Raw genomic sequence first — 72,089 nt, forward strand, 5'->3', positions numbered from 1 at the left:
TATATTTCGTTGCATAGAATTAAAATATATATAATAAATAAATAAATACGAACATTAAATATAAATAAAAAATATCTGTACAAAAATGTATGTAGATAATAAACATGTTGTAGAAACAAATAAATCCTTTTGATCTCAGCTCTGAGCACAAACTGAAGAACCCTGAAGAAATGGGACTCACCGGAATGTGAAAAACATGGAACATTATGAATCATAATCCACATTTTTCTTTGCACCTTTTTTTTTGCTATAATGAAGAACTCAGCACAATGACAAAAGCATGTTGAATGAAGGTTGCATGTAGACCTTGAGCAGCCCTCATCCTTTATACATGACTTCGCCTACAAAGGCATCTCGCCTAAAACATTGACTTTGCTTAATTGTTCTTAGTACAGGAGAATCTGCAGCGTTTTATATTGTCTGTTTGTGTAGGCTATTAGCAATCTCACGGTTATATCCGCCTTTTCTTTGCCCACGCTCTGTCATCTTTTTGGATCTGTTTAATATAATCATGAACCCACTAAATGACATCTATAATGGGTACAGTCACGTATGTGTTGCACATGGGCCCCTGGTTCCTAAGGGGGCCCACACCACTTACCCTGCACCTATTTCTTCTATACAGTACTTAGGAACCCAGAGTTGGCAGCAAAATCACAGGGAAAGTGGCGCGCCGCCCATTTTTTTCTGACACTCTGCACATGCGCTGTAGACAAATCACCGGGAAAATGGGCACCGTGCCATTTCACCCCAGAGACCTGCGCATGTGCAGTAGACTCTGGCACAGCGCCAGAGACTACTAGTGTTCAGAGAATGTAGGAGCGCTGCTGGCTAGCAGTGAGAGGAGTGGACCCAGACCCGGACGGAAACTGCACATGGGTCCCATCCTCTCTTGATACGTCCCTGCTAATACTGTCATATTACGCAATGGGGGGAATTCAAATGTTTGAAAAGTCAGTTGGTTGTCTGTTTTCTCCTATTAGATAGGAAAAACAGACACACAACTGACTTTTCAAACTTTTCAAACAACAACTATCCGCCAATGAATGATGTCATACCACCACTGCTACTGTATGAGTAGAAGCCCCCATACATCTGCAACAGATTGTCACAATTTCCTGATCCCCCAACACCTGGTTGGGAAATCGGGAATATTCATCAGGTTTAAAGATCTCTATTCCCGGATCCTAATGTGCCACTGAACATTACCACCATGATGTCTGGCTGTGTACATAATAATAAAAGTTTAATCTTTCCCCGGCACACATCTATCGGGTGCAAGGAAATATTAGTAACTTTAGTGGTCGTGAACAGGGCTGTTGAAATTATTCCCAGGCACAGGAAATAAAATGGATTTGGCCTAATTGTGGACTTTAAAAAAAACAACGTTTATTAAATACTGTTATTGTTTTTGCACTGCGACCTGCAGTGGGGGAAGCCATGTGCCTCTCAGCCAGGGTCAGATCCGGGGGGGGGGGGGGGTCGCGATCAGTGTGATCACTCGCTCCCCCTTCCAGCCGGAGGAGTTTGCTGCACTGCTTGGACCTACTGCAGCCCAGCACACAGCAACTGCGGCTTTCGGCTGACATGTAAGGGGAGGGGCGCGGGGAAGCACAGACACAGGTCTCCACTGGGCCCCTCCAAGAAGCTCGGGAGCGAGTAATTAGTACCCCCCCCCCCTCTAGGCACTGCTGGTCGTGAAATGCATTTGCCCAACAGTTACAAATGCACTTCCCAGCCATAGCAAGGAATTAAAGTCCGCCTTAGAGCAGCTACAACACAGCAGAATAGTGTGAAGTAGACATCTAAGGTAACTGATACCAAATAATGGTACCTAGTGGCTGTATAAGCTTAATTCCCACCATGGCTCTGTGTGGAGTTTGTATATTCTCCCCGTGCTTGCGTGGGTTTCCTCCGGGTACTCTGATTTCCTCCCACAATCCAAAAATATACTGGTAGGTCAATTGGATCCCAAAAAGATTTATGCTAGCATGAATGTGTGTGTACATGTGGTAGGGAATATAGTTTGTAAAGCTCCACTGGGGCAGGGACTGATGTGAATGGCCAAATATTCTCTGTAAAGCGCTGCGGAATATGTGTGCGCTATATAAATAACTGATAATAATAATAATAATAATAATGCTACATAAGATACTGGTTGGAGTGAGAGAGTGCAGGAGTTTATGGGGTTAATACTGTAGTTAGTATTCTGGTTTTGGCTAAGCAGAATAGACACACAAGAGGGGGGTTTCGACGGGTTCTCTAAGGGGCTGTCCTTAGAGATTTCTTCCTTTTTTTGGAACAGCCCCCATCCAGCCTTTCCTATGTTGTTACATGTTGTGGTGTCTTTGTTTCATTTGCGTGCAATAACTTTTGGTTTTCAGGTAATGCGCAGCTTAGCAGGATAGCATTGCTACTCAGTGACCTATAAAGTGCAAGTGGCAGTTGTGGGGCATCTCTCTTAGGATGGTCTCTTCTCTAGTGGGTGATCTGGGTTTCTTCATACTGGTTGGGCCTAGTAGTAATAGGCCAATAAAAGGGGCTCTAACAAGCTCAGTTTGCGCCTGGGGCATGCATTTCTTGATATCATCTTGGCTTGATCTGAGGGGCAATGGTTTTTCTTGGCCATCCATTCACTTTATAATCAAAACAAGAAAAGCTGCGACCTATTTAATCTTCGTTCCCGGTGTCCGAGTCTTTATTTTATTTAAACTAAGCTTATTGGTTAGTTCATATGTATCATTCTCAAATATTAGGCAACTTAAAAGGCCAGACATAAAATGGAATTATTCAATGTGCCCTTAGTCAGCAGTCTAGTCATTTGTTGAGTAGTCAAATGTTGGTTGCATGCAATAAGCAGACCCATGGAAAAGCAAACATGTTAACTTCACTGGGTATACAAAATTTCTTCATCATTAAAAAATCCTTCCGCCCACCTTGCCCGTCCACAGCAACTAAGCTGCGCTGCCTCATTAAGGACACTTGTGATGCTGGCTTCTCTCAGACTGCCCCGCCTCCTCCTGCCCACAAGTCGATCATCACCTTTAGACACAGCACAGGGACAGTTCTTTACCCAGCAATAAGCCTCAGCTGTCAGTCACCAGGAGCTGGGGCGGCTCCAGGTGCAGTACAGGAACTCACTCTGCCAGGGATCATGGAGAAAGCCCTCCAGCCAGCATAGGAGGAAATCCTAGTAAGTGCATCTCAATCTCTCCCTTTACACTAGTACCAGCTCCCTCTCTGACAGGTGACACCACCTCTGCAGCTCCGCTTTCCTCATAAATCACCTAGAGTGTCCCCTTAACAGTCCGTGGGTGACACGTATTATGTGTATAACTGGCACGATTACTGTGGGCCTTATGTATAAGGGGCACTACTATGGACATAACGTGCAAGGGGAACTATTACTGTGGGCATTATGTTTAAAATTGGCACGACTACTATGAGCATTATGTATAAGGGGCACTACTATGGACATTATATGTAAGGGGCACTATTACTGTGGGCACTGTGGACATTATGTTTAAGACAGTACTACTGTGGGCATTGTATACAAGGGGCACTATTACTGTGGGTATTATGTATAAGTGACACTACTACTGTGGGCATTATATATAAGGGGCACTAGTGTGGACACTATGTGTAAGGGCCGCTACTACTGTGGGTGTTATGTGCATAAGCAGCACTACTGTGGGCACTGTGGACATTATGTGTCAGGGGCACTACTACTGTGAAAATTATGTATAAGAGGCACTACTACTGTGAGCAATATGAGAAAGAGGCACTACTAATGTGGGCATTGTGCATAAGTGGCACTACTACTGTGGTCATTATGTCTAAGGGGCACTACTGTGGACATTATGTATAAGGGGCACTACTACTGTGGGCATTATGTATAAGGGGCACTACTGTGGACATTATGTATAAGGGGCACTACTGCTGTGGGCATTATGTATAAGGGGCACTACTGTGGACATTATGTATAAGGGGCACTACTACTGTGGGCATTATGTATAAGGGGCACTACTGTGGACATTATGTATAAGGGGCACTACTACTGTGGGCATTATGTATAAGGGGCACTACTGTGGCCATTATATGTTAGAGGCACTACTACAGTGGGCATTGTGTATTGGGGGCACTACTATGTAGAGTAATATGTATCAGAGACACTATGTGCAGTGTAATGTGAATAAGATTGTGCTATTGTGTGGCGTCATTTGAATTGGGGGTACTATTGTGTAGCCATGTCCATTCTGTGTTAGACCACACCCCTTTATTGCAACGTGCGCCTTTGGGATGCACTCTTCCTTTTTATAAGTTAGAGGAGGGAGGGCACAAATTTATAATTTTTATAGGGGTGCGCCAACACCCTAGCACTGCCTTTTTCAGGCTTGGCCTAATTTGTGAGTTCAGACAAGGAGTTGCCGTGGAAGTGGAGCATGGAAGTTTTGGCAGAAATCTAGGCGGTCTGATGTAGGACTTCTTCATACAGGACAGGGAAAGGAAGAGGTTGAAGCAGGTCTGTGATAACTGTAGTGCTGGAAGAGGGAGCAGTACCAGCTGTGTTGTGGAGTAATAACAGCTATTCAGGCTTAGGCTCTGGGATACAGAGCAGGGCCAGCTGTACATGATTACCAGATGCGGAGCAGTACCGGCTACTTAAACTTTGGTGCTGGGATGCGGAGCAGAGCCAGCTATGCAGGATTGCCAGGATGCAGAGCAGTACAACAGGAAGTGCCTCTGAAGGAACCTTATACCCCTGGGTCTCAGGCGATTGGCTGTGCACCGCTGATTCTGCTTCCTGCTAGGTTCTATTGGTGCTCCAGCAAGTCATGTGATTAGTGATGAGCGGGTTCGGTTCCTCAGAATCCGAACCCGCCCGAACTTCACCTTTTTTTTACACAGGTCCGAGCGACTCGGATCCTCCCGCCTTGCTCGGTTAACCCGAGCGCGCTCGAACGTCATCATCCCGCTGTCGGATTCTCGCGAGACTCGGATTCTATATAAGGAGCCGCGCGTCGCCGCCATTTTTCACACGTGCATTGAGATTGATAGGGAGAGGACGTGGCTGGCGTCCTCTCCGTTGTATTAGAAAAAAAAAAAAACTGAGTGACTTAGATTTAATTGTGGGGAGGATTGGGGACGGGGAGCAGCTGTTAGGGAGTACAGTGCAGGGTTTTGAGTTTAATCCGTTGTTTCTCTGCCTGAAAAAAAACGCTCCACCATATCTGTGCTCACTCAGTGTGCTGCACTGCTGCATGATATATCTGTGCTGAGTGCACTGCTCACACTGCCTAATTGTGGAGACTTTGCTGACAGTGACCACCAGTCCAGTATACGTTTGTCTGCCCGAAAAACACTGTGGTGTTTTTTTTTTCTTTCTTCATGCTAGTTTGTTTAGCAGTCTGCTGACAGTGTCCACCAGGTCCGTTATACAGTATATTATATATATAATTAAGCACTAAGCAGCAGTACGGTAGGCCACGGCTGTACCTACCTCTGTGTCGTCAGTGCACTCGTCGTCCATAAGTATAAGTAATACTATACTACCCATCAATCTACATTGTATACCTGTGGTGTTTTTTTTTTCTTTCTTCATAGTCATACTAGTTTGTTTAGCAGTCTGCTGACAGTGTCCACCAGGTCCGTTATACAGTATATCATATATATAAGCACTAAGCAGCAGTACGGTAGGCCACGGATGTACCTACCTCTGTGTCGTCACTCGTCGTCCATAAGTATAAGTAATACTATACTATCCATCCATCTACATTGTATACCTGTGGTGTTTTTTTTTTCTTTCTTCATACTAGTTTAGCAGTCTGCTGACACTGTCCACCAGGTCCGTTATACAGTATATCATATATATAAGCACTAAGCAGCAGTACGGTAGGCCACGGCTGTACCTACCTCTGTGTCGTCACTCGTCGTCCATAAGTATAAGTAATACTATACTATCCATCCATCTACATTGTATACCTGTGGTGTTTTTTTTTTCTTTCTTCATACTAGTTTGTTTGGCAGTCTGCTGACAGTGTCCACCAGTTCCGTTATACAGTATAATATCATATATATAAGCACTAAGCAGCAGTACGGTAGGCCACGGCTGTACCTACCTCTGTGTCGTCACTCGTCGTCCATAAGTATAAGTAATACTATACTATCCATCCATCTACATTGTATACCTGTGGTGTTTTTTTTTCTTTCTTCATACTAGTTTGTTTAGCAGTCTGCTGACAGTGTCCACCAGGTCCGTTATACAGTATATCATATATATATGCACTAAGCAGCAGTACGGTAGGCCACGGCTGTACCTACCTCTGTGTCATCAGTGCACTCGTCGTCCATAAGTATAAGTAATACTATACTATCCATCCATCTACATTGTATACCTGTGGTGTTTTTTTTTTCTTTCTTCATACTAGTTTGTTTAGCAGTCTGCTGACAGTGTCCACCAGGTCCGTTATACAGTATATCATATATATAAGCACTAAGCGGCAGTACGGTAGGCCACGGCTGTACCTACCTCTGTGTCGTCACTCGTCGTCCATAAGTATAAGTAATACTATACTATCCATCCATCTACATTGTATACCTGTGGTGGCTTTTAGTTGTGCGCAAAATATGGAGAACAAAAATGTGGAGGTTAAAAAAATAGGGAAAGATCAAGATCCACTTCCACCTCGTGCTGAAGCTGCTGCCACTAGTCATGGCCGAGATGATGAAATGCCATCAACGTCGTCTGCCAAGGCCGATGCCCAATGTCATAGTACAGAGCATGTAAAATCCAAAACACAAAAGATCAGTAAAAAAATGACCCAAAAATCAAAATTAAAAGCGTCTGTGGAGAAGCGTAAACTTGCCAATATGCCATTTACGACACGGAGTGGCAAGGAACGGCTGAGGCCCTGGCCTATGTTCATGGCTAGTGGTTCAGCTTCACATGAGGATGGAAGCACTCATCCTCTCGCTAGAAAAAAGAAAAGACTTGCGGCAAAAGCACAGCAAAGAACTGTGCGTTCTTCGAAATCACAAATCCCAAAGGAGAGTCCAATTGTGTCGGTTGCGATGCCTGACCTTCCCAACACTGGACGGGAAGAGCTTGAGCCTTCCACCATTTGCACGCCCCTTGCAAGTGTTGAAAGGAGCACCCGCAGTCCAGTTCCTGATAGTGAAATTGAAGATGTCAGTGTTGAAGTACACCAGGATGAGGATATGGGTGTTGCTTGGGCTGGGGAGGAAATTGACAAGGAGGATTCTGATGGTGAGGTGGTTTGTTTAAGTCAGGCACCCGGGGAGACACCTGTTGTCTGTGGGAGGAATATGGCCATTGACATGCCTGGTGAAAATACCAAAAAAATCAGCTCTTCAGTGTGGAAGTATTTCAACAGAAATGCGGACAACAGGTGTCAAGCCGTGTGTTGCCTTTGTCAAGCTGTAATAAGTAGGGGTAAGGACGTTAACCACCTCGGAACATCCTCCCTTATACGTCACCTGCAGCGCATTCATAATAAGTCAGTGACAAGTTCAAAAACTTTGGGCGACAGCGGAAGCAGTCCACTGACCAGTAAATCCCTTCCTCTTGTAATCAAGCTCGCGCAAACCACACCACCAACTCCCTTAGTGTCAATTTCCTCCTTACCCAGGAAAGCCAATAGTCCTGCAGGCCATGTCACTGGCAAGTCTGACGAGTCCTCTCCTGCCTGGGATTCCTCCGATGCATCCTTGAGTGTAATGCCTACTGCTGCTGGCGCTGCTGTTGTTGCTGCTGGGAGTCGATCGTCATCCCAGAGGGGAAGTCGGAAGACCACTTGTACTACTTCCATTAAGCAATTGACTGTCCAACAGTCCTTTGCGAGGAAGATGAAATATCACAGCAGTCATCCTGCTGCAAAGCGGATAACTGAGGCCTTGACAACTATGTTGGTGTTAGACGTGCGTCCGGTATCCGCCGTTAGTTCACAGGGAACTAGACAATTTATTGAGGCAGTGTGCCCCCGTTACCAAATACCATCTAGGTTCCACTTCTCTAGGCAGGCGATACCGAGAATGTACACGGACGTCAGAAAAAGACTCACCAGTGTCCTAAAAAATGCAGTTGTACCCAATGTCCACTTAACCACGGACATGTGGACAAGTGGAGCAGGGCAGACTCAGGACTACATGACTGTGACAGCCCACTGGGTAGATGTATTGCCTCCCGCTGCAAGAACAGCAGCGGCGGCACCAGTAGCAGGATCTCGCAAACGCCAACTCGTTCCTAGGCAGGCTACGCTTTGTATCACCGCTTTCCAGAATACGCACACAGCTGAAAACCTCTTACGGCAACTGAGGAAGATCATCGCAGAATGGCTTACCCCAATTGGACTCTCCTGGGGATTTGTGACATCGGACAACGCCAGCAATATTGTGCATGCATTACATCTGGGCAAATTCCAGCACGTCCCATGTTTTGCACATACCTTGAATTTGGTGGTGCAGAATTATTTAAAAAACGACAGGGGCGTGCAAGAGATGCTGTCGGTGGCCAGAAGAATTGCAGGCACCGCATACAGAAGACTGGAGCACCACCAAAAAAACCTGAACCTGCCCTGCCATCATCTGAAGCAAGAGGTGGTAACGAGGTGGAATTCAACCCTCTATATGCTTCAGAGGATGGAGGAGCAGCAAAAGGCCATTCAAGCCTATACATCTGGCCACGATATAGGCAAAGGAGGTGGAATGCACCTGTCTCAAGCGCAGTGGAGAATGATTTCAACGTTGTGCAAGGTTCTGCTGCCCTTTGAACTTGCCACACGTGAAGTCAGTTCAGACACTGCCAGCCTGAGTCAGGTCATTCCCCTCATCAGGCTTTTGCAGAAGAAGCTGGAGGCATTGAAGGAGGAGCTAAAACAGAGCGATTCCGCTAGGCATGTGGGACTTGCGGATGGAGCCCTTCATTCGCTTAACCAGGATTCACGTGTGGTCAATCTGTTGAAATCAGAGCACTACATTTTGGCCACCGTGCTCGATCCTAGATTTAAAACCTACGTTGGATCTCTCTTTCCGGCAGACACAAGTCTGCAGGGGTTCAAAGAACTGCTGGTGAGAAAATTGTCAAGTCAAGAGGAACGCGACCTGTCAACATCTCCTCCTTCACATTCTCCCGCAACTGGGGGTGCGAGGAAAAGGCTACGAATTCCGAGCCCACCCGCTGGCGGTGATGCAGGGCAGTCTGGAGCGACTGCTGATGCTGACATCTGGTCCGGACTGAAGAACCTGCCAACGATTACTGACATGTCGTCTACTGTCACTGCATATGATTCTCTCACCATTGAAAGAATGGTGGAGGATTATATGAGTGACCGCATCCAAGTAGGCACGTCAGACAGTCCGTACGTATACTGGCAGGGAAAAGTGGCAATTTGGAGGCCCTTGCACAAACTGGCTTTATTCTACCTAAGTTGCCCTCCCTCCAGTGTGTACTCCGAAAGAGTGTTTAGTGCCGCCGCTCACCTTGTCAGCAATCGGCGTACGAGGTTACTTCCAGAAAATGTGGAGAAGATGATGTTCATTAAAATGAATTATAATCAATTACTCCATGGAGACATTCACCAGCAGCAATTGCCTCCAGAAAGTACACAGAGACCTGAGATGGTGGATTCCAGTGGGGACGAATTAATAATCTGTGAGGAGGGGGATGTACACAGTGAAAGGGGTGATGAATCGGACGATGATGATGAGGTGGACATCTTGCCTCTGTAGAGCCAGTTTGTGCAAGGAGAGATTGATTGCTTCTTTTTTGGTGGGGGACCAAACCAACCAGTCATTTCAGTCACAGTCGTGTGGCAGACCCTGTCGCTGAAATGATGGGTTGGTTAAAGTGTGCATGTCCTGTTTATACAACATAAGGGTGGGTGGGAGGGCCCAAGGACAATTCCATCTTGCACCTCTTTTTTCTTTCATTTTTCTTGGCGTCATGTGCTGTTTGGGGAGTATTTTTTAGAAGGGCCATCCTGCCTGACACTGCAGTGCCGCTCCTAGATGGGCCAGGTGTTTGTGTCGGCCACTTGGGTCGCTTATCTTACTCACACAGCTACCTCATTGTGCCTCTTTTTTTTCTTCTTTGCGTCATGTGCTGTTTGGGGAGTAGTTTTTGGAAGGGCCATCCTGCCTGACACTGCAGTGCCACTCCTAGATGGGCCAGGTGTTTGTGTCGGCCACTTGGGTCGCTTATCTTACTCACACAGCTACCTCATTGCGCCTCTTTTTTTTCTTCTTTGCGTCATGTGCTGTTTGGGGAGTAGTTTTTGGAAGGGCCATCCTGCCTGACACTGCAGTGCCACTCCTAGATGGGCCAGGTGTTTGTGTCGGCCACTTGGGTTCGCTTATCTTACTCACACAGCTACCTCATTGCGCCTCTTTTTTTTCTTCTTTGCGTCATGTGCTGTTTGGGGAGTAGTTTTTGGAAGGGCCATCCTGCCTGACACTGCAGTGCCACTCCTAGATGGGCCAGGTGTTTGTGTCGGCCACTTGGGTCGCTTATCTTACTCACACAGCTACCTCATTGCGCCTCTTTTTTTTCTTCTTTGCGTCATGTGCTGTTTGGGGAGTATTTTTTGGAAGGGCCATCCTGCCTGACACTGCAGTGCCACTCCTAGATGGGCCAGGTGTTTGTGTCGGCCACTAGGGTCGCTTAGCTTACTCACACAGCTACCTCATTGCGCCTCTTTTTTTCTTTGCGTCATGTGCTGTTTGGGGAGTATTTTTTGGAAGGGCCATCCTGCCTGACACTGCAGTGCCACTCCTAGATGGGCCAGGTGTTTGTGTCGGCAACTTGTGTCGCTTAGCTTAGCCATCCAGCGACCTCGGTGCAAATTTTAGGACTAAAAATAATATTGTGAGGTGTTCAGAATAGACTGAAAATGAGTGGAAATTATGGTTATTGAGGTTAATAATACTATGGGATCAAAATGACCCCCAAATTCTATGATTTAAGCTGTTTTTTAGGGTTTTTTGTAAAAAACACCCGAATCCAAAACACACCCGAATCCGACAAAAAAAATTCGGTGAGGTTTTGCCAAAACGCGTTCGAACCCAAAACACGGCCACGGAACCGAACCCAAAACAAAAACACAAAACCCGAAAAATTTCAGGTGCACATCCCTACATGTGATAGGTACTATCAACGCGGCCACAACAGAGGGGAGAGATGGACAGAGACTGGCAGCCACCAGAATGGGAATGCTGACGCGCCGGGATGGAGCAGGAGAGGCGAGAGAGCGCCTAGCAGGGCAGCGCTGTGTGCACTCTCTTTGTGACAGCCTCTGCCTAATGGGAGGGGGTAGGGGGTTGGTGTTAGGGGGGAATTAGTTCCACCTCCTCTCCAGGACCACTTTAAACCCTGAAACTGTATATTTATTTGCATTTTGGGGTTTTGAGTTAACAGCTAAAATATTTATTTTGCAACAATTGCGCTCTGTTGACACAATGTTGTTTTGTAATTTCACAATATCACATTACCACACTCACCAGCTTCAGATGTATTTACTATAAACAGAGTAGTTATATGAAGCAGCATTATACTGTATGCAAGTCCTGCAATCCCGGCAATGACTGTTTTATATGAGAAGCCAGCACCCCAGACGTACATTCCCTTGGAAGATGATATGATCGCCATCATTAGGGGCACAGCCATTTCCATGACTAGTCTGACAAGCTTTGCCTGTTCCTTAACAAGCAACAAAAATTCCATTTTAGCGTTTTCGCTGCTTACTCAGCATCTAGTATTTCAGGTATTTATTGAACAAAAGCACAGTAACAAAAACATGCAATTTCCTGGCATTCTCACAGCCCTGCTTGTCAGTCATCTTTTAATTCTGCTTGGAAAAAAAAGACAAAGAAGAAATGGAATGTCTCATTGAACAGATGTCTAGGATTTCAAAAGGACTTATATATGCTGAAAATGTTACCGGCCACTCACCGCTGACATATAAACACCTAGAGGTCTATTTATCACCATCTGCATCTCGGATGACAGGTGATAAACTAGACCAAACTCGCACTGCGATAATTGAGTACATTGCATGGATGTATCAAGTATTGCATGCAGGGACAGAGTTTGCGGCAAGCTCTGTCCCTGCGATGCCTCTCCGCAGCATCATCAGGGTATTTTTCATAAAAAATACCCAGATGTCCTGCCGCGCATGCGCCGCCAGCCGTCACTACAGCCGCTGCCGGGTTCCCCCCGGTCGCGACTAACCCTGTGCCGGATAAAGCACCCCCCCCCCCCACACACACACACTCCCCGGTGTCTGCTGCTCCAGGAAGCTGCTGGCCGTTGGGTCCTTCTTCTGCGCTCTGACCCGCAGTGCTGTTAAGTGAGCTGCCGTTTTGCAGCATCACTTTACTGCACCAGGGTGACAGCGTAGCACATGGAGGACCCGGCAGCTGGCAGCCCGCACAGGAGCACCGATCACCGGCTCCCAGACTGGTGAGTATGTTTTTCTTTTTTTTCTTTTTACATGTGACATAGCTGATCACACTGCCAGGTCCCTGCACAGTTTTATCTGCCAGGGGGCAGAGAAAGCTGGGCAAATGGGTGTACATCGCAGTGCTGCCCTGTGTATTCGCCAGCCTGAGTTGGCGAAATTATCACAGGGCACACTGCAGTGTTTTGTTTTTTAAATTTCTTTAGGAAATTCGTCCACATCGCATTTCCCATTATAAAAATGGGAAATGCGATGTGGGTTACAAAAAAAAATGACAATTAAATGGGTTGGAGAAGTTTTTCATGAAAACTGCTCCAAATGACCTTTAATACATTTGAGTGATACTAAAATAATGTGAAAAAGGTGTGAAAACCCTAACCCTTTTCACATTATTTTAGTAAAAATAATGTTAATAAATAGGCCCCTTAAGGCAGGCATGTCCAAACTGCAGCCCTCCAGCTGTTGAGAAACTACACATCCCAGCATGCCCTGACACAGCTTTAGCATTCTCTGACAGCAAAACTGTGTCAAGGCATGCTGGGATATGTAGTGTCACAACAGCTGGAGGGCCGCAGTTTGGACATGCCTGCCTTAAGGTGAGAGGTATCATACCTTAACATCTCCACTTTATCTCTCTCCAAGGCTTGATACATGTCACACCTTGATCAAGGAAAATCTCTTTATAAAAAAAGAGCAGCTAATTCTCCTGTCTTCGCAGCCGTGCGATCGGGTCGGAACTGCGCATGTGCTGCGGCCGCATTGCGCAGGCACGCCATTGCCTGGCGATGGCCGTCGCCAGGCAGCGACGCTGCTAATGAAGAAAGCGGTCGCAGTGGCGACCGCAAGAAAATTTACAGGAGGAAGGCGGAACCAGGCGTCAACTCACCGTTTTCTGGGCGTGTAGATCCAAACGCAGGCGTGTCCAGGCGTTTGGAGGGCGGGTGTCTGACGTCAATTCCGTTACCTGCAACGCTGGATTGATCGCACAGGGTAAGCAACTCTCACCCTGGTCTTCTTCTACACAAAACTTTTTTGGCATAGCGGGGCTGCACAAGCGATCGCAGCCTTGCTATGCAAAAATACACTCTCCCAAAGGTGGCGTCTAGTTGATCGCATGGGCTGCAAAAAGTGTCAGCGTGTGATCAACTCGCAATGAGGGCCAATATGCAAATGTCGCAGCCATCTGGATTTGTATTAGATTTGCAATTCCCAGTGGCTGCGTACAAAGATGCAGCAACAATCATAGATCAGTCCATTGTCAAACACACCCCAAAAACTGTCACGACAAGCCTGCATTTTTTCCGCTATATAAATCCACTCTGCGACTGGCATCACGTGCGCATTGCTTGGCCTGTAGGAAGTAAGACACCAGAGACATTAAAGCTGCGCGCTGAATCACAGCTCAGCCTCAAACACGCGCCCAAAACGACACACCTGCATTTTTGCCACCACTCCCACTTGCCTCGCCCAATTGGTCACTGTAAGGTTCAGAGCTATTAGGACGGAGGGTGTTATTCAGAGTGGTTAGCAAACCAAAAAAGTTAGCAACTGGGCAAAACCATGGGGGTCATTCCGAGTTGTTCGCTCGCAAGCGGATTTTAGCAGATTTGCTCACGCTAAGCCGCCGCCTACTGGGAGTGAATCTTAGCATCTTAAAATTGCGAACGATGTATTCGCAATATTGCGATTACACACCTCGTAGCAGTTTCTGAGTAGCTTCAGACTTACTCGGCATCTGCGATCAGTTCAGTGCTTGTCGTTCCTGGTTTGACGTCACAAACACACCCAGCGTTCGCCCAGACACTCCTCCGTTTCTCCGGCCACTCCTGCGTTTTTTCCGGAAACGGTAGCGTTTTTTCCCACACGCCCATAAAACGACCTGTTTCCGCCCAGTAACACCCATTTCCTGTCAATCACATTACGATCGCCAGAACGATGAAAAAGCCGTGAGTAAAATTCCTAACTGCATAGCAAATTTACTTGGCGCAGTCGCAGTGCGAACATTGCGCATGCGCATTAAGCGGAAAATCGCTGCGATGCGAAGATTTTTACCGAGCGAACAACTCGGAATGACCCCCCATGTTGCATTGCAGGTGGAGCAGATGTAACATGTGCAAAATTAGAATTGGGTGGGGTGTGTTCAAGCTGAAATCTAAATTGCAATGTCAAAAATAAAGCAGGCAGTATTTACCATGCACAGAAACAATATAACCCACCCAAATCGAAATCTATCTGCACATGTTACATAAGGATATAGTTATGTGACCGACAGTCAAGAGACCACCGGTCACAATACCTATCCCGACATCCCACTGGCTCTCAATCCATACAGTCGGCATGACGACTAACAGGGACTATTCCCACCCATAGGGTGGGAATAGAACCTGTGCTCGCCACCGAGCCCGCAAGGGGCTTCGTTGTACTCATTCCCCCCACCCCCACATTCTTCATCTGGGACCCGGCCGCAGGATGTTGATTGCCGGGATCGCGGCCACCGGTAATCCATACCCAACCCGTTACATCTGCCCCACCTGCAATGCAACATGGTTTTGCCCAGTTGCTAACTATTTTGGTTTGCTAACCACTCTGAATAACCCCCAGAATCTCAATATTTAGGTAGTTAGAAATGGAATTATGTTTTTTTTTTTTAAATGGAGTTATGAATCTGCGAGCCCATTTATCTACAAATTGATTAATTTCTATGTTTCAGGACTTTGTCAGTTAACAGAGACAGCAGATGCAGGGAAGCTTTTGCTATCACAAAAGGTATCATTAGCATGTCACTGTCTGTACTTCAAAGGTAGTGGAAGTCAAGGGACCGGGCCAGTTACCTGACAGGACAGTCTGTTGTCTGTGTTGACATCTCAAGGGAAGCACCCCATCAGATCACATGTGCATTTAGGGTTGAGCCAAACCGCAGCTTAGACACAGGGCACATGAAAGCCTTCTTAGATTTCATGTGGTAAAATTTATATTTCCATACTCCCTAAATGTATAAGTTTCCCCACAGAGAGACCTAGTATATGCGGAGGTGGACTGCGTTTTTCATATCTCTGAGAAGCATCATTTCCAAGATAGAAAACCTCTCCACTAACCCATGTCACAAACACATGATATTTATATTCATATCGTTGCTAAAATATAGAGAAGAGCGGCGGGCACTTTTCGTGTTTTGGTTTTGGCTCTGGTTCCATGCTCGTGTTTTGGATCTGGATTGGTTTTGCCAAAACCACCCTTTCGTGTTTTGGTTTTGGATCTGGATGATTTTTGAAAAAACATAAAACAGCTAAAATCACAGAATTTGGGGGTAATTTTGATCCTATGGTATTATTAACCTCGATAACATTAATTTCCACTCATTTCCAGTCTATTCTGAACACCTCACAATATTGTTTTTAGGCCAAAAGGTTGCACCGAGGTGGCTGTATGACTAAGCTAAGCGACACAAGTGTGCGGCACAAACACCTGGCCCGTCTAGGAGTGGCACTGCAGTTGCAGACAGGATTGCACTTAAAAAAACTAGGCCCCAAACAGCACCTCATGCAAAGAAGTAAAAGAGGTGCAATGAGTTAGCTGTATGACTAAGCTAAGCGACACAAGTGTGCGGCACAAACACCTGGCCCATCTAGGAGTGGCACTGCAGTGGCAGACAGGATGGCAGATTTAAAAAAGTAGGCCCCAAACAGCACATCATGCAAAGAAGTAAAAGAGGTGCAATGAGGTAGCTGTATGACTAAGCTAAGCAACACAAGTGTGTAGCAAAAACACCTGGCCCATCTAGGAGTGGCACTGCAGTTGCAGACAGGATGGCTCTTAAAAAAACTAGGCCACAAACAGCACATCATGTAAAGAAGAAAAAGACGTGCAATGAGGCAGCTGTATGAGTAAGCTAAGCGACACAATTGTGCGACACAAACAACATGGGACGTGCTGGAATTTTCCCAAATGTAATGCACGCACAATATTGGTGTCGTTGTTCGATATCACAAATCCCCAGGAGAGTCTAAGTGGGGTAAGCCATTCTGCGATGATGTCCCTCAGTTTCCGTAAGAAGTTGTCAGTGGTGTGCCTCTTACGGAAAGCGGTGATACATAGCGTATCCTGCCTAGGAACGAGTTGGAATTTGCGAGATGCTGCTACTGGTGCCGCTGCTGTTGTTGCTGCGGGAGGCCATACATCTACCCAGTGGGCTATCACAGTCATATAGTCCTTAGTCTGCTCTGTTCCACTTGTCCACATGTCTGTGGTTAAGTGAACAGTGGGTACAACTGCATTTTTTTAGACATTTCTGTACATTCTCGGTATCGCCTGCCTTGTGAAGTGGAACTTAGATGAGATTTGGTACCGGGGGGACAATTCTTTAAGTCCCACTAAACTAATGGCGGATACCGGATGCAAGTCTAACATCAACATAGCTGTCAAGGCCTCAGTTATCCGCTTTGCTACAGGATGACTGCTGTCATATTTCATCTTCCTCACAAAGGACTGTTGAACAGTCAATTGCTTACTTGAAGTAGTACAAGTGGTCTTCCGACTTCCCCTCTGGGATGACAATCGACTCCCAGCAGCAACAACAGCAGCGGCAGCAACAACAGCAGTAGGCGTACCACTCAAGGATCCTCCGGAGGAATCCCGGTTAGGAGAGGGCTCCTCAGTCTTGCCAGTGACATGGCCAGCAGGACTACTGACGTTCCTTCCTGACTGAGGTTCATGAAGTTGACGTTGAGGGAGTTGGTGGTGTGGCTTGCAGGATCTTAGAAGAGGAAAAAGGGATTTAGGTGTCAGTGGACTGCTTATGCTCTTACCCAAAGTTTCACAACTTGACACTGACTTTTGATGAATGCGCAGCAGGTGACGTATAAAGGAGGATGTTTCTAGGTGGTTAACGTCCTTACCCCTACTTATTACAGATTGACAAAGGCAACACACGGCTTGATACCTGTTGTCCGGATTTGTGGAGAAATAATTCCACACTGAAGAGGTGGCTTTTTTGGTATTTTGCCCAGGCATCACAATGGGCTTATTCATCCCACGGACAACAGGTGTCTTCCCCGATGCCTGATTTAAACAAACCACATCACCATCAGAATCCTCATCGTCAACTTCCTCCTCAGCGCCAGCAACACCCATATCCTCATCCTGGTGTACTTCAACAGTGACATCTTCAATTTGAATATCAGAAACTGGACTATGGGTGCTACTTCCAGTACTTGCAGAGGACGTGCAAATGGTAGAAGGAGCCACCTCTTCTCGTCCAGTGTTGGGAAGGTCAGGCATCACAACCGCCGACACACTTGGACTCTCCTTGGGGATCTGTGATACCATCTTAGAATGCACAGTTCTTTACTGTGCTTTTGCCAGCTTAACTCTTATCATTTTTCTAGCGGGAGGATGAGGGCTTCCATCGTCATGTGAAACTGAACCACTAGTCATGAACATAGGCCAGGGCCTTAGCTGTTCCTTGCCACTCCATGTCCTAAATGGCATATTGGCAAGTTTACGTTTCTCCTCAGACCATTTAAATTTATTTTTTTGAGTCTTTTACTGAACTTTGGCTTTTTGGATTTTACATGCCCTCTGCTATCACATTGGGCATCGGCTTCGACAGACTATGTTGATGGCATTTCATCATCTATGTCATGACTAGTGGCAGCAGCTTCAGCACTAGGAGGAAGTGGCACTTCATCCTTCACTATTTTATCCTCCAAATTTTTGTTCTCCATTATTTTTCTGGAGTTATATAACAATATGCAGTACAGGAGAGCGTACCTCTACACCACACAGGGCAAACCCTGTGAAAATTATTTGGATTAAATATTAATAACCCCTTTATTTGGAGTAAATAATATACAGCACAGGACAGCACCACTGAACTTATATGGCAGCACCACTGGACTGGACTAGTACGGCAGTATCACTGGAATTATACGGCAGTACCACTGAAATTATACGGCAGTACCACTGGACTTGTTTGGCAGTACCACTGAACTGGATTTATACGGCAGTATAACTAGATTTATATGCCAGTACCACTGGAATTATACGGCAGTATCACTGGAATTATACAGCAGTGTCAATGGAACTGTAAGGCAGTACTACTGGATTTATATGACAGTACCACTGGACTGGATTTATACGGCAGGATTATACGCCAGTACCACTTGAATTATACGGCAGTACCACTGGATTTATACGGGAGTACCACTGGACTGGATTTACATGGCAGTATCACTGGATGTATATGCCAGTACCACTGGATTTATACGGCAGTATCACTGGAATTATACGGCAGTATCTCTGGAATTATACGGCAGTACCACTGAAGTTATACGGCAGTACCACTGGACAGGATTTATACGGCAGGATCACTAGACTTATACGCCAGTACCACTTGAAATATACGGCAGCATCACTGGAATTATACGGCAGTACCACTGGATGTATACAGCAGTACCACTGGACTGGATTTATACGGCAATATCACTGGATTTTTACGCCAGTACCACTGGAATTATACGGCATTATCACTGGAATTATACGGCAGCATCACTAGAATTATACGTCAGTACCACTGGATTTATACGGCAGTACCACTGGACTGGATTTATACGGCAGTATCACTGGATTTATACGACAATGCCACTGGAATTATACGTCAGTATCACTGGAGTTATACGCCAGTACCACTGGAATTATACGGAATATCACTGGAATTATATGGCAGTATCACTGGAATTATATGGCAGTACACTGGATTTATACGGCAGTACCACTGGACTGGATTTATACAGCAGTATCACTGGATTTATAAGCCAGTACCACTGGAATTATACGGCAGTATCTCAGGAATTATACGGCAGTACCACTGGACTGGATTTATACAGCAGTATCACTGGAGTTATATGCCAGTACCACTGGAATTATACAGCAGTGTCACTGGAATTATACGCCAGTATCACTGCAATTATATTGCAGTATCACTGGAATTATACGGAAGTACCACTGGATTTATACGGCAGTACCACTGGACTGGATTTATATGGCAGTATCACTGGACTTATACGCCAGTACCACTGGAATTATACGGCAGTATCATTGGAATTATACGGCAGTATCACTGGAAGTATACGGCAGTATCACTGGATTTATACGGCAGTACCTCTGGACATATATGGCAGTATCACTGGAATTATATGGCAATACATTGGGACATATACGGCAGTTTTACTGGAATTATATGGCAGTACCACTGGACTTATACAGCAGTATCACTGGATTTATACGGCAGTACCGCTGAACATATACGGCAGTATCACTGGACATATACGGAAGTATCACTGGACATATACGGAAGTATCACTGGACATATACGGCAGTATCACTGGACATATACAGCAGCACAGGGACACCACCACTGGACTGATGCAGGATAACACAGCACCACTGCAGTGGACTGGACTTACAGTATACAGCAGCACTGGACATATGGCAGCAGAGGACACCACCACTGTGACTGGTCACTGGACTGACTGATGCACAGGACACTACCACTGGTCTGATGCAGGACAACACAGCAACATTGTAAGGGCCTTACACAGCAGCACTGGACATATGGCAGCAGAGGACACCACCACTGTGACTGGTCACTGGACTGACTGATGCAGCATAAGACACTACACTGGACTGAGCAGCACAAGACAGCACTATAATCTCCACCCCACTTTCCTGCCCGCACAGACACTGAGGACGGACACATGTCCTCTCACTACACTCTCCAGGACTGGAGTGAAAATGGCGGCGACGTGTGGCTCCTTATATGGTATCCAAACCCTGCGAGAATCTGACAGCGGGATGATGACGTTTTGCCTCGTTCTGGTTTCTGAGTCAGGCGGGAAAACCCGAGCCGGGCTCGGATTCGGGCTCGGGACGTGAAGTTCGGTAGGGTTCGGTTCTCTGAGAACCGAACCCATTCATCTCTACTAAAATAGCAGAGAGTAATAAAGACACCCAATATTTTAGATCATCCTCTTGTGGGGGAAGTTATTCCCAAATATGTGAATGTGAGTTATAAGAGCAAATCAGAGGAGGTCCCTGCATTACTTATCAGCCAATCAGCAGAGCCTCAGATGACATCACCGCTTGTGTGATATTCTGGTGATAAAAGGTTTTGCAGGGTGGTGTCTAGTTTCTCTTCGTGGAGAGGACATTTCCCATAAGCCCCTGGGTCCATGTCACAAACTATTTGGAATAGTAACCTGTGGCGAGTGAAGCGGAGCGAGACACTGAGCCCGCAAGGGTACAATGGTGCAGAGATAAAATTAAATAACCTAAAAAAAAAAACGGAGAGTGGATAAAAGATTAAGCTGCTGTAAGGGCGGAAGTTCTCTCCTGCCCTCAAATGCTGTCACTTCCTCATCGCATATGGGTTTCTACACATTTCCCACCTTTACCCTGCGGACAGACCGAGCTGCATGTTAAAGCTGTAAATTAATCCTGTTTTATTTACCCTTTGCTTGCTTGTATGTATATTATTTATAACTCTTTTATCTTGTAACAGCTACTTTTTGTAACTTTCTAAAATAAGCTTTGTCTCTAAAATAAAATTCCTTTATTTAATCTAAATACTCCCAGAACCCACATTCTTTGAAGAAACTGTTAGGCTATAATTGGATTTTAATTACCTAAGCGTAAATCCTTTTTTCGTAGTCCGTAGAGGATGCTGGGGTCCACATTAGTACCATGGGGTATAGATGGGTCCACTAGGAGCCACTGGCACTTTAAGCGTTTGAGAGTGTGGGCTGGCTCCTCCCTCTATGCCCCTCCTACCAGACTCAGTATAGGAACTGTGCCCGAGGAGACGGACAACTTTGAGAGAAGGATTTTACACAGATAGTGACGAGATTCACACCAGCTCACACATACTAGGCAAACCAAGCTAACTAGCTTGAAACATCAGCAACGGCTGAACAATATTACTTAACCAAGTATCAAAACAGTACTAAACCAAGAACTAAGCAGTACTGAACAAAGTAACTACTGCACGATCACACAGCGCCGGGTGGTCGCCCAGCATCCTCTACGGACGAGAAAAGGATTTACCGGTAGGTAATTAAAATCCTATTTTCTCTTACGTCCTAGAGGATGCTGGGGTCCACATTAGTACCATGGGGATGTACCAAAGCTCCCAGAACAGGAGGGAGAGCGCGGAGGCTCCTGCAGAACTGATTGACCAAACTTCAGGTCCTCAGCGGCCAAAGTATCGAACTTGTAGAACTTTGCAAACTTATTCGACCCAGACCAAGTAGCCTCTCTGCAAAGCTGTAAAGCCGAGACACCCCGGGCAGCCACCCAGGAAGACCCCACCTTACGAGTAGAGTGGGCCTTAACAGATATAGGACATGGCAATCCTGCCGTAGAATACGCATGCTGGATAGTGAACCTGATCTAGCGAGAGACCGTCTGCTAAGAAGCAGGACACCCAAGTTTCTTGGGATCATACAGGACAAACAGAGAGTCCGATTTTCTGTGACGAGCAGTCCTCGTCACATAGATTTTCAGAGCCCTTACAACATCCTGGTACCACAATAGGTTGGTTAATATGAAAAGCTGACACAACCTTCGGAAGGAACTGCTGACGTGTCCGTAGCTCAGCTCTATCTTCATGGAAGATCAAGTAGGGGTTCTTACAAGATAAAGCCCCCAACTCCGACACACAATTAGCAGAAGCTAAAGCCAACAAAGTGACAGCCTTCCACGTGAGAAACTTGACCTCAACCTCCGGTAGAGGTTCGAACCAATCCGATTGGAGGAACTGTAACACCACGTTAACATTCCAGGGCGCTGTAGGTGGCACAAATGGAGGCTGGTTGTACAGAACCCCTTTCAGGAAAGTCTGAACCTCAGGGATGAAAGCCAATTGTTTCTGGAAGAAAATGGATCGGGATGAAATCTGGACCTTTACTGATCCCAACCTCAGGCCCATATCCACACCTGCTTGCAGGAAGAGGAGAAACCGTCCCAGTTGAAACTCCACTGTAGGAAAGTTCTTGGACTTACACCAAGATACATATTTTTTTCCAAATACGATGGTAATGTCAAGACGTTACTCCTTTCTTAGCCTGTATCAGGGTAGGTATAACCTTGTTCGGAATGCCCTTCCGAGCTAATAACTGGCGTTCAACTTCCATGCTGTCAAACATAGCCGCGGTAAGTCTTGATAAGCGAACGGCCCCTGCTGCAGCAGGTCCTCCCAAAGAGGAAGTGGCCTCGGCTCTTCTAGCAGTAGATCCAGAAGATCCGCATACCGAGCCCTTCTTGGCCAGTCCGGAGCAATGAGATTTGCCTGAACTCTTGTTCTCCTTATGAGTTTTAGAACTCTTGGAATGAGTGGAAGTGGAGGAAACACGTACACCAACTGGAACACCCACGGAGTCACTAGGGTGTCCACCGCCACGGCATGTTGAGATGAGAGGCCATCATGTCTATTTGAGGTACACCCCAAAGATCTGTTACCTCCGTGAACACCTCTGGATGGAGTCCCAACTCTCCTGGATGGAGATCGTGTCTGCTAAGGAAGTTCACTTCCCAGTTGTCTACTCCCGGAATGCTGACAGCACCAACGCGTGTTTTTCTGCCCAGAGGATGATTCTTGTTACCTCTGACATTGCATCTCTGCTTTTCGTTCTGCCCTGTAGGTTTATGTACGCCACCGTTGTTACATTGTCCGACTGAACTTGAATGGCTCGATCTCGCAGAAGATGGGCCGCTTGGAGAAAACCGTTGTATACGGCTCTTAGTTCAAGAATGTTTGTTTATTGGAAGGCTGGATTCCAGGCTTCATTGGAAGGATTCCCCCTGAGTGACTGCGCCCCAGCCCCGGAGTTTTGCATCCGTGGTTAGAAGGATCCAGTCCTGAATCCGAACTTGCGGCCCTCCAGAAGGTGAGGTAGTTGTAGCCACCAGAGGAGTGAAATCCTGGCTTTCGGCGACAGACGTATTCTCTGATGCATGTGTAGATGAGATCCCGACCACTTGTCCAGGAGATCCAGTTGGAAGGGCCGAGCATGAAACCTTCTGTACTGTAGAGCATCGTAAGAGGCCATAATCTTCCCCAGAAGGCAAATGCACCGATGAACCGAAACCCGGGCTGGCTTCAGGACATCCCGGACCATTGTTTGTATAACCAATGCTTTCTCCTCCTGAAGAAACACCCTGTGCACTTCCGTGTCGAGGATTATTCCCAGAAAAGAAAATCTCCTGGTCGGCTCCAAATGTGATTTTGGAAGATTCAGGATCCAACCGTGTTCCCTGAGCAGATGAGTCGTGAGAACAATGGACTGCAACAACTTCTCCCTGGACGATGCCTTTATCAGCAGATCGTCCAGATATGGGATTATGTTCACCCCCTGTCTGCGGAGGAGTTCCATCATCTCTGCCATCACCTTGGTGAACATCCTCGGTACTGTGGAGAGGCTGAATGGTAGTGCCTGGAATTGATAATGACTGTCTAACAGTGCAAATCTGAGATAAGCCTGGTGAGGCGGCCAAATCGGAATGTGGAGGTACGCATCCTTGATATCCAGGGATACCAGAAACTCTCCCTCCTCCAGACATGAAATCACTGCTCTGAGAGACTCCATTTTGAATTTGAACACTCTCAGGTAAGGGTTCAATGATTTCAAGTTCAAAATTGGTCTCACCGAACCATCCAGTTTTGGCACCACGAAAAGGTCTGAATAATAACCCTTGTGTTGCATATGAGAACTGGGACAATGACCTGTGACTTTTTCAATTTTAGGATGGCTTCCTGTAGGATGGCCCTGTCTGTCAGCAAAACTGGCAAGCCTGATTTGAAGAATCAGTGAGGCGGGAGTTCTTGAAACTCCAGTCTGTACCCCTGGGACACAATATCCTGTACCCAGGGATCCAGGCCGGGCGACACCTAGACGTGCCTGAAACGTCTGAGTCTCACACCCACCAGCCGTCCTCCAGGCTTTGAGGTCCACCGTCATGCTAAGGATTTTGAGGAACCATAAGCAGGTCTCCTGGGAGCCTGTGGGTGCAGGCTTTTTGGATTTTGCCCGACCACCTCTAAAGAAAGTGGTAGAAGGGTTGGGCCTTTTTGTCTTAGCGGTCCGAAAGGACTGCAGTACAGCTGAAGAAAATGGTTTCTTCGTAGAAGGAGTAGCAGAGAGAAGGAAAGGTGACTTACCCGCGGTTGCCGTGGAAATCAACGCATCCAACGCTTCCCCAAATAGAGCCTGACCTGTGTAGGGTAGGTTCTCCACACTTCTCCTGGATTCCGCGTCTGCAGACCATTGGCGTAGCCAGAGTCCCCTGCGGGCTGAGACCGACATGGAAGATATCCGTGCAGTCAGCGTACCCAGGTCTTTCATGGATTCCACCATGAACCCCACAGAATCCTTTATGTTATGTAAAAACAATTCAATGTCACTTCTATCCATTGTATCCAAATCCTCTAGTAATGTGCCACTTTACTATGGCTTTAGAAATCCATGCACAGGCAATAGTGGGCCTTAACGCCACTCCTAAAGCAGTGTAAATGGATTTAAGCGTAGTGTCAATCTTACGATCAGCCGGTTCTTTTAACGCGGTAGAACCAGGGACAGGTAAAACCACCTTTTTAGACAGGCTGGAGACAGATGCGTCAACAATTGGTGGGTTTCCCATTTTTTTCTATCTTCCTCAGGGAAGGGAAAAGCAACCAGAACTCTTTTTGGGATTTGGAATTTTTTCTCCGGGTTTTCCCAGGATTTTTCAAATATTGCGTTTAATTCTTTAGACGCAGGAAAGGTTAGCGAGGCTTTCTTATTAGTGAAGTAAGCCTCCTCAACCTGCTCAGGTGTGGTGTCATTAATGTTTAGCACATTTCTGATGGCCTCAATCATGAGCTGCACCCCCTTTGCAAGGGATGCCGCCCCCCCTTAGCACATCCCCATCACCGTCTGAATCGGTATCCATGTCATCTTGCATAATTTGGGCAAGTGCACGTTTGTGTGGGAAAATGCTAGGGGATTTTTCAGGAATAGGGACAGTGGCCCTCATTCCGAGTTGATCGCTCGTTAGCTGCTTTTAGCAGCATTGCACACGCTAGGCCGCCGCCCTCTGGGAGTGTATTTTAGCATAGCAGAATTGCGAACAAAAGATTAGCCAGATTAGCCAGCCACTCCCCCGCTTCTCCAGACACTCCTGCGTTTTATCCTGGCACGCCTGCGTTTTTCCGCACACTCCCAGAAAACGGTCAGTTTCCGCCCAGAAACACCCACTTCCTGTCAATCACACTCCGATCACTTCAACGATGAAAATTCTTCGTTCGGCCGTGAGTAAATCTACTAAGTTTTGTGCTAAAATACTTAGCGCATGTGCACTGCGTACCATGCGCACTGCGTACCATGCGCATTCGCATTTTTGCCTTAATCGCTCCGTTGCGAAAATCGGCAACGAGCGAACAACTCGGAATGACCCCCAGAGCCTGACCAAACTGCCATATACTTCTTCAACAGTATTAGCTACCCTAGTAGAGATCTGAGAGATCATTCCTTTGATAGAAGTTAACCACTCAGGTTCAACAATAGGGATCTGAGACAAAGCATTACAATCCTGTGTACATGGAATGGATCCCTCCTGAGAGGAAACATCTTCTGCAGTATAGTCCCTATGTGAGATATTAAACACACACACACACACACACACTCACACACACACACACACACACACACACACACGGAAATGTCAGACACAGTCTCCCCCCAAGTACGCCACAGAGAGACACAGAGATTGGAGCCAACCCACACACAGCGCTTTTTGAGGTAGGAATAATGAAACTACCAGCGCCGTCTGTGTACCTTAATAGAATACACAGACTTTACACAGCTTACTCCTGTTTTGTTCATATGTTTGTAAATCCAGTCATCAGGACACAGAGACATGTGAGTTCACTGCTGTGCTTTTTATTCCATTCCCATCTCCAGACACACTGTACACTGGACCACCCACTTCCCTGCATTCCCCTGGTCCCAGGGACCATCACTAAAGATTCAGGCTTACACCTATTAGTAAGGGAGTGTCTACAAATATTAATACACTAACATCACATCCTCTTTTCTTTAAATATAAGCCCTGTACGCTTCAATTAACCAACGTCATATTAAGAACATCATCTAACACGTTTCAATGAGTCTCTCAGGTCTGCGTATTTCCCTTTTGGGTCTTTCATACACAGTCTGTGTTTCATCTACCATGTTGGACCTTTCTAGAATCGTGGTTTGTTCACCATTATGAGGATCATCATACATGTCAGATGAAGGGTTTTCTTCAGTCATGTTGTCTTCATTATGGTTAGGTTGAGATCTTAAATCCACCTGATTTCTTCTTACTTCCGTTCCATGCTCTGTACGTATAGTATAAGATCTTGGTGCTACTTGTGCTTGCACAATACCTTTCTGCACCCAAATACCTTTCTCGTGATCTCTGAGACGGACTTGGTCACCCGATTTTAGATCAGATAAGCTTTTTGCTCGCCTGTCATGGAACAGTTTCTGTTTCGCCTGTTGACGTTCCTTACTCAGTCTGACCAACGCTGAGTTATGTGTATTAAGCAGTTCATCATGTATCGGGAGATTTGCTCTAATCCTCCTTCCCATCAGCATTTGTGCAGGGGAAAGTCCATTCTGTAAAGGTGTACTGTGGTAGATTAAAAGACTTTTGTAGAAATCTTCTTTACCTTCTTGAGCTTTTTTCATGAGACTCTTTACAGTTTTTACTGAACTTTCCACCAACCCATTTGAGCGTGGATAGTGGGGACTTGACGTAGTATGGACAAATTCCCACTCATCAGCAAATTGTCTAAATTCAGCACTGGAAAACTGAGGACCATTGTCAGTGAACACTTCCATAGGAACACCATGCCTTGCAAAGATTGACTTCATGCAATTGATTACGGCTTTACTAGTAGTTGTATGTAGTGTCTTCACCTCAGGGTAGTTAGAGTAATAATCAGTCACGAAAATGTAAGTTTTCCCATTACAATCAAACAAATCTGCGCCAACTTTCTGGTACGGTCTCTCTGGCACTGCGTGAGGACTCAGTGGCTCAACTTGTTGTTTCAGTCTATACGTAAGACATAATTCACATGTAGCTGTAGTCTGTGCTATGTCTTGGTTCATTCTTGGCCAATACATAACTTCACGCGCTCTTCGCTTACATTTTTCTTCTCCTAAGTGGCCTTCATGTATCTTGCACAGCATAGTTTTTCTTAGTCGTGCAGGTATGACAAACCTATTGCCTTTGTAAATAATACCATCGACAACTGTAAGGTCACTGCGGTACATCCAATAATCATGGATAGACAGCGGGCACGCATGTTTTTCTGCTGGCCAACCTTTCAGAATGATATCTTTCAACACTTTCATTGTGTCATCTGTCTCAGTTTCTTTCCTAATCTGTTCTTGTCTTGCAAGAGACACTGGTAGAGAAGCTACGATCAAATTAACATAGGCTTCTATCTCTTCATCCATCAGACTTTTGGAACCTTCACTTTTGTCCACAGCACGAGAAAGTGTATCAGCAATGTACATGTATTTGCCGGGACAGTTCAGCAAGTGTACATCATATTTCTGTAGTCTGATAAGCATTCGTTGAATTCTCATGGGACAGTCATGTAATGATTTAGTCATGATAGCTATCAATGGCTTGTGGTCAGTTTCCACTGTAAATGTTTGACCATACACAAACTGATGAAATCGCTCACATGCATATGTGATTGCTAGAAGTTCTTTTTCTATCTGAGCATACCTTGTTTCAGAACTTGTCAGTGCTCCTGATGCATAGATTACTGGTTGCCATGTATCATCATGTTCTTGTAACAGCACTGAGCCTAGGCCAAATTGCGAAGCATCTGCTGAAATTCTTATTCTTTTCGCAGGATCAAAGAATTTTAGCACTGGTTGCTCTGTATTGATCTGTTTCAAGTTTTGCCAACTTTCTTCTTGTTCTTGTGACCACATCCACTCGTTATCTTTGTCCAACAACCATCTAAGAGAGGCTGTTCGTTCAGAGAGTTGAGAAATAAACTTTCCTAAGTAAGTAATCATTCCTAGGAATCTTCTGACGTCGTCTTTGTTGTTAGGATGTTCCATGTTCACTATGGCTGATATTTTCCTTGGGTCTGGTTTTACACTTTGATCCGAGACCACGTCGCCCATAAAGGTAAGTGTATTCACGCCAAATTCACATTTGTCCTTGTTTAGCTTTAGATTCACTTTCTTGACAAGTTCCATTACTTGTCTCAATCTAGAATCATGTTCTTCCTTTGTAGATCCCCAGACAATAATGTCATCCATCATTGTTTCAACACCTGGAATATGTTCAAAAATCATGTGTATCTTTTTGTGATATACTTCTGGAGCAGACAATATTCCATATGGTAGTCGAAGAAATCTGTATCGACCTTCTGGTGTGTTAAATGTACAAAGCTTTGAACTGGCCTCATCTAGCTTCATTTGGCAGAATCCTGAAGACGCGTCCAATTTACTGAACCATTTTGCTCCCGCAAATTGCGACATGATTTCATCTCTGGTTGGTAGTTTGAAATGTTCTCGTTTAATAGCTTTGTTTAAATCTCTGGGGTCTAGACATATTCGGAGTTGTCCATTTTTCTTTTCAACAATTACTAAGGAGCTTACCCATTCAGTAGGCTCATCAACTTTCTGTATCACACCCAAGGCTTCCATGCGATTTAACTCTTGTTTCAGTATTTCTCAGCACAAACGGCACTTTTCTACAGGGGTGTATCACTGAAGAAACTTGCGTGTCTATATTTATTTTATGCTCTCCAGGCAAACAACCTAGACCTTCAAACAAGTCTCTGTATTCTGTAAACATCGATTTGCAGTCATCTTCTACTTGTGATGTCACCATAAAAACTTTCTTTAGCAAGCTTAGTTTCTCACAGGAACTTAATCCTAGAGTCGGTGACACATTTTTATCCACAATCAGTAGAGATGTTTTAAACTGTTGTCCCTTATATTTCAGTGTCACTAAGCTTGTACCTTTCACAGGAATTTCCTCCCCAGTGTACCCTGCAACTTTCACTTTGGCTGGGTGAATTTTAGGTTTTACTCTAAAAGTCTTATAGTCTTGAAATGATATTAAATTCACCTGCGCACCAGTATCAAGCTTAAAGGGAATGACAATCTCGTTCACAGTTAAAGGGACAATCCATTCTTTCTTATCTGCACTGCAAAGTTCAATGCAATCCACAAAGAATTCATCTGTTTGTTTAACAGCATGCACTTTGGTTGTTTTACTTTTAATTTTACAGCATTTGGCAAAGTGATTAAGTCTACCACATTTCATGCAGGTTTTACCATAAGCAGGGCACATTTTAGGATTGTGAGCATTTCCACATCTACTACACATTTCCTTATTAGACAGTGGCTTAGACTGCTTCATTATTGAGAATGGAAGTTTGCTTGGCTCTGTTTTCTGCACTACATGCACATCAGCATCAACTTCCTTGTGTAACTTTTTGGCTTGAAATCTAGTTATTTCTGCAGATCTACACATAGTCACTGCCTTTTCTAGTGTTAGGTATTGCTCTCTCAGCAATCTCTCTTTGAGTCCATTATCAGGTATTCCACAGACAATACGATCTCTAATCAGTGAATCCTTTAAATCACCAAACTCACAGGTTTTACTGAGTGATTGCAGCTCTGTAACATACTGATCAAATCCATCTACAGACTTCTGATCACATGTGAAAAAATAAGAATTTACTTACCGATAATTCTATTTCTCATAGTCCGTAGTGGATGCTGGGACTCCGTAAGGACCATGGGGAATAGCGGCTCCGCAGGAGACTGGGCACAAAAGTAAAAGCTTGAACTAGCTGGTGTGCACTGGCTCCTCCCCCTATGACCCTCCTCCAAGCCTCAGTTAGGATACTGTGCTCGGACGAGCGTACATAATAAGGAAGGATATTGAATCCCGGGTAAGACTCATACCAGCCACACCAATCACACCGTACAACCTGTGATCTGAACCCAGTTAACAGTATGATAAACGAAGTAGCCTCTGAAAAGATGGCTCACAACAATAATAACCCGAATTTTGTAACAATAACTATATACAAGTATTGCAGACAATCCGCACTTGGGATGGGCGCCCAGCATCCACTACGGACTATGAGAAATAGAATTATCGGTAAGTAAATTCTTATTTTCTCTTACGTCCTAAGTGGATGCTGGGACTCCGTAAGGACCATGGGGATTATACCAAAGCTCCCAAACGGGCGGGAGAGTGCGGATGACTCTGCAGCACCGAATGAGAGAACTCCAGGTCCTCCTCAGCCAGGGTATCAAATTTGTAGAATTTAGCAAACGTGTTTGCCCCTGACCAAGTAGCTGCTCGGCAAAGTTGTAAAGCCGAGACCCCTCGGGCAGCCGCCCAAGATGAGCCCACCTTCCTTGTGGAATGGGCTTTTACAGATTTTGGCTGTGGCAGGCCTGCCACAGAATGTGCAAGCTGAATTGTACTACAAATCCAACGAGCAATCGTCAGCTTAGAAGCAGGAGCACCCAGCTTGTTGGGTGCATACAGGATAAACAGCGAGTCAGATTTCCTGACTCCAGCCGTCCTGGAAATATATATTTTCAGGGCCCTGACTACGTCCAGTAACTTGGAGTCCTCCAAGTCCCTAGTAGCCGCAGGCACCACAATAGGCTGGTTCACGTGAAACGCTGAAACCACCTTTGGGAGAAATTGAGGACGAGTCCTCTATTCTGCCCTATCCGTGTGAAAAATCAGGTAAGGGCTTTTATAAGATAAAGCCGCCAATTCTGAGACACGCCTGGCTGAAGCCAGGGCTAACAGCATTACCACCTTCCATGTGAGATATTTTAATTCCACAGTGGTGAGTGGTTCAAACCAATGTGATTTTAGGAACCCCAAAACCACATTGAGATCCCAAGGTGCCACCGGGGGCACAAAAGGAGGCTGTATATGCAGTACCCCTTTGACAAACGTCTGGACTTCAGGCACTGAAGCCAGTTCTTTTTGGAAGAAAATCGACAGGGCCGAAATGTGAACCTTAATGGACCCTAATTTTAGGCCCATAGACAGTCCTGTTTGCAGGAAATGTAGGAAGCGACCCAGTTGAAATTCCTCTGTAGGGGCCTCTTTGGCCTCACACCACGCAACATATTTTCGCCAAATGCGGTGATAATGTTTCGCGGTTACATCCTTCCTGGCCTTTATCAGGATAGGGATGACTTCTTCTGGAATGCCTTTTTCCTTCAGGATCCGGCGTTCAACCGCCATGCCGTCAAACGCAGCCGCGGTAAGTCTTGGAACAGACAAGGTCCCTGCTGGAGCAGGTCCTTTCTTAGAGGTAGAGGCCACGGGTCCTCCGTGAGCATCTCTTGAAGTTCCGGGTACCAAGTCCTTCTTGGCCAATCCGGAACCACGAGTATAGTTCTTACTCCTCTCCTTTTTATGATTCTCAGTACTTTTGGTATGAGAGGCAGAGGAGGGAACACATACACTGACTGGTACACCCATGGTGTTACCAGAGCGTCCACCGCTATTGCCTGAGGGTCCCTTGACCTGGCGCAATATCTGTCTAGTTTTTTGTTGAGACGGGACGCCATCATGTCCACCTTTGGTTTTTCCCAACGGTTTACCATCTCTTGGAAGACTTCTGGATGAAGTCCCCACTCCCCCGGGTGAAGGTCGTGTCTGCTGAGGAAGTCCGCTTCCCAGTTGTCCACTCCCGGAATGAACACTGCTGACAGTGCTATCACGTGATTCTCCGCCCAGCGAAGAATCCTTGCAGCTTCTGCCATCGCCCTCCTGCTTCTCGTGCCACCCTGTCTGTTTACGTGGGCGACTGACGTGATGTTGTCCGATTGGATCAATACCGCCTGACCCTGAAGCAGGGGTTTTGCTTGACTTAGGGCATTGTAAATGGCCCTTAGTTCCAGAATGTTTATATGAAGAGATGTTTCCATGCTTGACCACAAGCCCTGGAAATTTTGTCCCTGTGTGACTGCTCCCCAGCCTCTCAGGCTGGCATCTGTAGTCACCAGGATCCAATCCTGAATGCCGAATCTGCGGCCCTCTAGTAGATGAGCACTCTGCAGCCACCACAGAAGAGACACCCTTGTCCTTGGCGACAGGGTTATCCGCTGATGCATCTGAAGATGCGATCCGGACCATTTGTCCAGAAGATCCCACTGAAACGTTCTTGCATGGAATCTTCCGAATGGAATCGCTTCGTAAGAAGCCACCATTTTTCCCAGGACCCTCGTGCACTGATGCACTGACACCTGGCCTGGTTTTAGGAGATTCCTGACTAGCTCGGATAACTCCCTGGCCTTCTCCTCTGGGAGAAACACCTTTTTCTGGACTGTGTCCAGAATCATTCCTAGGAACAGGAGACGTGTCGTTGGAATCAGCTGCGATTTTGGAATATTTAGAATCCACCCGTGCTGACGTAACACTAACTGAGATAGTGCTACTCCGACTTCTAACTGTTCCCTGGACCTTGCCCTTATCAGGAGATCGTCCAAGTAAGGGATAATTAAAACGCCTTTTCTTCGAAGAAGAATCATCATTTCGGCCATTACCTTGGTAAAGACCCGAGGTGCCGTGGACAATCCAAACGGCAGCGTCTGAAACTGATAATGACAGTTTTGTACTACAAACCTGAGGTACCCTTGGTGAGAAGGGTAGATTGGGACGTGGAGATAAGCATCTTTGATGTCCAGAGACACCATATAGTCCCCTTCTTCCAGGTTTGCTATCACTGCTCTGAGTGACTCCATCTTGAATTTGAACCTCTTTATGTAAGTGCTCAAGGATTTTAGATTTAAAATTGGTCTCACCGAGCCGTCCGGCTTCGGTACCACAAACAGCGTGGAATAATACCCCTTTCCCTGTTGTAGGAGAGGTACCTTGATTATCACCTGCTGGGAATACAGCTTGTGAATGGCTTCCAAAACTGCCTCCCTGTCGGAGGGAGACTTTGGTAGAGCAGACTTCAGGAACCGGCGAGGCTGAGACGTCTCGAATTCCAGTTTGTACCCCTGTGATACTACCTGCAGAATCCAGGGGTCCACTTGCGAGTGAGCCCACTGCGCGTTGAAATTTTTGAGACGGGCCCCCACCGTGTCCGAGTCCGCTTGTAAAGCTCCAGCGTCATGCTGAAGACTTGGCAGAAGCAGAGGAGGGCTTCTGCTCCTGGGAAGAGGCTGCCTGGTGCAGTCTTTTTCCTCTTCCTCTGCCCCGGGGCAGAAATGAGTGGCCTTTTGCCCGCCTGTACTTATGGGAACGAAAGGACTGAGTTTGAAAAGACGGTGTCTTTTTCTGCTGAGAGGTGACCTGGGGTAAAAAGGTGGACTTTCCGGCCGTTGCCGTGGCCACCAGGTCCGATAGACCGGCCCCAAATAACTCCTCCCCTTTAAACGGCAATACTTCCATATGTCGTTTGGAATCCGCATCCCCTGACCACTGTCGCGTCCATAACGCTCTTCTGGCAGAAATGGACATAGCACTCACTCTTGATGCCAGGGTGCAAATATCCCTCTGTGCATCACGCATATATAGTAATGCATCCTTCAAATGCTCTATAGTTAGTAATATACTGTCCCTATCCAGGGTATCAATGTTTTCAGTCAGGGAATCCGACCACGCCACTCCAGCACTGCACATCCAGGCTGATGCGATTGCTGGTCGCAGTATAACACCAGTATGTGTGTATATACCCTTCAGGATATTTTCCAGCCTTCTATCCGCTGGTTCTTTGAGGGCGGCCGTATCAGGAGACGGTAACGCTACTTGTTTAGATAAACGTGTGAGCGCTTTATCTACTCTAGGGGGTGTTTCCCAACGCGCCCTAACCTCTGGCGGGAAAGGGTATAGTGCCAATAATTTATTAGAAATTAGCACTTTTTTATCGGGGGAAACCCACGCTTTATCACACACCTCATTTAATTCATCTGACTCAGGAAAAGCTACTGGTAGTTTTTTTACTCCCCACATAATACCCTTCTTTGTGGTACTTGTAGTGTCAGAAATGTTCAATGTGTCGACCCACTGAGGTAACGGGCGTTTTATCGCCCCTGACGGTGTCTGAGACGCCTGGACAGGCACTAATTGATTTGTCGGCTGTCTCATGTCGTCAACTGTTTTTTGTAAAGTGCTGACATTGTCACGTAGTTCTTTTAATACAACCATCCAGTCAGGTGTCGACTCCCTAGGGGGTGACATCACTAATACAGGCAATTGCTCTGCTTCCACATCATTTTCCTCCTCATACATGTCGACACAATCGTACCGACACCCAGCACACACACAGGGAATGCTCTGATAGAGGACAGGACCCCACTAGCCCTTTGGGGAGACAGAGGGAGAGTTTGCCAGCACACACCAGAGCGCTATATATATATATATATATATAGGGATAACCTTATATAAGTGTTACTCCCTTTTATAGCTGCTGTTTATAATTTAGCTGCCAATAGTGCCCCCCCTCTCTCGTTTTTACCCTGATTCTGTAGGGACTGCAGGGGAGAGTCAGGGAGCCGTCCTTCCAGCGGAACTGTGAGGGAAAATGGCGCTTGTGTGCTGAGGAGATAGGCTCCGCCCCTTCACGACGGCCTTATCTCCCGCTTTTTTCTGGAAAACTGGCAGGGGTTAAATACATCCATATAGCCCAGGAGCTATATGTGATGTATTTCTTTTGCCATCCTAAGGTATTTCTGTTTTTATTGCGTCTCAGGGCGCTCCCCCCCAGCGCCCTGCACCCTCAGTGACCGGAGTGTGAAGTGTGCTGAGAGCAATGGCGCACAGCTGCAGTGCTGTGCGCTACCTTAGTTGAAGACAGGAACGTCTTCTGCCGCCGATTTCACCACACCTCTTCGTTCTTCTGGCTCTGTAAGGGGGCCGGCGGCGCGGCTCCGGGACCCATCCAGGCTGAACCTGTGATCGCCCCTCTGGAGCTAATGTCCAGTAGCCTAAGAAACCCAGTCCACTCTGCACGCAGGTGAGTTCGTTTCTTCTCCCCTTAGTCCCACGATGCAGTGAGCCTGTTGCCAGCAGGACTCACTGAAAATAAAAAACCTAAAATAAACTTTTACTCTAAGCAGCTCAGGAGAGCCACCTAGCATGCACCCTTCTCGTTCGGACACAAAAATCTAACTGAGGCTTGGAGGAGGGTCATAGGGGGAGGAGCCAGTGCACACCAGCTAGTTCAAGCTTTTACTTTTGTGCCCAGTCTCCTGCGGAGCCGCTATTCCCCATGGTCCTTACGGAGTCCCAGCATCCACTTAGGACGTAAGAGAAACTTATATCTTTCATATGTCACATTTTTCCTTGGCACAAAGTAATCTTCAAACTTTTGCATTATAGAAGATAGCACCATATTCTGCCCCTCAGCAAACTGAAAACTATTATAAATGTCCAGCACATCCTCTCCTATCACATGGAGGAAATGGATGCCTTCTTTTTGTCAGTCTCTGAATCAGCTCCACATGCAGCAAGATATATATTAAACCTTTGCTTAAATCTTTTCCAGTTTTCAGACAAGTTACCAGACATCAGCATGCCGGTTGGAGGAGCTAGTTTATCCATGGTTACTCACTGTTTGAAGATAGGAGCACACGGCAGGTTTTGCAGACACTGAGTATCACAGCCTTACAGACTTCTGCAGGATTCTTTCACACTCTGAGAGCACTAGCAGTCCAAGTTAAACTTCTTCTGACACCATGTTTTGCTCATATGTTTGTAAATCCAGTCATCAGGACACAGAGACATGTGAGTTCACTGCTGTGCTTTTTATTCCATTCCCAACTCCAGGCACACTGCACAATAGACCACCCACTTCCCAGCATTCCCCTGGTCCCAGGGACCATCACTAAAGATTCAGGCTTACACCTATTAGTAAGGGAGTGTCTACAAATATTAATACACTAACATCACAACTCCCACCCCCCCATCCTTCTACAACCCTCTGGTACTGCACAGGATAGCTGGAGTTGCTTGGAGGGGCAGCTCTCCCTGTCAGCGTCTGTTGTACAGGAACTGCAGGCAGGAAAATGGCGCTGAACACTGCTGGGTCCGCTCTGAGGAGAAGCAACTCCCTCCGAACATGGCGCTGCTTCCCGCTCTTCATTATATTATACTGCCCTGAGGATTTCTGCTGGCAGCGATCCGGGAACCCTGACAGGCTTGCTGACCAGTTTAGGGTATAGGCGCTGGCTCAGGGCACCCCTCACGGCGCCGCACTATGTACCGCTGAGCCCTGGAGTGCAGTTAGTACTGCGCTCCCTACCCTATTGCCGCCATTTTCACACTGGTTCTCTGCTTGCCAAGGGGGCCGGTGACTCACTCGCCATCAAAGTCTTCTGGCTTTATAAGGGGGTGGCGGCGTGCTGCGGGAGTGAGCGGTCGCCTGGAGCGGCTAATGATCAGCACCCTCAGGAGCTCAATGTCCTGTCAGTGGAGATAGTGGCTCAGACCCCGCAGGGCGAACACTACTCCCCACCTTAGTCCCACGAAGCAGGGAGGCTGTTGCCAGCAGCCTCCCTGTATAATAATAAACTCTAAAAAACCTTTTTACTAGAGAAACTTTGGAGAGCTCCCTTAGCTGTGACTGGCTCCTCCGGGCACATTTTCTAAACTGAGTCTGGTAGGAGAGGCATAGAGGGAGGAGCCAGGCCACACTCTCAAACTCTTAAAGTGCCAGTGGCTCCTAGTGGACCCATCTATACCCCATGGTACTAATGTGGACCCCAACATCCTCTAGGACGTAAGAAAAAAATTGTAAATTACCAAGTAGGCGACCGAAACGTGGACTGGGGGGTGCGTGGTTGGCTGTGCTTGTGCAATCGAAATATAATTAGTAGTGCATGTTATTAATTGCTGTAAAAGGAGCAGTGCCAGCAGACTGCATGGATGTTTGAGAGCGGCTGCCTATGCACAATTCATATATAAGGTGTCGGGAGACCTGCAACCCCACTGGTTTTATTCTTTGTAGGATTATTGTGGCTGGTGGCAGAGATATAAACGTGTCAGCAGACCTGCAACCATTGTGGGTTCCTGACAGTCACATACAGTCAATCACTTTGCGAATAAATCCACTCTGCAACTGGCGAATTGTTCACATTGAGACTTGGCTGAGTACAATACATCGACCCACTTTTTTTAGTGAATCATTTCCAAAAATTATTTTTGGTCTAATTTTTTTATTTTACATTTTTGAAATTACTTTTTTTTCCTGCTTAGGGCAGGAGCTCCACGAAGTGCCATGCAAAAACCACGGGCCCAACCCAGGCAGTGTTCTCAGGAGGCTACCACCGGAGCAAAGGACACATTCACTGTAAGTCGTTGTGCACTTCGTGCTGCAGGGGAAACAGAGGGGGCCAGGCAAGCCAGGGGAATGAAATTATATATGCATTCGGCACTCCAGTTAGTTATTCAAAATAAATGCCCGGTGCCTTCTCAAGTAGGGAATTCCCCTGAATCATATGCAAATGCAAACATGAACGAGCGGCACTCACAGGACTTACATAAATGAATGGGACCTCAACCCATCAATTGCAATTGATGGGTTGAGGTCCCATTCATTTATGTAAGTCCTGTGAGTGCCGCTCGTTCATGTTTGCATATATATATATATATATATATATATATATATATACATATTATAAAAAATTTTTCACAGAAGTATATTATGTAACCCTTCTTTCTTTTTTTCTTTCAATTTTTTTTACACATACATACATACATACATACATACATACATATATATATATATATATACTAGATTGGCCAACCATTCAGTAGTTTCCTGAGTGCACCTATAGTCTTGGACCAGCTAATATATCTATATGTATAATGTGAATTTGGCTCATACTGTGTGGTGTAATGTGAATTTTGGTTCGTACCGTGTGGCATAATGGAATGTGGATCATACCGTGTAAATAATGTGAATTTTGTCTCATACCATGTGACATATTGCAAATTTTGGTTCATACTGTGGGCATAATGTGGATAAGGGGCACTACTGTCAATAGCTGGTGAGCCTGGTGACGTGTGACAAATGCTGGTGTCCTGCGGAGGAGGGGTCTCATGGCATAGAAAGAGGCCATTGTGGCTCTGATGGCACATGTTTACATTTTAAACTCTGCTTGTGTTATATTAAAACTCAAATGTTTGGTCCCCTAAATCTCCTGTACTTTTCAGAGTGGCCCACTCAAAATCAGGGTGTAGGTGCTGGGGGGTGCAAGGGGTGGTGCCTTGCACCCCCCAGCACCTACACCCTGGTGCTGAGGGGTGCAAGGGGTGGTGGTGCCCACCACTCTCTAGTCCTGCCACTGGTCAGGGATAGGTTGGGGAAGTGTAAGCAGCGATATGGTGCAGCGGCAGCTAGTACTCAGGGTTATGCCATAGCAGACAGTCAGTACCGGACAGTGGTCGCACCATTATGTTTCATTTTATTTCTCTGGGGTGTATTATATCTACTTTCTTATTAGGAACTAGGGAGAAATGAGATTAAGCCATGTGATTTTATGGAGCAAATGTAAAATAGTGCTAGACACGCCAAAAAGGTGGTGCACCCCCTAATAAAATTAGCTGTGCATGCCTATGCTGACAGTTTTACACACACTGCCTCTATTTCTGGCTTATGAAGAGCTGCAGGAATAATAGTGAGCAGGATTTCCAACGCTGTTATATTATAAGACACATTGATTCAGAGGTGGAAGCAGTTGTGAGAACGGCTGTTAGGAGTGATAATCAGCAAACTACGTATGGGCAGCCCAGTGGAAATACTTACACGTTAAAAAGTGCAATGGTGTATGCATTTGCATTAGGGATGAGCGGGTTCGGTTCCTCTGAATCCGAACCCGCCCGAACTTCAGCTTTTTTCCACGGGTCCGAGCAGGCTCGGATCCTCCCGCCTTGCTCGGTTAACCCGAGCACGCCCGAACGTCATCATCCCGCTGTCGGATTCTCGCGAGACTCGGACTCTATATAAGGAGCCGCGCGTCGCCGCCATTTTCACACGTGCATTGAGAGTCATAGGGAGAGGACGTGGCTGGCGTCCTCTCCGTTTAGAGAAGAGAGAGACACAGTATTTTGGGGATCATTATTAGGAGGAGTACTACTATACTGTATACTACTCAGACACAGTATTTTGGGGAGCATTATTAGGAGGAGTACTACTATACTGTATACTACTCTACTACTTGCTGAAGTGATATTTATAGAGTCATAGGGAGAGGACGTGGCTGGCGTCCTCTCCGTTTAGAGAAGAGAGAGACACAGTATTTTGGGGAGCATTATTAGGAGGAGTACTACTATACTGTATACTACTCAGACACAGTATTTTGGGGAGCATTATTAGGAGGAGTACTACTATACTGTATACTACTCTACTACTTGCTGAAGTGATATTTATAGAGTCATAGGGAGAGGACGTGGCTGGCGTCCTCTCCGTTTAGAGAAGAGAGAGACACAGTATTTTGGGGAGCATTATTAGGAGGAGTACTACTATACTGTATATTACTCTACTACTTGCTGAAGTGATATTTATAGAGTCATAGGGAGAGGACGTGGCTGGCGTCCTCTCCGTTTAGAGAAGAGAGAGACACAGTATTTTGGGGAGCATTATCAGGAGGAGTACTACTATACTGTATACTACTCTACTACTTGCTGAAGTGATATTTATAGAGTCATAGGGAGAGGACGTGGCTGGCGTCCTCTCCGTTTAGAGAAGAGAGAGACACAGTATTTTGGGGAGCATTATCAGGAGGAGTACTACTATACTGTATACTACTCTACTACTTGCTGAAGTGATATTTATAGAGTCATAGGGAGAGGACGTGGCTGGCGTCCTCTCCGTTTAGAGAAGAGAGAGACACAGTATTTTGGGGATCATTATTAGGAGGAGTACTACTATACTGTATACTACTCAGACACAGTATTTTGGGGAGCATTATTAGGAGGAGTACTACTATACTGTATACTACTCTACTACTTGCTGAAGTGATATTTATAGAGTCATAGGGAGAGGACGTGGCTGGCGTCCTCTCCGTTTAGAGAAGAGAGAGACACAGTATTTTGGGGAGCATTATTAGGAGGAGTACTACTATACTGTATACTACTCAGACACAGTATTTTGGGGAGCATTATTAGGAGGAGTACTACTATACTGTATACTACTCTACTACTTGCTGAAGTGATATTTATAGAGTCATAGGGAGAGGACGTGGCTGGCGTCCTCTCCGTTTAGAGAAGAGAGAGACACAGTATTTTGGGGAGCATTATTAGGAGGAGTACTACTATACTGTATACTACTCTACTACTTGCTGAAGTGATATTTATAGAGTCATAGGGAGAGGACGTGGCTGGCGTCCTCTCCGTTTAGAGAAGAGAGAGACACAGTATTTTGGGGAGCATTATCAGGAGGAGTACTACTATACTGTATACTACTCTACTACTTGCTGAAGTGATATTTATAGAGTCATAGGGAGAGGACGTGGCTGGCGTCCTCTCCGTTTAGAGAAGAGAGAGACACAGTATTTTGGGGAGCATTATTAGGAGGAGTACTACTACTATACTGTATACTACTCTACTACTTGCTGAAGTGATATTTATAGAGTCATAGGGAGAGGACGTGGCTGGCGTCCTCTCCGTTTAGAGAAGAGAGAGACACAGTATTTTGGGGAGCATTATTAGGAGGAGTACTACTATACTGTATACTACTATACTACTTGCTGAAGTGATATTTATAGAGTCATAGGGAGAGGACGTGGCTGGCGTCCTCTCCGTTTAGAGAAGAGAGAGACACAGTATACTATTTTGGGGAGCATTATTAGGAGGAGTACTACTATACTGTATACTACTCTACTACTTGCTGAAGTGATATTTATAGAGTCATAGGGAGAGGACGTGGCTGGCGTCCTCTCCGTTTAGAGAAGAGAGAGACACAGTATTTTGGGGAGCATTATTAGGAGGAGTACTACTATACTGTATACTACTATACTACTTGCTGAAGTGATATTATAGAGTCATAGGGGGAGAGGACGTGGCTGGCGTCCTCTCCGTTTAGAGAAGAGAGAGACACAGTATTTTGGGGAGCATTATTAGGAGGAGTACTACTATACTGTATACTACTCAGACACAGTATTTTGGGGAGCATTATTAGGAGGAGTACTACTATACTGTATACTACTCTACTACTTGCTGAAGTGATATTTATAGAGTCATAGGGAGAGGACGTGGCTGGCGTCCTCTCCGTTTAGAGAAGAGAGAGACACAGTATTTTGGGGAGCATTATTAGGAGGAGTACTACTATACTGTATACTACTCTACTACTTGCTGAAGTGATATTTATAGAGTCATAGGGAGAGGACGTGGCTGGCGTCCTCTCCGTTTAGAGAAGAGAGAGACACAGTATACTATTTTGGGGAGCATTATTAGGAGGAGTACTACTATACTGTATACTACTATACTACTTGCTGAAGTGATATTTATAGAGTCATAGGGAGAGGACGTGGCTGGCGTCCTCTCCGTTTAGAGAAGAGAGAGACACAGTATACTATTTTGGGGAGCATTATTAGGAGGAGTACTACTATACTGTATACTACTATACTACTTGCTGAAGTGATATTTATAGAGTCAAAGGGGGAGAGGACGTGGCTGGCGTCCTCTCCGTTTAGAGAAGAGAGAGACACAGTATTTTGGGGAGCATTATTAGGAGGAGTACTACTATACTGTATACTACTCTACTACTTGCTGAAGTGATATTTATAGAGTCATAGGGAGAGGACGTGGCTGGCGTCCTCTCCGTTTAGAGAAGAGAGAGACACAGTATACTATTTTGGGGAGCATTATTAGGAGGAGTACTACTATACTGTATACTACTATACTACTTGCTGAAGTGATATTTATAGAGTCATAGGGAGAGGACGTGGCTGGCGTCCTCTCCGTTTAGAGAAGAGAGAGACACAGTATTTTGGGGAGCATTATTAGGAGGAGTACTACTATACTGTATACTACTATACTACTTGCTGAAGTGATATTATAGAGTCATAGGGGGAGAGGACGTGGCTGGCGTCCTCTCCGTTTAGAGAAGAGAGAGACACAGTATTTTGGGGAGCATTATTAGAAGGGGTACTACTATACTGTATACTACTATACTACTTGCTGAAGTGATATTTATAGAGTCATAGGGAGAGGACGTGGCTGGCGTCCTCTCCGTTTAGAGAAGAGAGAGACACAGTATACTATTTTGGGGAGCATTATTAGGAGGAGTACTACTATACTGTATACTACTATACTACTTGCTGAAGTGATATTTATAGAGTCATAGGGAGAGGACATGGCTGGCGTCCTCTCCGTTTAGAGAAGAGAGAGACACAGTATTTTGGGGAGCATTATTAGGATGAGTACTACTATACTGTATACTACTATACTACTTGCTGAAGTGATATTATAGAGTCATAGGGGGAGAGGACGTGGCTGGCGTCCTCTCCGTTTAGAGAAGAGAGAGACACAGTATTTTGGGGAGCATTATTAGGAGGAGTACTACTATACTGTATACTACTATACTACTTGCTGAAGTGATATTATAGAGTCATAGGGGGAGAGGACGTGGCTGGCGTCCTCTCCGTTTAGAGAAGAGAGAGACACAGTATTTTGGGGAGCATTATTAGGAGGAGTACTACTATACTGTATACTACTCAGACACAGTATTTTGGGGAGCATTATTAGGAGGAGTACTACTATACTGTATACTACTCTACTACTTGCTGAAGTGATATTTATAGAGTCATAGGGAGAGGACGTGGCTGGCGTCCTCTCCGTTTAGAGAAGAGAGAGACACAGTATTTTGGGGAGCATTATTAGGAGGAGTACTACTATACTGTATACTACTCTACTACTTGCTGAAGTGATATTTATAGAGTCATAGGGAGAGGACGTGGCTGGCGTCCTCTCCGTTTAGAGAAGAGAGAGACACAGTATACTATTTTGGGGAGCATTATTAGGAGGAGTACTACTATACTGTATACTACTATACTACTTGCTGAAGTGATATTTATAGAGTCATAGGGAGAGGACGTGGCTGGCGTCCTCTCCGTTTAGAGAAGAGAGAGACACAGTATACTATTTTGGGGAGCATTATTAGGAGGAGTACTACTATACTGTATACTACTATACTACTTGCTGAAGTGATATTTATAGAGTCATAGGGGGAGAGGACGTGGCTGGCGTCCTCTCCGTTTAGAGAAGAGAGAGACACAGTATTTTGGGGAGCATTATTAGGAGGAGTACTACTATACTGTATACTACTCTACTACTTGCTGAAGTGATATTTATAGAGTCATAGGGAGAGGACGTGGCTGGCGTCCTCTCCGTTTAGAGAAGAGAGAGACACAGTATACTATTTTGGGGAGCATTATTAGGAGGAGTACTACTATACTGTATACTACTATACTACTTGCTGAAGTGATATTTATAGAGTCATAGGGAGAGGACGTGGCTGGCGTCCTCTCCGTTTAGAGAAGAGAGAGACACAGTATTTTGGGGAGCATTATTAGGAGGAGTACTACTATACTGTATACTACTATACTACTTGCTGAAGTGATATTATAGAGTCATAGGGGGAGAGGACGTGGCTGGCGTCCTCTCCGTTTAGAGAAGAGAGAGACACAGTATTTTGGGGAGCATTATTAGAAGGAGTACTACTATACTGTATACTACTATACTACTTGCTGAAGTGATATTTATAGAGTCATAGGGAGAGGACGTGGCTGGCGTCCTCTCCGTTTAGAGAAGAGAGAGACACAGTATACTATTTTGGGGAGCATTATTAGGAGGAGTACTACTATACTGTATACTACTATACTACTTGCTGAAGTGATATTTATAGAGTCATAGGGAGAGGACATGGCTGGCGTCCTCTCCGTTTAGAGAAGAGAGAGACACAGTATTTTGGGGAGCATTATTAGGAGGAGTACTACTATACTGTATACTACTATACTACTTGCTGAAGTGATATTATAGAGTCATAGGGGGAGAGGACGTGGCTGGCGTCCTCTCAGTTTAGAGAAGAGAGAGACACAGTATTTTGGGGAGCATTATTAGGAGGAGTACTACTATACTGTATACTACTATACTACTTGCTGAAGTGATATTTATAGAGTCATAGGGAGAGGACGTGGCTGGCGTCCTCTCCGTTTAGAGAAGAGAGAGACACAGTATTTTGGGGAGCATTATTAGGAGGAGTACTACTATACTGTATACTAATATACTACTTGCTGAAGTGATATTATAGAGTCATAGGGGGAGAGGACGTGGCTGGCGTCCTCTCCGTTTAGAGAAGAGAGAGACACAGTATTTTGGGGAGCATTATTAGGAGGAGTACTACTATACTGTATACTACTATACTACTTGCTGAAGTGATATTTATAGAGTCATAGGGAGAGGACGTGGCTGGCGTCCTCTCCGTTTAGAGAAGAGAGAGACACAGTATACTATTTTGGGGAGCATTATTAGGAGGAGTACTACTATACTGTATACTACTATACTACTTGATGAAGTGATATTTATAGAGTCATAGGGAGAGGACGTGGCTGGCGTCCTCTCCGTTTAGAGAAGAGAGAGACACAGTATTTTGGGGAGCATTATTAGGAGGAGTACTACTATACTGTATACTACTATACAACTTGCTGAAGTGATATTTATAGAGTCATAGGGGGAGAGGACGTGGCTGGCGTCCTCTCCGTTTAGAGAAGAGAGAGACACAGTATTTTGGGGAGCATTATTAGGAGGAGTACTACTATACTGTATACTACTCTACTACTTGCTGAAGTGATATTTATAGAGTCATAGGGAGAGGACGTGGCTGGCGTCCTCTCCGTTTAGAGAAGAGAGAGACACAGTATACTATTTTGGGGAGCATTATTAGGAGGAGTACTACTATACTGTATACTACTATACTACTTGCTGAAGTGCTATTTATAGAGTCATAGGGAGAGGACGTGGCTGGCGTCCTCTCCGTTTAGAGAAGAGAGAGACACAGTATTTTGGGGAGCATTATTAGGAGGAGTACTACTATACTGTATACTACTATACTACTTGCTGAAGTGATATTATAGAGTCATAGGGGGAGAGGACGTGGCTGGCGTCCTCTCCGTTTAGAGAAGAGAGACACAGTATTTTGGGGAGCATTATTAGGAGGAGTACTACTATACTGTATACTACTATACTACTTGCTGAAGTGATATTTATAGAGTCATAGGGAGAGGACGTGGCTGGCGTCCTCTCCGTTTAGAGAAGAGAGAGACACAGTATACTATTTTGGGGAGCATTATTAGGAGGAGTACTACTATACTGTATACTACTATACTACTTGATGAAGTGATATTTATAGAGTCATAGGGAGAGGACGTGGCTGGCGTCCTCTCCGTTTAGAGAAGAGAGAGACACAGTATTTTGGGGAGCATTATTAGGAGGAGTACTACTATACTGTATACTACTATACAACTTGCTGAAGTGATATTTATAGAGTCATAGGGGGAGAGGACGTGGCTGGCGTCCTCTCCGTTTAGAGAAGAGAGAGACACAGTATTTTGGGGAGCATTATTAGGAGGAGTACTACTATACTGTATACTACTCTACTACTTGCTGAAGTGATATTTATAGAGTCATAGGGAGAGGACGTGGCTGGCGTCCTCTCCGTTTAGAGAAGAGAGAGACACAGTATACTATTTTGGGGAGCATTATTAGGAGGAGTACTACTATACTGTATACTACTATACTACTTGCTGAAGTGATATTTATAGAGTCATAGGGAGAGGACGTGGCTGGCGTCCTCTCCGTTTAGAGAAGAGAGAGACACAGTATTTTGGGGAGCATTATTAGGAGGAGTACTACTATACTGTATACTACTATACTACTTGCTGAAGTGATATTATAGAGTCATAGGGGGAGAGGACGTGGCTGGCGTCCTCTCCGTTTAGAGAAGAGAGAGACACAGTATTTTGGGGAGCATTATTAGGAGGAGTACTACTATACTGTATACTACTCTACTACTTGCTGAAGTGATATTTATAGAGTCATAGGGAGAGGACGTGGCTGGCGTCCTCTCCGTTTAGAGAAGAGAGAGACACAGTATACTATTTTGGGGAGCATTATTAGGAGGAGTACTACTATACTGTATACTACTATACTACTTGCTGAAGTGATATTTATAGAGTCATAGGGAGAGGACGTGGCTGGCGTCCTCTCCGTTTAGAGAAGAGAGAGACACAGTATTTTGGGGAGCATTATTAGGAGGAGTACTACTATACTGTATACTACTATACAACTTGCTGAAGTGATATTTATAGAGTCATAGGGGGAGAGGACGTGGCTGGCGTCCTCTCCGTTTAGAGAAGAGAGAGACACAGTATTTTGGGGAGCATTATTAGGAGGAGTACTACTATACTGTATACTACTCTACTACTTGCTGAAGTGATATTTATAGAGTCATAGGGAGAGGACGTGGCTGGCGTCCTCTCCGTTTAGAGAAGAGAGAGACACAGTATACTATTTTGGGGAGCATTATTAGGAGGAGTACTACTATACTGTATACTACTATACTACTTGCTGAAGTGATATTTATAGAGTCATAGGGAGAGGACGTGGCTGGCGTCCTCTCCGTTTAGAGAAGAGAGAGACACAGTATTTTGGGGAGCATTATTAGGAGGAGTACTACTATACTGTATACTACTATACTACTTTCTGAAGTAATATTATAGAGTCATAGGGGGAGAGGACGTGGCTGGCGTCCTCTCCGTTTAGAGAAGAGAGAGACACAGTATTTTGGGGAGCATTATTAGGAGGAGTACTACTATACTGTATACTACTCAGACACAGTATTTTGGGGAGCATTATTAGGAGGAGTACTACTATACTGTATACTACTCTACTACTTGCTGAAGTGATATTTATAGAGTCATAGGGAGAGGACGTGGCTGGCGTCCTCTCCGTTTAGAGAAGAGAGAGACACAGTATTTTGGGGAGCATTATTAGGAGGAGTACTACTATACTGTATACTACTCTACTACTTGCTGAAGTGATATTTATAGAGTCATAGGGAGAGGACGTGGCTGGCGTCCTCTCCGTTTAGAGAAGAGAGAGACACAGTGTACTATTTTGGGGAGCATTATTAGGAGGAGTATTACTATACTGTATACTACTATACTACTTGCTGAAGTGATATTTATAGAGTCATAGGGAGAGGACGTGGCTGGCGTCCTCTCCGTTTAGAGAAGAGAGAGACACAGTATACTATTTTGGGGAGCATTATTAGGAGGAGTACTACTATACTGTATACTACTATACTACTTGCTGAAGTGATATTTATAGAGTCATAGGGGGAGAGGACGTGGCTGGCGTCCTCTCCGTTTAGAGAAGAGAGAGACACAGTATTTTGGGGAGCATTATTAGGAGGAGTACTACTATACTGTATACTACTCTACTACTTGCTGAAGTGATATTTATAGAGTCATAGGGAGAGGACGTGGCTGGCGTCCTCTCCGTTTAGAGAAGAGAGAGACACAGTATACTATTTTGGGGAGCATTATTAGGAGGAGTACTACTATACTGTATACTACTATACTACTTGCTGAAGTGATATTTATAGAGTCATAGGGAGAGGACGTGGCTGGCGTCCTCTCCGTTTAGAGAAGAGAGAGACACAGTATTTTGGGGAGCATTATTAGGAGGAGTACTACTATACTGTATACTACTATACTACTTGCTGAAGTGATATTATAGAGTCATAGGGGGAGAGGACGTGGCTGGCGTCCTCTCCGTTTAGAGAAGAGAGAGACACAGTATTTTGGGGAGCATTATTAGAAGGAGTACTACTATACTGTATACTACTATACTACTTGCTGAAGTGATATTTATAGAGTCATAGGGAGAGGACGTGGCTGGCGTCCTCTCCGTTTAGAGAAGAGAGAGACACAGTATACTATTTTGGGGAGCATTATTAGGAGGAGTACTACTATACTGTATACTACTATACTACTTGCTGAAGTGATATTTATAGAGTCATAGGGAGAGGACGTGGCTGGCGTCCTCTCCGTTTAGAGAAGAGAGAGACACAGTATTTTGGGGAGCATTATTAGGAGGAGTACTACTATACTGTATACTACTATACTACTTGCTGAAGTGATATTATAGAGTCATAGGGGGAGAGGACGTGGCTGGCGTCCTCTCCGTTTAGAGAAGAGAGAGACACAGTATTTTGGGGAGCATTATTAGGAGGAGTACTACTATACTGTATACTACTATACTACTTGCTGAAGTGATATTTATAGAGTCATAGGGAGAGGACGTGGCTGGCGTCCTCTCCGTTTAGAGAAGAGAGAGACACAGTATTTTGGGGAGCATTATTAGGAGGAGTACTACTATACTGTATACTACTATACTACTTGCTGAAGTGATATTATAGAGTCATAGGGGGAGAGGACGTGGCTGGCGTCCTCTCCGTTTAGAGAAGAGAGAGACACAGTATTTTGGGGAGCATTATTAGGAGGAGTACTACTATACTGTATACTACTGTACTACTTGCTGAAGTGATATTTATAGAGTCATAGGGAGAGGACGTGGCTGGCGTCCTCTCCGTTTAGAGAAGAGAGAGACACAGTATACTATTTTGGGGAGCATTATTAGGAGGAGTACTTCTATACTGTATACTACTATACTACTTGATGAAGTGATATTTATAGAGTCATAGGGAGAGGACGTGGCTGGCGTCCTCTCCGTTTAGAGAAGAGAGAGACACAGTATTTTGGGGAGCATTATTAGGAGGAGTACTACTATACTGTATACTACTATACTACTTGCTGAAGTGATATTTATAGAGTCATAGGGGGAGAGGACGTGGCTGGCGTCCTCTCCGTTTAGAGAAGAGAGAGACACAGTATTTTGGGGAGCATTATTAGGAGGAGTACTACTATACTGTATACTACTCTACTACTTGCTGAAGTGATATTTATAGAGTCATAGGGAGAGGACGTGGCTGGCGTCCTCTCCGTTTAGAGAAGAGAGAGACACAGTATACTATTTTGGGGAGCATTATTAGGAGGAGTACTACTATACTGTATACTACTATACTACTTGCTGAAGTGATATTTATAGAGTCATAGGGAGAGGACGTGGCTGGCGTCCTCTCCGTTTAGAGAAGAGAGAGACACAGTATTTTGGGGAGCATTATTAGGAGGAGTACTACTATACTGTATACTACTATACTACTTGCTGAAGTGATATTATAGAGTCATAGGGGGAGAGGACGTGGCTGGCGTCCTCTCCGTTTAGAGAAGAGAGAGACACAGTATTTTGGGGAGCATTATTAGGAGGAGTACTACTATACTGTATACTACTATACTACTTGCTGAAGTGATATTTATAGAGTCATAGGGAGAGGACGTGGCTGGCGTCCTCTCCGTTTAGAGAAGAGAGAGACACAGTATACTATTTTGGGGAGCATTATTAGGAGGAGTACTACTATACTGTATACTACTCTACTACTTGCTGAAGTGATATTTATAGAGTCATAGGGAGAGGACGTGGCTGGCGTCCTCTCCGTTTAGAGAAGAGAGAGACACAGTATTTTGGGGAGCATTATTAGGAGGAGTACTACTATACTGTATACTACTCTACTACTTGCTGAAGTGATATTTATAGAGTCATAGGGAGAGGACGTGGCTGGCGTCCTCTCCGTTTAGAGAAGAGAGAGACACAGTATTTTGGGGAGCATTATTAGGAGGAGTACTACTATACTGTATACTACTATACTACTTGCTGAAGTGATATTTATAGATTAGATAGTGTGACTGTAAGTGTATTATCTGACTTGTGGGGGAGACACTGACAGTGGGGAGCAGTTAGAGTCTGAGAGCAGGACTCAGGAGTACATATAACGTACAGTGCACACTTTTGCTGCCAGAGTCAGTGCCACACTGCCATTGTTGTGACCACACTGACCACCAGTATAATAATATATTTTGTGATTGTCTGCTTAGGACTCGGAGTACTAGTTGCAAGTTGCAATGTGACCTGACCACCAGTTTAATAATCAATCACCACCAGTTTAATATATATATAATTGTATAATATATATATATATATATATATATATATATATGATATTGTATACCACCTACCCGTGGTTTTTTTTTCTTTCTTCTTTGTACATACTACTATAGTATAGTAGCTTACTGTAGCAGTCTGCGGTGCTGCTGAGCTGACAGTGTCCAGCAGGTCCGTCATCAGTCATCATTACCAATACCTAATAAATATATTATCTACCTGTCCGGCTGCAGTACTAGTGATATTATATATACATACATATATATATTGATTTCATCTCATTATCAATCATCCAGTCTATATTAGCAGCAGACACAGTACGGTAGTCCACGGCTGTAGCTACCTCTGTGTCGGCACTCGGCAGTCCATCCATAATTGTATACTAGTATCCATCCATCTCCATTGTTTACCTGAGGTGCCTTTTAGTTGTGCCTATTAAAATATGGAGAACAAAAATGTTGAGGTTCCAAAATTAGGGAAAGATCAAGATCCACTTCCACCTCGTGCTGAAGCTGCTGCCACTAGTCATGGCCGAGACGATGAAATGCCAGCAACGTCGTCTGCCAAGGCCGATGCCCAATGGCATAGTACAGAGCATGTCAAATCCAAAACACCAAATATCAGTAAAAAAAGGACTCCAAAACCTAAAATAAAATTGTCGGAGGAGAAGCGTAAACTTGCCAATATGCCATTTACCACACGGAGTGGCAAGGAACGGCTGAGGCCCTGGCCTATGTTCATGGCTAGTGGTTCAGCTTCACAGGAGGATGGAAGCACTCAGCCTCTCGCTAGAAAACTGAATAGACTCAAGCTGGCAAAAGCACCGCAAAGAACTGTGCGTTCTTCGAAATCCCAAATCCACAAGGAGAGTCCAATTGTGTCGGTTGCGATGCCTGACCTTCCCAACACTGGACGTGAAGAGCATGCGCCTTCCACCATTTGCACGCCCCCTGCAAGTGCTGGAAGGAGCACCCGCAGTCCAGTTCCTGATAGTCAGATTGAAGATGTCAGTGTTGAAGTACACCAGGGTGAGGAGGATATGGGTGTTGCTGGCGCTGGGGAGGAAATTGACCAGGAGGATTCTGATGGTGAGGTGGTTTGTTTAAGTCAGGCACCCGGGGAGACACCTGTTGTCCGTGGGAGGAATATGGCCGTTGACATGCCTGGTGAAAATACCAAAAAAAATCAGCTCTTCAGTGTGGAGGTATTTCATCAGAAATGCGGACAACAGGTGTCAAGCCGTGTGTTGCCTTTGTCAAGCTGTAATAAGTAGGGGTAAGGACGTCAACCACCTCGGAACATCCTCCCTTATACGTCACCTGCAGCGCATTCATAATAAGTCAGTGACAAGTTCAAAAACTTTGGGTGACAGCGGAAGCAGTCCACTGACCAGTAAATCCCTTCCTCTTGTAACCAAGCTCACGCAAACCACCCCACCACCAACTCCCTCAGTGTCAATTTCCTCCTTCCCCAGGAATGCCAATAGTCCTGCAGGCCATGTCACTGGCAATTCTGACGAGTCCTCTCCTGCCTGGGATTCCTCCGATGCATCCTTGCGTGTAACGCCTACTGCTGCTGGCGCTGCTGTTGTTGCTGCTGGGAGTCGATGGTCATCCCAGAGGGGAAGTCGGAAGAGCACTTGTACTACTTCCAGTAAGCAATTGACTGTCCAACAGTCCTTTGCGAGGAAGATGAAATATCACAGCAGTCATCCTGCTGCAAAGCGGATAACTGAGGCCTTGACAACTATGTTGGTGTTAGACGTGCGTCCGGTATCCGCCGTTAGTTCACAGGGAACTAGACAATTTCTTGAGGTAGTGTGCCCCCGTTACCAAATACCATCTAGGTTCCACTTCTCTAGGCAGGCGATACCGAAAATGTACACAGACCTCAGAAAAAGACTCACCAGTGTCCTAAAAAATGCAGCTGTACCCAATGTCCACTTAACCACAGACATGTGGACAAGTGGAGCAGGGCAGGGTCAGGACTATATGACTGTGACAGCCCACTGGGTAGATGTATGGACTCCCGCCGCAAGAACAGCAGCGGCGGCACCAGTAGCAGCATCTCGCAAACGCCAACTCTTTCCTAGGCAGGCTACGCTTTGTATCACCGCTTTCCAGAATACGCACACAGCTGAAAACCTCTTACGGCAACTGAGGAAGATCATCGCGGAATGGCTTACCCCAATTGGACTCTCCTGTGGATTTGTGGCATCGGACAACGCCAGCAATATTGTGTGTGCATTAAATATGGGCAAATTCCAGCACGTCTTATGTTTTGCACATACCTTGAATTTGGTGGTGCAGAATTTTTTAAAAAACGACAGGGGCGTGCAAGAGATGCTGTCGGTGGCCAGAAGAATTGCGGGACACTTTCGGCGTACAGGCACCACGTACAGAAGACTGGAGCACCACCAAAAACTACTGAACCTGCCCTGCCATCATCTGAAGCAAGAAGTGGTAACGAGGTGGAATTCAACCCTCTATATGCTTCAGAGGTTGGAGGAGCAGCAAAAGGCCATTCAAGCCTATACAATTGAGCACGATATAGGAGGTGGAATGCACCTGTCTCAAGTGCAGTGGAGAATGATTTCAACGTTGTGCAAGGTTCTGATGCCCTTTGAACTTGCCACACGTGAAGTCAGTTCAGACACTGCCAGCCTGAGTCAGGTCATTCCCCTCATCAGGCTTTTGCAGAAGAAGCTGGAGACATTGAAGGAGGAGCTAACACGGAGCGATTCCGCTAGGCATGTGGGACTTGTGGATGGAGCCCTTAATTCGCTTAACAAGGATTCACGGGTGGTCAATCTGTTGAAATCAGAGCACTACATTTTGGCCACCGTGCTCGATCCTAGATTTAAAGCCTACCTTGGATCTCTCTTTCCGGCAGACACAAGTCTGCTGGGGTTGAAAGACCTGCTGGTGAGAAAATTGTCAAGTCAAGCGGAACGCGACCTGTCAACATCTCCTCCTTCACATTCTCCCGCAACTGGGGGTGCGAGGAAAAGGCTCAGAATTCCGAGCCCACCCGCTGGCGGTGATGCAGGGCAGTCTGGAGCGACTGCTGATGCTGACATCTGGTCCGGACTGAAGGACCTGACAACGATTACGGACATGTCGTCTACTGTCACTGCATATGATTCTCTCAACATTGAAAGAATGGTGGAGGATTATATGAGTGACCGCATCCAAGTAGGCACGTCACACAGTCCGTACTTATACTGGCAGGAAAAAGAGGCAATTTGGAGGCCCTTGCACAAACTGGCTTTATTCTACCTAAGTTGCCCTCCCACAAGTGTGTACTCCGAAAGAGTGTTTAGTGCCGCCGCTCACCTTGTCAGCAATCGGCGTACGAGGTTACATCCAGAAAATGTGGAGAAGATGATGTTCATTAAAATGAATTATAATCAATTCCTCCGTGGAGACATTGACCAGCAGCAATTGCCTCCACAAAGTACACAGGGAGCTGAGATGGTGGATTCCAGTGGGGACGAATTGATAATCTGTGAGGAGGGGGATGTACACGGTGATATATCGGAGGATGATGATGAGGTGGACATCTTGCCTCTGTAGAGCCAGTTTGTGCAAGGAGAGATTAATTGCTTCTTTTTTGGTGGGGGTCCAAACCAACCCGTCATTTCAGTCACAGTCGTGTGGCAGACCCTGTCACTGAAATGATGGGTTGGTTAAAGTGTGCATGTCCTGTTTATACAACATAAGGGTGGGTGGGAGGGCCCAAGGACAATTCCATCTTGCACCTCTTTTTTCTTTAATTTTTCTTTGCGTCATGTGCTGTTTGGGGAGGGTTTTTTGGAAGGGACATCCTGCGTGACACTGCAGTGCCACTCCTAGATGGGCCCGGTGTTTGTGTCGGCCACTAGGGTCGCTTATCTTACTCACACAGCTACCTCATTGCGCCTCTTTTTTTCTTTGCGTCATGTGCTGTTTGGGGAGGGTTTTTCGGAAGGGACATCCTGCGTGACACTGCTGTGACACTCCTAGATGGGCCCGGTGTTTGTGTCGGCCACTAGGGTCGCTTATCTTACTCACACAGCTACCTCATTGCGCCTCTTTTTTTCTTTGCGTCATGTGCTGTTTGGGGAGGGTTTTTTGGAAGGGACATCCTGCGTGACACTGCAGTGACACTCCTAGATGGGCCCGGTGTTTGTGTCGGCCACTAGGGTCGCTTATCTTACTCAAACAGCTACCTCATTGCGCCTCTTTTTTTCTTTGCGTCATGTGCTGTTTGGGGAGGTTTTTTTGGAAGGGACATCCTGCGTGACACTGCAGTGACACTCCTAGATGGGCCCGGTGTTTGTGTCGGCCACTAGGGTCGCTTATCTTACTCACACAGCTACCTCATTGCGCCTCTTTTTTTCTTTGCGTCATGTGCTGTTTGGGGAGGGTTTTTTGGAAGGGACATCCTGCGTGACACTGCAGTGACACTCCTAGATGGGCCCGGTGTTTGTGTCGGCCACTAGGGTCGCTTATCTTACTCACACAGCTACCTCATTGCGCCTATTTTTTTCTCTGCGTCATGTGCTGTTTGGGGAGGGTTTTTTGGAAGGGACATCCTGCGTGACACTGCAGTGACACTCCTAGATGGGCCCGGTGTTTGTGTCGGCCACTAGGGTCGCTTATCTTACTCACACAGCTACCTCATTGCGCCTCTTTTTTTCTTTGCGTCATGTGCTGTTTGGGGAGGGTTTTTTGGAAGGGACATCCTGCGTGACACTGCAGTGACACTCCTAGATGGGCCCGGTGTTTGTGTCGGCCACTAGGGTCACTTATCTTACTCACACAGCTACCTCATTGCGCCTCTTTTTTTCTTTGCGTCATGTGCTGTTTGGGGAGGGTTTTTTGGAAGGGACATCCTGCGTGACACTGCAGTGACACTCCTAGATGGGCCCGGTGTTTGTGTCGGCCACTAGGGTCGCTTATCTTACTCACACAGCTACCTCATTGCGCCTCTTTTTTTCTTTGCGTCATGTGCTGTTTGGGGAGTATTTTTTGGAAGGGCCATCCTGCGTGACACTGCAGTGACACTCCTAGATGGGCCCGGTGTTTGTGTCGGCCACTAGGGTCGCTTAGCTTAGTCATCCAGCGACCTAGGTGCAAATTTTAGGACTAAAAATAATATTGTGAGGTGTGAGGTATTCAGAATAGACTGAAAATGAGTGTAAATTATGGTTTTTGAGGTTAATAATACTTTGGGATCAAAATGACCCCCAAATTCTATGATTTAAGCTGTTTTTTAGTGTTTTTTGAAAAAAACACCCGAATCCAAAACACACCCGAATCCGACGAAAAAAATTCGGTGAGGTTTTGCCAAAACGCGGTCGAACCCAAAACACGGCCGCGGAACCGAACCCAAAACCAAAACACAAAACCCGAAAAATTTCAAGTGCACATCTCTAGTTAAAAAATGCAATGGTGTACGCATTTGCATACATCGCTATTACCCGAGAAGGGCTTCGGCGATTCAGGGTGGACACTTGGATGTGACCTAAAGTCTTAGCAAAAAAAGAAGGCGCCAAGGGCATGTTTCGGCATGTGGATGCAGTCTCGATTGCAGCACCGCAGCAACAGTGACCGTATCTTAAAGGAAAGTTACAATGAAAACACCAGATAGGGCAGCTCGAGGTATCGATGGATCCCCCAGCACACTTGGGCTCAGATAAGAAAAGTGGGCGTTGCAGTGCTTGCTAAGTCCACTGCACGGAAGTACATAAGGGGAATGCTTACACTGGCAATTGCATTATTATGTACTTTAGAATATATGAGCAATTGCAGCTGCGTGTGACCTGCCTGTACCTCTGTATCCGGCCCATTGTCAGTTGTCTGTTTATGATCTGCTAGGGAATTTGTCAGCAAATAACCCCATTCTGACTTATTGTCTATCACGTTCCAGTATCTCCAATTCTCCCTGCAAGCCCCGGAACTAGACAAGCCACATATATAGTCGCTCCTAACAGTCACATGATAGAGCACGACAAGAGTTTTCTCCAAAACTAATGTGGAAATGGAAGTTCCTGCGTGAATATTTAACACTTAGGTAGTAAAAGTATTTAACACAGCAGGGGGGGATCAGCACGATTTACCTACAATCAGTATCCCGACGATCAAAATACAGACAACAATTAACCGATGGTCAAAATACCAACAAGGACAAAATCCCGACATGGTCAAAATCCCGACATTTCAAATGTCGACAGGTCATTGTTTTTTAAACAATTTTGGGTGTGTATGTCGACATAGGTCGACATGGACACCGTATAAGTGTACCGTGTCCGCTCACATGGCTCGCTGCGTTGGCACACTATTATATTCCCACTCCATGTTCACTGGGATGGTACAGTATGAACAAGTCGGTTTCAATGAAAAATTCATGAAAAACTCATGTCGATTTTATGACCTTGTCGGTAGTTTGACCTTGTCGGTATTTTGATCATTGGTCAATGTTTGTCGGTATTTTGACTGTCGGTATTTTGATTGTAGGTAAATTGGCCACATCCCCAGCAGGGGCGTATCAAGAGAGGAGGATGCCTGTGTGCAGACTCCATCTGTCCCCCTCCTCTCTTGCCGGCAGCTTTGTAGACTCCGGACAGTAGGGTAACTAGGGGACCCTAGCGCTATCCCAGAGTCTAGTCCGCATGCGCAGGTCTCCGGGAAAATGGTGCGGTGCCCATTTTCCCAGAGATTTTCCTACTACGCATGCGCAAAATGCCGGCCCATGGCCCTCATTCCGAGTTTTTAGCAGCATTGCACACGCTAGGCCGCCGCCCTCTGGGAGTGTATCTTAGCTTAGCAGAATAGCGAACGAAAGATTAGCAGAATTGCTACTAAATAATTCTTTGCGGTTTCTAAGTAGCTCCAGACCTACTCACAGATTGCGATCAGCTCAGTCCGTTTAGTTCCTGGTTTGACGTCACAAACACGCCCTGCGTTCGGCCAGACACTCCCGCGTTTTTCCTTGACACGCCTGCGTTTTTTAGCACACTCCCGGAAAACGCTCAGTTACCACCCAGAAACGCCTCTTTCCTGTCAATCACTCATCGATCAGCAGTGCGACTGAAAAGCGCCGCAGAATCCACAGCAAATCTGCTAAGTTTTTAGTTCAATAACTAAGCGCATGCACCCTGCGTGCCTTGCGCATGCGCAATTAGCAACAAATCGCAGCATAGCGAAAATCGGCAACGAGCGAACAACTCGGAATGCACTGCACCCATTATAAATACGCCACTGTAACACAGTATATATCGCAAACATCTTCAGTGTTAAACACATATCTTCTCCAATTTTTTGATAACTAACGCCATTTTCATGAAAAGAACTATAGGAAAGTATAGAGAGATCTCTTCAGTTCCCTCCATTCCATCTGGGCTGACTATCCAGGCTGACCTAAGCTTGCACATACACAAGAACATAGCCTGGACAGACCCGACACTGTAAACATTGTGCAATGATTTGTGTAATGATTTTGTCATTTGCCAGGTCCTACTACAGCAGTATTGTGATCTGTCATGTGACACAGATGAGGTCCTTCCTGTCATGTGACACAGATGAGCACTTCACTGTCATGTGACACAGATGAGGACCTCACTGTAATGAGTACAGGTGATTAATACCACTTTCAGACATACAACCTGGGAATTTCCCTGCTCTGACCCGGGTTTTACACCTCTGAAAATTCCTGGATTTTTGCTCGAGACCCCCTTTCACACTACACCTGAGACCTGGGAAATTCCTGGGTCCCTTTCAGACATAAGCCTGGTCTGCCCTGACATTCTACAAGCCAGGTCTGCCAGGCTTATGTCATACACACACACATACATGTCATACACACGTGTTGCACTCATACACACGCATACATGTCACACTCACACACATACCTGTCAAACACATACATGTCACCCTCCTTGCAGCACGGAGAACAGCCCCCCTACTTGCAGCACGGAGCGCAGCCCCCCTCCTGGCAGCCCCGCCCCACCAAGCAGTCCCGGACAGCCTATCAGTACGACTCAGGAGTAAAATACCGGGTTGTACCATTCACACTCAACCTGGGTTGTTCACCCGGTTGACCCATGAGAGTCCCGGGTAAAAGTAACCCTGGTAAATAGCAGGAGCGCCGACCCGGGAACATATTTTCGGGTTGGTACCTTTCAGACATGCAAAAATCCTAGGTTGATGCGCAAAAACCAGGGATTTTAGATTATATGTATGAAAGGGATATTAGATAGAAGCTCGGTAATTTTGATTCATCTATGCTCGATCATGGCTATCCTTAAAACCTGGACTGTTAGTTGGGTGCAAGAGGATCAAACTTGCCTACTCTCCCAAAACATCCAGGAGACTTCCGAATTTTGGCTGTTTCTCCAGGATGCCTGGAAGAGTGGGCATATCTCTTGGAGACCGCCTGAATGGGCATTCACATCCGTCCACTTACCAAGTGAAGTGGGTGGTATGGGTGGGCGATAACGTGCTTCACGCTGAATCAAGTCATTGTGGCCCCGCCCTCTACTTCACAATGCTGGTTATTGCAGCATTGTACAGCGGGGGATGGGGTCACAATGACCCGAGCCACATGTCACGCCCCAGAAACGCCCAGTTCACAGCACCGCATCCCCTGCTTCGCCGACCAAAAATTCAGCAACTATGATGTGGATTCCTGAACAAAATAATAATAATAATAATAATACATTGTATTTAATGCAAAAAACAGGATTTTGATACCTACCGGTAAATCCTTTTCTCCTAGTCCGTAGAGGATGCTGGGGTGCACTTCATGACCATGGGGTATAGACGGTTCCGCAGGAGCCATGGGCACTCTTAAGACTTTTCAATGGGTGTAAACTGGCTCCTCCCTCTATGCCCCTCCTCCAGACCTCAGTTATAGGAACTGTGCCCAGGGAGACGGACATTTCGAGGAAAGGATTTACTTTAATACTAATGGTGAGATACATACCAGCTCACACCTCAACCATGCTGCACAACATGGCATTCAACGTAACACACGCAACAGGCATGAACCAATTACAGCAAACACGCTGAAACGAATAAAACACAACATGTGTACTAAACAAAACTGCAGGAAAAGTACGCACTGGGACGGGTGCCCAGCATCCTCTACGGACTAGGAGAAAAGGATTTACCGGTAGGTATCAAAATCCTGTTTTCTCGTACGTCCTAGAGGGTGCTGGGGTCCACTTCATGACCATGGGGTTTATACTAAAGCTCCAGTACGGGCGGGAGAGTGCGGATGACCCTGCAGCACCGATTGACCGAACTTGAGGTCTTCATCGGCCAAGGTGTCAAACTTGTAGAATTTTGCAAATGTGTTTGCCCCCGACCAAGTAGCTGCTCGGCAAAGTTGCAATGCCGAGACCCCCCGTGCAGCCGCCCAGGATGAGCCCACATTCCTAGTGGAATCGGCCTTCACCGACGTCGGTAACGGCAATCCAGCCGTAGTATGAGCGTGCTGAATCGTACTTCTGATCCAACGCGCAATAGTCTGCTTGGAAGCAGGACACCCAATCTTGTTGGGAGCGTACAGGACAAATAAAGCCTGTTTTCCGTATTCGAGCTGTTCTAGCGACATAAATCTTCAAAGCTCTAACCACATTTAACTACTGGCACCACAATAGGTTGGTTTATGTGGAAAGATGAAACCACCTTTGGAAGAAAATGTTGACGAGTTCTCAACTCTGCCCTATCTTCATGGAAGATCAGGTAAGGGCTCTTGTGAGACAAGGCCCCCAACTGAGAAACTTCAACTCTATCTCTTGTAGAGGCTTAAACCAATCCGATTGAAGAAACTGCAACACCACATTAAGGTCCCATGGTGCCACTGGAGGCACAAATGGAGGCTGGATGTGCAGAACCCCTTTCACGAAGGTCTGAACCTCTGGAAGAGAGGCCAAATGTTTTTGGAAGAACACTGACAAGGCCGAAATCTGGACCTTGATTGACCCCAATCGGAGGCCCACCTCCGCACCAGCCTGCAGAAAATGGAGAAAACGTCCCAACTGAAACTCTTTCATAGGAGCCTTCTTGGATTCACACCAAGACACATATTTTCTCCAAATACGGTGGTAATGTTTCAACGTTACTCCTTTCCTGGCCTGAATAAGGGTGGGGATGACTTCATTGGAAATACCCTTACGGGCTAGGATCCGGCGCTCAACAGCCATGCCATCAAACGTAGCCGCGGTAAGTCTTGATACACGCACGGCTCCTGCTGCAGCAGTTTCTCGCGAAGAGGAAGAGGCCGAGGATCTTCTATGAGCAACTCCTGAAGATCTGGGTACCAAGCCCTCCTTGGCCAGTCTGGGGCAATGAAGATTGCTCGAACTCTTGTTCTCCTTATGATCCTGAGCACCTTTGGGATCAGCGGAAGTGGAGGGAAGACATACACCGACCGGAACACCCACTGGGCCACTAGCACATCCACTGCTATTGCGTGAGGGTTTCTCGACCTGGAACAATATTTCTGAAGCTTCTTGTTGAGACGAGATGCCATCATGTCTACTTGAGGAACTCCCCAAAGACTTGTCACCTCTGCAAAGACTACTTGGCGGATGCCCCACTATCCTCGATGGAGATCGTGCCTGCTGAGGAATTCTGCTTCCCAGTTGTCTACTCCCGGAATGAAATTTGCCGACAGAGCCTTTACATGTCTTTCTGCCCAGAGGAGGATCTTCGTCACCTCTGCCATTGCCGCTCTGCTTTTCGTTCCACCTTGCCTGTTTATGTATGTGACTGCGGTTACATTGTCCGACTGGATCTGCACGGAATGATCTTGAAGAAGATGTACCGCTTGTTGAAGGCCGTTGTAAATGGCTCTCAATTCCAGCACGTTTATGTGAAGGCAAGCTTCCTGACTTGACCATTTTCCTTGGAAGCTTTCCCCCTGAGTGACAGCTCCCCAGCCTCGGAGACTTGCATCCGTGGTTACCAGGACCCAGTCCTGAATCCCGAACCTGCATCCCTCTAGTAGGTGAGAACTGTCTTGCCACCACAGGAGCGAAATCCTGGCTTTTGATGACAGGATTATCTTCCGGTGCATGTGTAGGTGGGATCCCGACCACTTGTCCAACAGGTCCTACTGGAATACCCTGGCATGGAACCTGCTAAACTGTATGGCCTCGTAGGCCGCCACCATTTTCCCCAACAACCGAATGCACTGATGGATCGACACACTAGATGGTTTCAATATCTGTTTTACCATTTTCTGGATTTCCAGAGCCTTTTCCACCGGAAGAAATACTCTCTGAACTTCTGTGTCCAGAATCATCCCCAGAAAAGACAATCTTGTCGTCGGTTCCAACTGTGACTTTGGATTATTTATGATCCAACTGTGTTGTTATAGTATTGACAGGGAGAGTGTGATGTTTTGTAACAACTGCTCCCTGGATCTCGCCTTTATCAGGAGATCGTCTAGATAAGGAATTATATTGACTCATTTTTGACGCAGGAGAACCATCATCTCCGCCATCACCTTGGTGAATACCCTCGGCGCCGTGGAGAGACCGAAAGGTAACGTCTGGAATTGGTAATGGCAATCCTGAACTGCGAATCTCAGATAAGCCTGGTGAGGAGGATAAATGGGAACATGCAGATAAGCATCTTTTATGTCTACAGACACCATGTAGTCCCCCTCCTCCAGACTGGAAATCACTGCCCTCAGTGATTCCATTTTGAACTTGAATCGTTTCAAGTAGAGATTCAGATTTTTCAGGTTTAGGATCGGTCTGACCGAGCCGTCCGGCTTCGGAACTACAAAAAGTCTTGAATAAAACCCCTCCCCTTGTTGTGACAAAGGTACCAGGACTATGACCTGATCCAGACATAATTTTTGGATTGCCGCTGTTACTGCTTCCCTTTCTGGAAGAGAAGCTGGCAAGGTCGATTTGAAAAATCGGCATGGGGGAACGTCTTGAAACTCCAGCTTGTATCCCTGGGACACTATTTGCAACACCCAGGGATCCAGGCCAGACAGAATCCAACCTTGGCTGAACAGTTTGAGACGTGCCCCCACCCGAGCGGCCTCCCGCAAAGGAGCCCCAGCGTCATGCTGAAGATTTGGCAGAAGTAGGGGTAGACTTCTGCTTATTTGTATTTATTAGGCCGAAAAGACTGCATGTGCGGGTGATATGTCTTTTTTGCCGGTGCAGGCGCAGAGGGCAAAAATGACGACTTACTTGCGGTAGCCGCCGAGGCTGATGCATCCAGTTCATCGCCAAATAAGGCCTCACCATTATATGGGAGAGCCTCCATATTTCTTTTGGAATCTGCATCCGCGTTCCACTGGCGAATCCACAACGCCCGCCGAGCCGATACTGCCATGGTAGCTGCTTGTGAACTCAAGAGTCCAATATCTTTCATCGCTACTAGCATGTATGCGGCAGCGTCTTTGATATTCCCTAACTTAAGAAGTATGTCATCTTTATCAATCCTGTCAATTTCTGGTGACACGCTTTCTGACCATTTTTCTTTTTTTTTTTATAATAATTTTTATTCGTGGGAACACAAAAACAAACAGATACTAACAGACAGTGGTTACAGCATATTACATTGCAAATACAGTATAATAGTTGGTAATTATAAAGATAACAAAAAAAAAAGAACAGTGATCCGTATTTGACCCAGAGAGCGGGTAGTATAAAACAGAAAAGGTGGCAGAGAAGAGGAGAGGAGAGAAAAAGAGAGAAATAAACAAAATAGGATCGGGTAGAGTTCCCGGGAGGGTCCCATCAAATATGGTACAGGGCATCACAAGTTGAAAGGTGAAGGGGCATGTTGGGAGGCCAGCCATGGACTCCATATTTTATTGAATGACTTAGAGGAGCAATTTATGATGCTAGTCATGTAGTCCATGCGGTAAACGTACCAGATACGGGCAATTATAGATTGCATGGAAGGCGGGATAGGATTTTTCCAATCTGCAGCTAGTTGACATGTCGTTGCGGAGACTATATGACGCAACAGTTTATTTTGAAATTTTGTTAGCTTTGGCAGGTTTAAGGGGAGGAGAATGTATTTAGGATCGGAAGGAATAGGAATCTGCAATAAGCTAGAAATAAAATGTATCACTTCCCTCCACATATGCACTATTTTAGGACATGACCACCATATGTGTAGGAAAGAACCCTCAGCGCCACATCCTCTCCAGCATCTATCCGACGTATCCGGGTACATTTTGCTCAAACGAGACGGTACATAATACCATCTATATGTGCGGGTGATTCCTGCTACTACTGAAAATCCTCAAGTTAAGCTGTTTTTTTCTATTCATCAGTTCTCTTTTTTAGCTAATTTTAGATACACAAATATCTCCCATGGTACTTATTTTATGAGTATGAGGACCTTTTTTTAGCATGTATTCTCATCTCTTTCATATTTATTATCTCTATGCCTTTTTTTGAATGCTTTTTTCTGAATGCTTTTACACGATTTTTTAAAAAGTTTTTTAAAAAATAAGCATTTCATATATGTTGCCTTGTATGTCTAAAAGTACTTTTTAAACAAATTACGTTCGTTATAAATAAACCCCGCTTCTGCTTTTAAATTTATATTTCTAGTCTTATATAGTTTTACCACCGGTGGTCGCTTCGATCTTATCTGCCCTTTCCATCTATATAATAATTTATAGATATTCTCTTTGATTCTAACGCAGATGGAGCTAGACGCCGCGTTACCCCAGGCTTCAGACCATTCCTCGTCATCTAAAGCCGAGCCTAAGTCCATTTCCCATGCTCTCTCATGAGGATCACGCTGAGAGGGAGGGTCTCCAGTGAGAGTAGTATATAAGAGGGAAATAAGGCCTTTGGTTGAGTGGCGTCTGAAACATATAGTCTCAAACGTGGTCAGGGGTCTGCTAGAGAGGACGCGGCCCAGTGAGGAATGAAAGTGTCTGAGTTGTAAAAACTGATAAAAGTATCTGGAGGGAATATCAATATTTTCTTGAATCTGAGTAAATTGAGGAAAACTAGTATCCCTGGTGATATCATTCAGATATAAGATACCTCTGTCCTGCCAAGGAGCAAACAATGATCTATTTGTACCAGGAGGGAATGCAGGATTGTGTAATATTGGGATGATAGGGGATGGGGCTGGGGCCAAGCCGAATTTCCTATTAGCAAAGTCCCAAATCGTTAGTGAGCGGTAAACTATGGGGTGGGATGCTACATTTCTAGGGGGGGAGGATTTTGAAAGCCAGAGAAGAGAAGAGAGGGTAGAGAGACCTAGTTCGGCGGCTTCTATAGATACCCAAACCCTTCGAGATTTGGGGTTGCACCATTGTACGCAGTGTGAGAGCTGTGTGGCTAAATAATATCTTCTAAAGTCTGGGATGCCTAGGCCGCCACTAAATGTGGGGCGCTGTAAAAGTTTCAATCGTACTCGGGGGCGCTTATTAGCCCATATGAACTGACGTGTGAAATTGTAAGAATTTAAAAACAGATGGAGGAATAAATATCGGGAGGGTCTGGAATAGGTAAAGTATCCGAGGGAGCACGTTCATTTTCACTGAGTTCACCCTACCTATCCAGGAGATAAATAGGCTAGACCAAGAAGACAAGTCTGACTTAATTCGATCTAAAAGCCTAGGGAAATTAGCTTGGTAAAGTTGATGATGGCTATGTGTTATTCTGACCATTTTTCAATAGCGAGACTCACCCACACGCAAGCAATTGTGGGCCTAAGCAGCGTACCATTGGCAACATAAATGGATTTCAATGTAGTTTCCATCTTTCGGTCTGCCGGCTCTTTTAGTGAAGCTGTGCCAGGTGCAGGGAGAATTACCTTCTTTGTCAACCTGGACAGTGCAATGTCTAACACAGGGTGTGACTCCCATTTTTTCCTGTCCTCCACCGGGAAAGGATAAGCTATCTGAATTCTCTTGGGAATACGACATTTCTTTTTGGGATTCACCCACATCCCTTCAAAGAGTGTATTAAGCTTGTGGGAAGGAGGGAAAGTGACCTTAGATTTCTTTTCTTTATAGAAATAAGCCTTCTTCTGAGGTACAGGAGTGGCTTCCGTGACTTCCAGAACTTCCCTTATAGCCACAATCATATATTGTATATTTTTTGCCAATTTATGATCTTATGTGATCCAGAGGGGTCGCCTGCGGATGGAAGAACAGAGCCCTGAAAAATCACATCCTCCACAGATTTTCTCCAGCACTCAGCATGAGATTCAGACTTATCTAATCTCCTATTGATATGATGCATATTACTATTACGTATTTATTTCACCAATGCAGGCCCTTGGTGTGCCGACAACGCCACCACATTACACTTTTGTGTCCTTAAAATGGTTTCCTCCGGGGAGGAACTCCCTGCCTCTGACATGTCTTACACACATGTACAACACACACACAGACACACTGGGACTTATAGGGGACAGACCCACAGTAAAATCTGTCAGAGGGACACAGTTTAGGAGCAGCCAGTTCACAACCCCAGCGCCAATATCTAATGCCTGTGAACACAGAATGCCCACTGACATGCAGCGCTTTTTACACAGTAAAACACACTTGTAAAGCACCAAATTCGTTTGTGCCCCCCCCTGTTTTGCACCCTGATACTTGTAGTCAGAAGTGAAGGAGGACCAGCGATGTCTCTGCAGCCTGAGGAGAGAGAAAATGGCACTGAGCAGTGTGCTGGCTGCCTGAGGAAGAAGCTCCGCCCTTTTTACCTCAGAAACTTTTCATAATATTTATACTGGCGGGGGTAGGGCTGTGCCTTGGCATCTTATGCCCCCTTTTTGTCAGTTTATAGAGGTGTTTTTGCTGCCCAGGGCACCCCGCGCCCTGCACCCTGCAGTGCCTGTGTGTGTGGGCAGCAATGGCGCGCTGCGCTCCCGCCAGCCACGCTGTACCTCAGCCATCACTTTTCTTGATAGAAGATCTGTCTTCTTCTACTCACCTGTCTTCTGACTTCTGGCTCTGTGAGGGGGGTGACGGCGTGCTGTGGGAGTGAGCATCTAGACACGGCTAGCGTTCAGTACCCTTCAGGAGCTAATGGTGTCCTGTCAGTCAGAAGCAGAGCCATGAAACTCTTCAGGAAGTTGGTTCCTACTTCTGCCCCCTCAGTCCCACGAAGCAGGGAGACTGTTGCTAGCAGTTCTCCCTGAAAACAAAAAGCCTAACATAAGTCTTTTCAGAGAAGCTCAGTAGAGCTCCCCTAGAGTGCATCCAGTCTGCCTGGGCACATTTCTAAAACTGAGGTCTGGAGGAGGGGCATAGAAGGAGGAGCCAGTTCACACCCATTGAAAAGTCTTAAGAGTGCCCATGGCTCCTGCGGAACCGTCTATACCCCTTGGTCATGAAGTGGACCCCAGCATCCTCTAGGACGTATGAGAAATATCAATAACACTCTATATACATCTTTTTAGACAACAGTAGAAATGAACTTATATACAAATGACATTATGTAAATAACTTTTTTTTGCTCCACAGTTAGTAATTTGTATGCATGGTTTCCAATCTACATTGCAACTTATTTATACAGTACAAATGATACGCCTTCCAATTTATTACACTTGTCATTTACATAAATCATTTATAACCTGCAGTGATTAAGGGCCTGCGAGTTGTTAGATTCACTTAATAAATGACCTAATCAATTCTGCAGGGAATTATAGCACTGTGAGCCTTGCAACCCCAGTCAGCGGCACAGTCATCTCAAGGACATTTGCGGCTAGAGGCGTCTTGCCCTGTGTGAGCAACTGATGCTCCGCTGGGAATTATTTAACAAAAATAACTAAACAGCGGGAAGACTATGCGTCCATCATTTATTGGAAAGTGATCCCATTTGTAAAGGATACCAATATAAGAGTTTATTGTCACAGGCAACAACTGCCAATTCTAACACTAGATAAATATAACATGTACTTGGCTTTGATGTTATCAGCAGGACATTATAGTAAAATAAGATGAGGGACATTTGAATGGCTTGTTATGGTTTATAGCATCTGTTCATACACTGGGGTCTATTCATGAAGCAGTGAAAAGGGTGGAGAAGTGAGCCAGCGGAGAAGTTACCCATGGCAGCCAATCAGCATTGAAGTAACATTTATAATTTGCATACTATACAATTGTATGGAGTAGCTGATTGGTTGCCATGGGCAACTTCTCCACAGGTTCACTTCTCCACTCTTTTCACTGCTTCATGAATAAACCCCACTGTTGCCTCAGTACCGTTTTTATGCATGTCCCCATTACATGTTTTACAAATAGGTTTTCTAATTTTCTTTTGAAATAAAACAAATATACAGTATGTCCATGTATGAAAAGTGTGTTGTTCTTAATCTTTGGCAAACTGAATTTATGGTTCTACCATTTTGTATGGTTAACTGGCCACTAGGGGTTACTGTTCCATGGTATTCTTTGGAAGAGCTTTCATAATGGAGACGATTATGTTAGTGAGAATAAAGTATATAAGCTAAGAAGGACATGTACAATCTAATAAGATGCGTTAAAGCATTTAATTTATTTTATATAATATGCTATGCATGTTGTTGGATTCTAGGGTGACTTCTAATATCCCTTTTGTTTTACTATAGGGCAAGGAAGGGTATCCGGACTCTGGGTCAACACCACTTAGGTCGACACCCATTGGTCGACAGTGGCTAGGTTGACACTAGAAATAGGTCAACACGCCCATTAGGTCAACATGCAAAAAGGTTGACATGAGTTTTTCACATTTTTTTCTTTTTTGAACTTTTTCATACTTTACGATCCATGTGGATTACAACTGGGAAAGGTAACCTGTGCCGAGCGCAGCGAGGCACCTTGCCCAAAGCATGGCGAGCAAAGCAAGCCATGCGAGGTTACACAGTGCACTAATTGGGGTTCCTGGTCACTTTACAAAGAAAACAACACAAAAAAACACATGAAAAACTCATGTCGACCTTTTTTCATGTTGACCATGTTCATGTCGACCTAATGGCCTTGTCGACCTGTTTCTAGTGTCGACCTAGTCCAGTGTCAACCAATAGGTGTTGACCTAGACACTGTCGACCCAGAGTCCCATAACCCAAAGAAGCATGGCACAGATCTGTGTATGAGCTTTGGTGGGGTATGACTGCGTACTGGGTGGGCACCAGAGCCGGCCCTAACCAATATGATGCCCTAGGCAAGATTTTTGCTGGTGCCCCCTAGCACCACCGTTGGTTCCGCCTCTGACCCTGCACCCCTTTCCCAGCACCATCACCCCCCACCCACAGCAGTCCTTTTTTTTTTTCCTACCCCCTGTAATTTAAATAAGAACAGTGCGCACATTCGGCGCACAGCCCAAAAAGGTATGTGTTTTTGCTGGCAAGGGGCATGGCCACACAATAGTAACCCCAATTCAACTTATGCCTCACCGTAGTGCAACTTTATTCACAATTTATAATGCGATAGTGTCCCTTATTCACATTACATCACACAGTAGTACCACTTTACCTTATATACGTTACTCCTCACAGTAGTGCCCCTTTTTCACATTACATCACACTGAATTGCTCCTTATTCACATTACACCACACCATATTGCTCCTTATTCACATTACACCACACCATATTGCTCTTTATTCACATTAGACCACACAGTAGTGACCTTTCTTTACATTACGACACACAGTAGAGCACGTTATACACATAATGCCACACATTGGTAATGCATTTATACACATAATACCACACAGTAATGCCCCTTACACATATGACACACATTACTAATGTCCTTATAAACATAATGCGCCTTACACACTATACCAACCCTTATTAATGCCTTTATACACATAATTTCCCTTACACACATGCCGCACATTGATAATGTCCCTTACACATATGCCGCACATTATTAGTGCCCTTATACACATAATGACAAACATAGTGCCCCTTACACATATGTAACACATTATTAATGGCCTTATACACATAATGACACATATAGTTCCTGGCGCGAGTCAACTGGCAGCTCTGCTAACGTCGGGTGCCTATTTTTTATGAAATTATGCATTGCTATGTGGCTAGGATGCACAAGCAGCTTCTGCTGATTAAAATGATATGCAGCATGCCTATATACTGTGTGAGACTGTGGCTGTATCTGCATACGAAATGCTACACACAGAATATAGGCATGCTGCATATCATTTTAATCAGCAGAAGCTGCTTGTGCCCCTAGGCATACCAGATGCCCTAGGCAATTGCCTAGTTTGCCTATGCCTAGGGCCGGCCCTGGTGGGCACCATACTATACACACTACCAGATGACCAACAGTGTGCTATGTGTCCTCATACTGAGCCACGTCACATGAAAACTGCCACCAATCTCACCTATAATCCCCAACCCATCCCAAAACTATGTCATGTGCGCCCACTATTGCCTGTAAATGCCACTGGTTTATTGTTTTAGTTGTTGAAATTGGAGTGCACTCCATGTTACTATTCTTCCAGAGAAGCTTTATTCCCTGCACCAAGATGGCCACCGAGGCCACTACTGAGCATGTGCGCAGCCTTCTTTGGACTGTGTGAGAGTGCCGCAATAGTAGACAGTCTTCCACTTAGCTCCAGTGAGACCTGAAATTACCTGCTGTTTTAGACTTTGTTTCAGCATCCTGCAGAACTACCTGGTACTTACATACACTCCTCAGAGTGTATAACAGTGAGTACGGCTGTACCTGCTTTATCTTCAATAAAACCCCTCTGCTGGTTAAGTAACCAGGCTGTTCGTAGTTGTAAGGCATCCACTGGTGTGCACATCTTCAAGCCTGTACACATACAGTATATGTCCAACAGTTCTCTGATTACCTTAGTGTTTTTAATATGTAAAATCCATTGCTGTGATGGGATGTTCTGAGCTGTGACAAAAGCAGGGTGGGTACACACTACCCAATAAAAGTGATAAACGCTCCGATCCAACAGAGTGATTATTGGATTGGCCCCTACACACTGATCAGTTTCATGCTCTGTGTGTACATTCTTTGGATCTATACAACAGGATCGGGGGGGTCAGAAACTAAATGTGAAGCAAATGCTATAGCATCCTCCCAATCTGACCGTTGGGGAGTCAATATTCTGGCTGTCGGTATCACAGCGTTTAGGAAACCGACGCCAGAATCCCGACAGACGGCAATTTACCGACACCCAGCATCCCGACACCCGGCCGCTATTCCCACTCGGTTGGTGGGTCCATGCCACCAACAGAGTGGGAATAGAACCTGTGATGAGCCACCGAACCCGATGCATTGCGAGCGCGGCGAGTCCGCAACGGGACTCACTGCCTCGCCACCGGGGTTCTGACAGACGGGATGTCAGTACAGTGACAAACGCTGTAATGCTGCTGCATACACAGTATTCAATTATCAGTCCGATCAACCAATTATCAAATGATCGGCCCAGTAATCGGATAGTTTGTACCCAGCTAAAGTTTTGGGCAAATCAGTAGTTACAATAAAAGAATACAGCGTAACAAAGTGAACATTCCCCCTCTTTCCCCAATAACTTGTCCTTTCATATAATACATTTTATGGAGAAAACATAAATATAACTTAATGAAAATACACACAATTCCTTATATTGTGTGGTGTTGCAAACATAGCAAACATAGATGTATACAAAACAATGGGGGTCATTCCGAGTTGTTCGCTCGTTGCCGATTTTCACTATATTGCGATTAGTCGCTTACTGCGCATGCGCTTAGTTATTTTACACAAAAGTTAGGTATTTTACTCACGGCATAACGAAGATTTTTCATCGTTCTGGTGATCGTACTGTGATTGACAGGAAGTGGGTGTTTCTGGGCGGAAACTGGCCGTTTTCTGGGATTGTGCGAAAAAACGCTGGCGTTTCTGGGAAAAACGCGGGAGTGTCTGAAGAAACGGGGGAGTGTCTGGGCGAACGCTGGGTGTGTTTGTGACGTCAAACCAGGAACAAAACTGACTGAACTGATCGCAATGGCTGAGTAAGTCTGGAGCTACTCAGAAACTGCTAAGAAATTTCTATTCGCAATTCTGCTAATCTTTCGTTCGCAATTCTGCTATGCTAAGATATAATCCCAGAGGGCGGTGGCTTAGCGTGTGCAATGCTGCTAAAAGCAGCTAGCGAGCGAACAACTCGGAATGAGGGCCAATATACATATATTTGCAAAACATTTCTAACAGGTATTTTGAAATACAGACTCCCTCCTCCAGTCCATTCCAGTTATATGCCATACACCAACTGGCAAAGTGCTCTGGTGAACTTAGTGAGAGCTGCTGATGACCAGGTCAGGGTGCAAGGGTCATAGAGGTGACTGTTATGTTGACCATTCAACACTTTTATTAATGCTGTCAGAAATTCTGAGTTTATTTATTACCATTTGTGACAGATCAGCTTACCGGAGCCAAGGTCTAGTGTATTATTTATACAGTTGCTTTTAGCCTCTTCATAATTTCACAAATAGAAACAATGCAAT

Source organism: Pseudophryne corroboree, chromosome 6, assembly GCF_028390025.1.
Source record: "Pseudophryne corroboree isolate aPseCor3 chromosome 6, aPseCor3.hap2, whole genome shotgun sequence".
In the NCBI taxonomy this organism is placed as follows: domain Eukaryota; kingdom Metazoa; phylum Chordata; class Amphibia; order Anura; family Myobatrachidae; genus Pseudophryne; species Pseudophryne corroboree.